Here is a 72089-nt window from a genome sequence, read left to right as displayed (position 1 = left end):
GGATTTCCAATGATTGCCAATCCTGTGTTTTCTCTTGAAAAGAGAGTCAGACTGCATCTTTTCAATGTAATTACTCACATTGTTTAATGTTTTATTACAACCAGTATTTTGGTTCTTTGTTAGAAACATAATTAGATAAGGATAGATATCATTGTTGTAATCTAGCTATTATTTTGTCAGGTACCTTGTGTGCCAAGTACACCCACACATACACATAAAGAACTACAATACAATAAATACAATAAATACAATAGTTATGTATCTCCAGGAATACTACAAAACTATATAGTAGATGATGTAGGAGATCAGAAATCATAACAAAACAGTTGTTAGATGAGGAAGGAAAGCTATGAGAAAGTGCCAAGTATGGATGTGGACATATCTTGGCTCAAAAAGTCTTTGATTATATCAAGTACATTCTGGGCAGGTATCTGAGGACTTCTGTTAGTGGGAAACTTTTTATGGCCCCTATGCAGAATAGTTTAGCTACACATTTTGTTTTCTGACATTTTGCAGAGCAGGCTATAAGTAACACAGCCAAATAAAAGAGACGGCAAAAAGTCACCGAAACTTATTTATTTTATTTAATCACATTTTTATTTAATCACATTTTTATACCGCCCTATCTCCCAAGGGACTCAGGGCGGTTTACAGCCTGATAAAAACACAAATATAAATACAAGATAAAACACTAATTAAAAAACTTATTAAATAAGGCCGAATTTAAAATTATGATTAAAATAATAAAACCCCGTTAAAAACTAAATTTAAAATTAAAATTCTAGTCCAGTCCTGCGCAGATAAATAGATGTGTCTTAAGCTCGCGGCGAAAGGTTCGAAGGTCAGGAAGTTGACGGAGTCCTGGGGGAAGTTCGTTCCAGAGGGTGGGAGCCACCACAGAATAAGTATCAGAATAAGCACAAGCCCCTCCCATGCTAAATTCTGTTTTAAGAATAATAGCTTGAAATGCAATCTTCAAACTACCAGTTTCTAGGAGCAAGGATTATTTCAGAATACACATCTATAAAATTAGCAGGCATAAAATATGAAATGGATCAAATGAAAGTATTTTGGATCAAATGAAAGTATTTTGCTATTAAAAGCTATTCATTTTGCTCAACCTAAATTTGAATTACAAGTTTATTAAATTTTGTTCTGCAGTGATATGTTTAAGACAGGTTACAATGTATTGATTTCAGTCTTTACCCATCAGTTTCTTCAGAAGTGTTACTGAAAATTAATTGCCATTTTTCAATAAAATATAATCAAATTGCAAAGTCTGGTCATTTGTAGAAAAACAATAACAAATTAATTATAAATCATGTTCTCTTTTTTGTAGTATGGTGGAATCAATTTAAACATTCCCTAATATACCCTTCAGCCAATAAGTTCCCCCCCCCACTTTATCCTTCCTTAAAAGGTGATGACTTTGTTATATGCCTATTCATCAAGCTTTAGATCTATGGCATTGACCAGACACCTGGAAAACTCCATATGTTTTAGCCATCAGGTTTGTAGATACAAAGTAATGGGCTTCATTTTCTACTTTGTATTCCTTTAAAGTAGGCAATAATACTAGAAAGATGGTAACATAAATACATATGTTGAGATAGATTTTAAAAACTAGAATTAGATTCATGGCAAATCATGTTTTTTTGAAGAAATTTAGCAACATTACTCATGCTTTTTAAATGTAAAAAATCAGGGGCAAACTATTAAATAACAATCCTTGAATGAAAATATGCATCTCCCTTGTAGTGAGAACAAAACTTCTATTGAATAAAATTGTAATAATTCCACTATCTTCTTAAATCTGCTTGTTATTTTCTTCCCTGTCTGTGGTATTTTATTTTATTATTAGAAAGAAATCAACTTTTTAAATAATATTTCAGCTGATTTTTGGTTCATTGACTGGAAAAGCTCTTAGGAATCTATCAAAGAATAAGCAATTACAATTTTTGGGGAGCATTTTATTTCACTTGTTTATTTATTTGGCCACACTTCTGTTCTATTTATGTCCTCGGAATAGGATACATAAAAACGTAAGTTGAGGAAGAATGCAATTTAAAAGTTTAAAATACAACTGCAGTAAAATATGAAAGAACTAAAGGCAATGTAATATACCAAAACCTAATAATTTGCTGATTATAAAGGTAATTCCAAAATAAGGCAATGCCAAAGAATGTGTAAACTATTGCACCATTACACTCATTTCACATGCTAGTAAAGTTATGCTTAAAATCCTACAAGCTACGCTCCAGGAGTATGTGGATCGAGAACTACCAGAAGTACAGGCAGGATTTCGAAGAGGCAGAGGAACTAGAGATCAAATTGCCAACATACCCTGGATCATGGAGAAAGCTAGTGAGTTCCCAAAAAACATCTACTTCTGCTTCATTGACTATGCTAAAGCCTTTGATTATGTGGATAACAAAAAATTGTAGCAAATTCTCAAAGAGATGGGAGTATCAGACCATCATTTGTCTCTTGAGAAATCTATATGTGGGTCAAGAAGCAACAGTGAGAAGTGGACACGGAACCACTGATTGGTTCAAAATTGGGAAAGGAGTATGGCAAGGCTGTATACTGTCACCCTGTCTTATATGCAGAACATATAACTTATTTAACTTATATGCAGAACACATCATGAGAAAGGTGGTGCTAGATGAATCAAAAGTTGGAGTTAAGATTGTCGGGAGAAATATCAACAACCTCAGATATGCAGATGATACCACTCTAATGGCAGAAAGTGAAGAGGAACTAAAAAGCCTCTTGATGCGGGTAAAGAAGGAGAGTGGAAAACTTGGCTTGAAACTCAATATTAAGAAAACTAAGATCATGGAATCCAGCCCTCTCAAATAGATGGGGAAGAAATGGAGGTGGTGAGAGATTTTATTTTCTTGAGCCCCAAGACCATTGCACATGGGGACTGCAGCCAAGAAATTAAAAAACGCTTGCTCCTGGGGAGGAAAGCAAATCTACACTGCATATTAAAAAGCAGAGACATCTCCCTGCTAACAAAAGTATGTATAGTCAAGGTTATGGTTTTCCCAGTTGCAATGTATGGCTGTGAAAGTTGGACCATAAAAAAAGCTGAGTGCCAAAGAATTGAGGCCTTTGAACTCTGGTGCTGGAGAAGACTCCTGCGAGTCCCTTGGACTGCAAGGCAAACAAACAAGTCAGTCCTAGAGGAGATCAACTCCGATTGCTTTTTAGAAGGCCAGATCCTGAATATGAAATTCAAATATTTTGGCCACCTAATGAGAAGGAAGGACTCACTGGAGAAGAGCCTAATGCTGGGAATGATTGAAGGCAAAAGAAGAAGGGGATGAGAGAACAAGGTGGCTGGATGGAGTCACTGAAGCAGTAGGTGTGAGCTTAAATGGACTCCAGAGAATGATAGAGGATAGGAAGGCCTGGAGGAATGTTGTCCATGGAGTCGCAATGGATCCCATGGACCCACGACTTCGCAACTAACAACAACAAAAGGTAATGAAATTTTCACCATTCTTGTGTTAAATGGCTTGAAAAAGAGTTCCATAATCTCAGTGCTACCACAGAAACCTCATCTTCATTGTAAAGAGAAAGAAGGATCAGAGGCAAATCTCTGCCATAAAATATGTTCAGATATAATACGATTTGTTGGATTTTTGGTTAGACTATCTATTATTGTTTATTTAATCAATTTTGATTTTGAAGTCCCCCAGCTTATTGTCCTTGAAAATATTAAATAGAAGATATAGGGCATTAGATCTTACCATTTTATAGAGCTATTGAGAAGGGATTGGTTATGCTTATTGATGACCTTTGGAGAACTCAAGATAAGGGTGATACAACTGACCTGACTCTCCTGGCTCTTATTCAGTGCAACCAACTACAGTATTCTTCTGGATCAGCTCTGGAGGTTATAAGTGGAAGACACTGTATTGTGGTGGCTCCTTTCTCCAGGGCCAGTGGTGTTGGTGTTCAGGGAGAAGGGAGGTCAAGCTCTAGTCCCCTGCAGTATGGGATGCTTTGGGCTCAGGTTGCTCTATTCTCCTTTTTAAATATCTACATGATATCTACATGAAACTCCCAACAACACAGGGTGTGATATTATCAGTAGGTTGATGATACCCAGTTATACATCTCCATCCCTGGCTATTATGGTCTCTGGAGGATATGAAATTCAGGATGAGGCGGAACTGATTTCGGCTCAATGCTCGCAATATGGAGTGGCTCTGGGGTTTTGGCCCCTCTATTGATTTCTCATTTTATTTGGATGAGATTGTAATTCCTTAGACTAAACTGGTACTCCATTACACACATAGTGTAAGCCGCTCTGAGTCTTCGGAGAAGGGCGGGATATAAATGCAAAAAAAAATATTAGGGGGTCCTCCTGGATTCTTGGTTCCTGCTTGACGAGCAGGTAACAATCATACCTAGGGAGGCTTTTGCACAGATCATCTTATATGCTAATTGCATCCTATCCTGGACTTTTTATACTTATTCATGCCTTAGTCATGATGCTCCCTAAGAATGTCTGTCCGTCTGCCCAGAATGCATAGTATACGCATGATCCAGATCATTTTTTTTATTATATTTTAAGTTATTGGGTTATACAGCTACATGAGCCAACAGTGATTTAAGATGGGCAGCTATAGAAATATTTTTAAGAATAAATATAAAATCTCAATTAAACCTAGGCACAAATCTTTCACTGAGAGCAAAAAAGAATCCCTAACTTGGTCTAACTCTGTAATAAGCTCACTGAGAGTAACAGGAATCCTTTTAAGATTATTATTAAAAACTTTTTAAAGTAGATACTAGAATAATGTTCTGAGAAATCATGCTGAAATTTGTGTTGGAAGTTTGCCAGCTAAGGAGCTATAACTTCTTTCCAATCTTCTACTCGTCAGAGATTTGAGACCCCCAGCATTCCTATTTAATTCTAAAGGATGCAATATTCTGTTAGAAAAGATTAGCATAAAAATGGTAATGGAAACTCTACACTGTTGGCCCAATAACAGAAGACTTGGAAATTCTAGTCAGTGTTTTTCAATGTTGGCAACTTTAAGATGTGTGAACTTCAACTCCCAGAATTCCCTAGCTAGCATGCTGGCTGGGGAATTCTGTGAGTTGCAATCCACACATCTTAAAGTTGCCAAGTTTGAAAAACAGTGTTCTAGTCCAACTTCTTGAATTACACAGAATATTGAAGAAGTACATCTGCTGTACTCATAAAAGTGCCTGGATACAATGATAGGACCATTTCCTTGCTTGCCCCTTAGTCCCAACTATCCAAGACTGAATAATTGTTTATTGAGAATTTTGGAGAATTCTACATGTTATTTGATGCTGTTTCTATCTTAAAACAGAAATGCATTTCTTTGCAACACACTAATGAAGAAGCATAGCCAAATATCTACTCATCTGCTTATTTGAAATGAAATGCACATTTTTACCAATTCTTATTTTAGCCTTAAAAGGTACCAAATGACACAAAAAACAATTCAGTGGAATAAATTGAATTACTGATCAGATAGTTGATTAATAGCAACATTTGATCTGTTCTTCAAAAAGAAAAATATATTTTAGTATTTTCAGGTTGAAAGTCTCAAAGTTTTGTGGATATTATTTTTTTTTCTCCACTCTTGCCTTTTTTTTTTAGTATGCTTAATTTATAGCCCATCATTTGGATAAAGCCACTTGATATCAATCCTGTTAGAACACGGCTGTTAAAAAAAGTGAGATAACCAAATTATTCTTCGTTAAGTGCCCATTTAGAAATACAGCTGTAAAGTTCTTCCTACATTTTTGTATGCATTTTGTTGGCAGGAATATCAGGGTCAGAAACGCTGGGAACATTCGTATTGACTACATAAGATTTTTTTATGAGCCAGCAAGAAGTATCAGACTGTTACGTTATTAGTAAACTATCTCAAAGCCAATCTAGTATTTTTGGTAAATGATTAAATATAATATCCAATGAAATACAAGTCCGGTGCATAGATTCAAGGAAAAAAATATTGTTACTTAATGATTTCTGATATTTATTATTAGTGCAAAAGCTTTCATTAAATGGCATAATTTTGCCCAAAAGTCCATGATTGGTGAAGAAATGACAGATTTACTTTGACAATCTGGGAAAAACACTTTAAATGTAATGGATCATTTTCAAAATGATCTGTTAAAACAGCAGTAGGTAGACTACCTAGAAACCTATTCCAATGCCTTAATAATACACTGCTTTTACACATCATTTTTCTTTTACTTTGGCCTCTTTCAATCAGGTATAAACCCTAGATATTTCTTATGAGAATGAACACATTCAACACACACACACACACACACACACACACACAAATTCCCTTAGCAACATGTATGCCTTACCACTTATGTATGTCTTTATTTGTTTTATTATTATATTTAGGCACTGCTCAAGTCCAAAACAACTCTGTGCATGCAAACAAACCTGCAAACATTTACCCTCATCTGCCCATACTTCAAGATGCATTTTTGCTATTCCAGAGTAGAATTCTTGAAAAATGAAGAGAAATGCAGGCTTAGCATATTCTCTAAAATATGAACTAATTTCAAAAAAAATTCTTGGCTGATAGATATATTGATGTGTTAATGAGATGGGCTTTGGAAGAAATGTTGCACATTTGGACAAAGTTTTGACAGTATCCTAAAACACTATATATATATATATATATATAGTGTTTTAGGATAGTTTATATATATATATTAGTATAGTTTATATATATATTTTATATATATATAAAATACTTTCTTGATTGCTTTATTGGGAACTCAATTTATATCCACTACCTGCCATATTGAGTGAGCAGAAAATTCGAACTTAACTGGAACTTTGTTTTAATATGTATGATAATTCTTGGGCCTATGGCAGTGATATAGCCACAACATTTTTGGCTCAGGTTCTTAATTAACAATGCTGATTTCTGCTCTTCTGAACAGATTTCAGCATAGTTATTACTTGCCAATAAACTAGCTCCCATTTTAAAGCTTACAGCCATGTGAATTACCCTAAACAATATTTTTAATCACTCAAAGTATATAATTACGACACTCAGCTGTACATTTCCACCCCGAACCACCCCAACAAAGCCCTCGATGTGATGATTCAGTGTCTTGAGGCCATTCAGGTCTGGATGGGGACGAACAGACTCCGACTCAACCCATCCAAGACAGAGTGGCTGTGGATGCCAGCATCCCGGCACAGTCAGCTTACCCCTTTGCTGACTGTGGGGGGCAAATCGCTAGCCCCCAGGGAATCGGTGCGCAATTTAGGCGTTCTCCTGGACACATGGCTGTCTTTAGAAGACCATCTGACGGCCGTCGCCAGGGGAGCTTTTTATCAAGTTCGCCTGATTCGCCAATTGCGCCCTTTCCTGTTATGCACAGTCACTCATGCCCTCGTCACTTCCCGTCTGGATTACTGCAATGCTCTCTACATGGGGCTCCCCTTGAAGAGCACCCGGAGGCTCCAACTGGTACAGAATGCGGCCGCGCGGGGGATTGAGGGAGCACCGCGTAGCTCCCATGTAACAGTTCTCCTGCGCAGGCTGCACTGGTTGCCGGTGGTCTTCCGGGTGCGCTTCAAGATGTTGGTCATCACCTTTAAAGCGCGCCATGGCATGGGACCGGGATATCTACGGGACCGCCTGCTGCCGCCAGTTACCTCCCATCGTCCAGTGTGTCCAGTGCGCTCCCACAGGGAGGGCCTCCTTAGGGTGCCGTCGGCCAACCAATGTTGGCTGGCAGCCCCCAGGGGAAGAGCGTTGTCTTTGGGGGCCCTGGCCTTGTGGAACGAGCTGCTGGTGGGTCTCCGTCTTCTCCCTGATCTTTGGACCTTTAAGCGCAAGCTCAAGACCTTCTTTTTTCACCAAGCGGGGCTGGCCTGATTGATTTTAAATATTGTGGGTTCTATAGTGGGCTTTTTAGTGGGCTTTTAACAGGGTTTTTTTTATCTTTCTGTAATTTTTTATTTAACTATTTTTAACATACGGCGTTTAAATTAGATTTTAAATTTGGTACTGTATTTTAAAATTTTTCTGGTTTATTGTTGTTTTTATCTGCTGTACACTGCCCTGAGTCTTCGTAGAAGGGCGGTATAAAAATGTAAATAATAAATTAATAAATAAATAAATATAGTGCTTTAAGAGATTATATGGCTAACCTCCTTAATTTATTTATAATTTTATAATTTTTGTTTTATGTAATAATTTAATATAATTTATTATATTAAAAGTTGTATTAATGTAAATAATATAATAGTAGAATTTTATATTTAGTAATAATTATATATTATAGAATAATTTTTTATGCATAACTTTTAATTTTCAATATCTTTTTATTAGTTGCAAAATAGAAGCTGTATTGCAAAACTAAAGCAATCAAAAATCTATCTTTACACACAATCTTTTTATTTATTTATTTATTTATTCACATTTTTATACCGCCCTTCTTCAAAGACTCAGGGCGGTGTAAAACGACAATAATACAAAAAACCATTTAAAATACCATAACAAAATTAAAAATCTAATTAAACTGCTGTATACTTAAAACTATTAGGTAAAAATACAAAAGATGAAAACCCCTGTTAAAACCCGCTAAAATTCCCAAATATTAAAATCAATCAATCAGGCCAGCCCCGCTTGGTGAAAAAAGAAAGTTTTGAGCTCGCGTTTAAAGGTCCAAAGATCAGGGAGAAGACGGAGTCCCACCGGCAGCTCGTTCCACAGAGCCGGGGCTCCCACAGAGAAAGCTCTTCCCCTGGGGGTCGCCAGCTGACATTGGTTGGCTGATGGCACCCTAAGGAGGCCCTCCCTGTGAGAGCGCACTGGATGCACCGGACAATGGGAGGGAACTGGCGGCAGCAGGCGGTTCCGTAAAAATTTTGATTGCTTGTGTGAATAAGGATGCAACCATATTATATAACACGAATGTATTCTTATGTAGTATATTGTACTACTCTCTGATGCAATCTCATGCAACCTGTTTATATAATGAACTTTACCCAAAAGTGTTCATTAATAATTTACATTTCAAAAGGATTTACAAATGCAATCTGCAATATTTGACTCAGTGCTAGTCCTCTGCATATAAATGCAGAGCAGTCGGCTTCTTTCCAAATTTAGTAGTCAATTTTAAATTCATTTAATTTGAGATTAAAAATAAAATGGATTAGGCAAATGCAAGATTGCAACATTGATCCCTTACCACAAAAAGCTGAGGATATTTAATTTGGGGTTTTTTTAATGTCTGGGTTTTCCTGGGTTTTTTAAAAAGAATTTTTAGGGTTTTTGTTTGGTTTTGTACTCATTAACAGAATAATCTTACTATTCTTCATTCATCTCTTCAACCCTCCTAATGACAAATCATTTAATAGTACTTGAATGCTTTGCTGGTTTCAAGGCAATAAACTTTATTTGTACCCATTGCACAAAAAGACTTGGGAGTTTTTTTTTCCCTCCCTTTTTTATTTGCTACAATCTGTTCAATGTCACTATGTTAAGAACAGCAACATGGCTCCAAAGCTGAAGTCTGGGAAGCTGTACATCAGGCACACTTTAGCAGATTTATGTCATCAACTCCCACACAGTATCAATCATTCCCGAGATCATAATTCGCCACCAAAGCAAAAGCTGTACTGAAATCACCAGGACAGACTTCAAACCAAGCCAGTTGCAAGTTTTCAGTTGCCATGGAGGAATTAGGAGTGGGGGATGAGTGGTTGAGGTTAAAGTATTCTCAGCAAATTCTCCCAAAGGAGTTAAGAAAGGGGGGGGAGGAGAGCAATGTTGCCATCACCACAAATACAAGATGTCTCTGTTAAAGAAACCAGGATGCATTCTGAGACAAATAAACACAGATTTATCAGTCTGGCTGCAATTTTATGAAGTGCAACATTAGCTCTCTTCTGTCTCTTTCCAATCTAGATCAGATAAACAGATGCATCCGGGACTGCATATGTCAGGGTATATGATCAGTAGCAATGGCCAGGAGCATTTCAAAGCATTTCAGGGTTCTTTCACTTTGTTTTCATATCAGTATTTTCAGATGTCAAACAGCCATTGGCACAGCAGCCATGCCTTTTTATTATTGTACCAATTCTTAAAATATATTTCAATATAGAGAAGAGGGAAGTACAATGCTCTTTTCTAGTTCAAGAATAATTCAAAATATTTCAATTCCTATTTGCTTAGAACATGATAATTTGGTAGTAGTGAAAGTCCTAGTCCTACCATGATCTTTGCTCTATATCAAGCAGGCACACACACAGGCAAGAAGCCAAAATATGGCCCAATGCCAGTCTGTGGCTTCATCTTCATTTTCAAGAATGCCTCTGGGATAATGAGGTTTATATATCCTATGATTCAAACATTCCATTACTTACCCTAAGGTTACCTTAGGAATTATCCTAGAGACAACCTACTATTTCAGATTTTATACTGTAATGTTCAAAATTAATGTTACCGTCTCCATATTAAAAGAAAAATGGCTCCATGACTCCAAGTTTCAAAATTTGCTATTATGATAATTTTAAAAGAAAAGTTTAATTTCCCATTCTATATTTTCCAGGGCATAATGATGTGTTCCAGCACATATGCTCCGAAAAACAAATAGAATATATATATGTTCATAGATGTACAGGTTCTCTCAGAAAAAAATATTTGTGGTTGGGTTTTTTCCCTTCTTCTCAAACATCTTAATGTTTGTTTAAATGTTTGGGGAAGTCATTAATCAAAAGTAGCTGCCATCAATCTCCAACCTTGTAAAAGTCAACCGAAGGAGGCAGAAATGGTTTAAAAAATGTGTTGAGCTAAGAGAATCATATGGAACTTTTTAAAGGAATGTATCAAGGGAATTTGCAAACTGTAACCTCCTACAACTGCAGGAAAGGCTACTGAAAGTGTGAATTAATTTAACACAGAATTTGTCCTTAGCCATTCTTAAGAAATAACAGACATTGGGGAAGTGTAGAGAACAGAGTGGCATGCAAAATTATAAATCAACACATGAGAGCTGGAAGGTGCACTTGAAAAGCTTGGCATCATTTTAAAATACTCTGGACAGGATGATTGATTTTCCATAGGGGAAAAGATGTGCAAAGTGGGGGAGGGAAGCAAAGGAAGAGCCTATCATGTTCAAAAGGTCATGAGAAGAAGCAGAGCAGAAAAAAGCATTTGATCAAAGACAAGCTGCCAAATCTGTGTGCTGAAAAATTGGCATTTAAGTAAAAGATGCTTAAGATACCAACACCTACAGCTGCATTGCAATGTGGAAAATTGGAACTTCTTAATTAATATAAAGTTAGAGTTTGTCATCTACATTTTCTTCTTTGATAGCTTCTTCAATTGTTCACAAAGAAACTGCATCTTGGGTATATGCCTATAAATGTAATACATTATGTATATTCATTTGCTCTGTTGGTGCAAATTTGCCTGTTCCTGATTATGATGACATCAGAATGATGCATCATGAAGCCATGATCTAAGTTCTGCCCTTTCCTATTAAAATCATGACATATCCATGAATATCAGCTAGCAGTCAGAAAACAGGATATAAATTCCTTAAACTCTCTTCACAATTGTAGCAGAGAAACTGGCATTTTTGACCAAGCCAAATCCATAAAATGCTAGGGAATTTTTGGAGGCTTGACAATGCACTAAATCAACTATCAACAGACACATAGAAATAAACTCCATACACATGCCATTTAAAACATAGCATCAAAAATCAAGTAAGAAAACAAACATCACTCATAGCAGCCAACATCCAAATAAACAATCAGGGAGGAAACTATATCCAAGCAACTATCAAGGAAAAAACTACACTCCAATCAAGACTGGTAAGGCAAGCTAATAAACACTAACAATCAGCAAATATTCTTCTCCTATGAACGGATGATGTTATCTAGCCTGGTAATGAAATGTCTGCAGGAAAAAAAAGGTAATCAAGCTGAGAGGGCAACAAGAACTTAATTAATCTAAATAATAGATTGATGTCTCATAGATATAAAGCTACTTGGAACAGGTTAGAAAGACTTTGTGCAGAATGCCATTATGTGAGAATAATGCTTATGGGAAATAAATAATGTTTTGTGGAATGCTGGAGAGAAGCATGTTATGGAACAGCAGAAAAAAAAGAAAAAGACATCTAATTTAAATATTAAAGTATAATTGTTGCCCATACAGTTGCTATGCCACTTGTATAATACGTGTCAAAACTACATCAATGCCTTATAATAGGAAAAAGTTAGCAAACTAAAGTGGGATTAATTTGTGAAGGCTGCTGAAAAGTTTTATCAAGTATGAATGACCTAAATTTTGGCAAAAGGAATGCTCTTTTTCACCAGACAAAATATTTTTCTCTTCACATTATTTACAAATATATGAAAATGAGAAAGTTTACTGTATATTTTTTGATTTAGAGAAAGCATATGACAAAGTGAATTGGCTTGAATTATAGAAGTTTTGCTATAATGATTCAGTTGAAAATTGGTTGCTAGATGCAGTAAGAGCAGTATGACAGAAATCAAACATGTGTGAGACAAAATAGAATATCCAGCCAATCAGTTAACATTAAATAGGTGTGAAATAAGAACACATATTTTACCATAGTAGTTTCATGTATTAATGAATAAAAAATGCTTTTGATGATATCACAAGTAGCTGGAGACAAACATATATGTACTTTTATACAGCAATGATTCTACGTTATTACTAGACAATACAAAATATTTTTCTCAAAGATTGTATGCAATGATACAGTATTTATCTGAAAATCAATTAATCTAAAACCAAGGATGATAAGGAAAGTCGGGTGAACAGTGGCAGGTTATAAATATATGGCAAAAAGGGAGAGCAAGTAGAATTATTAGGACCTAGATTGTTGGGGGCAATATGGTGACTCTGTAAACTGCTGAGAAAGGGATGTAAAAGCACTATGAAGGAGTATGTAAGTCTAAATGCTATTGCTATTGCTATTATGATACCTTGGTAGAATGATTACTGAAGTTAAGAGAATGGATAGAGGAAGCTAGTAAAAAGATATGAGTGGATGTTGTAAGGCATTTGTTAAAATAATAATAAAAAAAAAACGGCAGTGCACAAGAGCATATTACTGCCAGTTTTGCTGCATGGAAATAAGAGTTTATGTTCAGAGAAATATAAACACTGAGTTGAATACAGGAAAAATGGGATGCTTAAGACGGAGGTGTATGATTAAAAAAGAAGAAGAAATGGGATCCAGAATGAATAGATATTAATAAATGAAAGCTGATTATAAAAATCAGTGAAGAGTATAGAAGCATATACATAGTTTGTGGCAAATAAAAAAAATGAATGAGGACCACATATGAAAAAGATTAAATGTTCAAAATTAAGAAAAGACTATTGCACTGTTTAGATAAGGTTGAGATTTTGAGAAATAGTAGGGTGAAAAGTTTTAAAAACAAATAAGACAAGAAGCAATGATTTTAGTGAGAATACTTTAAGAATGATTTGCAAGAACAGAAACAGAGGTGTAAATAAAGGTGATGTAATTATTTTAGTTCTGTTTTTTTCCTAGAAAAGGTTAATGTAATTGGCTTCCTATTTCTTTCTTTTTTTTTTGTTTACATTTATACCCCGCCCTTCTCCGAAGACTCAGGGCAGCTTACAGTGTATAAGGCAATAGTCTCATTCTATTTTGTATATTTTTTTTTTTACAAAGTCAACTTATTGCCCCCCCAACAATCTGGGTCCTCATTTTACCTACCTTATAAAGGATGGAAGGCTGAGTCAACCTTGGGCCGGGCTCGAACCTGCAGTAATTGCAGGCTACTGTGTTCTTAATAATAGGCTTTACCAGCTTACACCTCTTCTACATACTAGGTGTACAGAAAAAGTCATTTCATTTTTATGTGGCTTTTAAATGAAAAACTTCTGATGACTTTTTCACAATTGTTATTATGTAAGCATAAGATCTATTATCAATATATAAAACAATACTCCACCCTGTGGCATTATAGAAAAGCAAAATAAAGCAGTCTTTTAGAAGATTTGAATACACATGGTTTGACATTCTTATAGATACTGGATAATAAGTAAAAATAGTTTGAGGACGGGGTTCCCCTATACAAAAATATTTTGAGAAAGTTTCAAAATGAAATAAATCCTAAAAGCATTTTAAAAATTTCTGCTAGAAAAATTTAAGTAAATACAATAAGCTTGCCTACTTCTTGGGAGAGGAACCATTCTTCATCAGAATGTCCCATAGGGAGATTTTTTGTCATTTCCAGTTCAAGGAATCAAATAAAGAATCTGAAATGAGGCATATAACAGAAATAATGAAATGGGAAACATTCAAATATCACAATGAAGCCCGGAAATAGGAAGCTAGGATCCATCATGCTCTCTGCTGCTCATGATTTTTTAAAATATTGCTACAAAATACTATTTATGGAAGTGATATGAAGTCATACAGATACTTCTAGATTTTTTAAAAAACATTTCGTAGCTACCTCCCAATATTTGGAAGTATGCCCATCTGTCTCCTCATTCTAGGACAATAGCAAACTGGAACAGCATGGAACCTCTGAAAAGGAGTTATTTTATGATAGGTGATTCCTCTAAAAGAAAGTAATTCTCAAAGAATTCCAGAACATGGTCCCAAAATTCAGAAAGTTTCCTCTTTTTTTTGTTCTTATCCTATATAAAACATTATTTACATTCCGTATTTCCCTCTTGAGAATTAGTGCTGTCCCACTTGAAAACCATCATGGATCTGCTGTTAGACCCCTTGCAATTTTCATACCGACCAAATAGATCAACAGATGATGCTGTTAATATGGCTCTGCACTACATCCTACAACATCTTGAGTCTCCAAAGACTCAAGCAAGGGTCCTCTTTGTAGACTTCAGTTCATCATTCAATACCATCATTCCAGACACTCTTCTGACTAAGCTAAACCAGCTGCAGGTACCTGAACAGACTTGTAAGTGGATCACAAGCTTCCTAACAAACAGGACGCAGCAGGTAAAGCTAAGCGGGATCACTTCAGATACCTGTACAATTAGCACAGGGGCCCTCCAAGGCTGTGTGCTCTCCACTTCTCTTCTCTCTGTATACCAATGACTGCATCTCTAACGATCCATCTATTAAACTATTGAAGTTTGCAGATGACATAACAGTGATCAGTCTCATTCGAGACAATGATTAATCCGCATACAGACGGGAGGTTGAACGACTAGCCTTGTGGTGCGACCAAAACAATCCGGAACTGAACACACTCAAGACCATAGAAATACTTCCACCTCTCACAATACTAGACAACACAGTATCAACAGTAGAAACCTTCAAATTTCTAGGTTCTACCATATTGCAAGATCTAAAATGGACAACTAACATCAAAAACATCATCAAAAAAGGACAACAAAGAATGTTCTTTCTGCGCCAACTCAGGAAGCTCAAACTGCCCAAGGAGCTGCTGATTCAGTTCTACAGAGGAATTATTGAGTCTGTCATTTGCACCTCTATAACTGTCTGATTTGGTTCTGCAACCCAACAAGACAGAAACAGACTTCAGAGGATCATTAGAACTGCAGAAAAAATAATTGCTACCAACCTGCCTTCCACTGGACTTGTATACTGCACGAATCAAGAAGAGGGCCATGAAAATATTTACAGATCCCTCACATCTTGTACATGAACTGTTTCAACTTCTACCCTCAAAACGACGCTATAGAACACTGCACACCAAAACAACTAGACCCAAGAACAGTTTTTCTCCGAACGCCATCACTCTGCTAAACAAATAATTCCCTCAATACTGTCAAACTATTTACTAAATCTGCACTATTAATCTTCTCATCGTTCCCATCACCCATCTCCTTCCACTTGACTGTATGACTGTAACTTTGTTGCTGGTAATCTTTATGATAGTGTTGTATCATTAAGTGTTAAATTTGTACCCTATGACCATCATTAAGTATTGTAACTGTTGTACCTTGATGAAGGTATCTTTTCTTTTATGTACACTGAGAGCATATGCACCAAGACAAATTCCTTGTGTGTCCAATCACACTTGGCCAATAAAATTCTATTCTATTCTATTCTTGAGAATTATATCGTAAACATTTTTGGTAATTTTAAAAACATAATTATAGCTGTAAAAAAAATTAAGGCTAGAAGTTTCTACACGTTTACTGAGATTAAGTATAATTCTCTATCACTAATTGGGAATTAATTCTTGATGAAGATGAACAATATACTGTATGTTTTTTCTGTAATAAGTAGAAATTTTAATTATGGCCAGTTAGTTATGGCCAGTAAAGCAAGAACATTAAGTTCTGATTATTAAAATATATGAATTTGTTTAGCTGGAGCATTTAATTGTTTATGAAATAGTTTTATTGTATCGGTATGTAGCCTGTTGGGTGGGCATGGTAGCTTCATTTGCACATGTGCAGGGTATAGATTGCGTATACAAAACATCTCCCCACCTCCATCACCACTGCCAATCCATGGAGTCAGAAAGATTGGGGACCTGTGTTATAAATTAATGTAATCAAAACTGATGAGCCATGATTAAAGAAGCCTAATTGTTTTAAAAATAATGTTCTTCATCTAGGCTCTAACAGGATATCATATTGATCCTTATTGTAAAAGCTTTCTCTCATCAAAGTAATCCCACTTAATTTAGTCTTGTCAATATGCAAGTGATAGGTTATTACTGAATAAATGACTAAGTCACAGGTGTCAAACTTGATCTCGTCACTGATGTATCATGACATATTTTTTTTTGCCTTTACAGAGCCAGGATGGGCACATGACACATCCGGTTCCAGTTTGACACCCTGATCTAAGTGTTTAAATCAATGGAACATATAGCAGTTCAATTTGGAGCATGATCCTTGCCAAATTTCTCAACTTCCTTTCTCCTTTTATTCATGTTTGGATTAGGATTTAAATACTAATACTACTAATTTTGGCAAATCTTTATTATTTCCTATTTGTTGTTTGTAGCATTCTAGTTTTGCTTAATTATTTCTGAAGTTTATTTTCATCCTGTGATATTCAGACAGTTTAGAGATATAATAGTCCATTGTATGTGTCTCTTCTGAATTTGTGTTCCAATTTATTTGCAAGGATGGGTGGGGTAGGAAGATATTGTGAAAATAGGGAAAAGATGTCCACCATTGCTGATCTCGAAGAAAAACAAGGCCTTGGAGGACTTCCCACTTGGGATTCAATGGAATGTGCAGTCAGCAGTGCTGCAGACCATTAAACACAGAAGTGAACAAAGAAAGTGAACCCCCCCCCCCGATTATATAGTAAGGGAGGTAAAAGCTGGATTTCTATACTTTTCCACTGAGATTGCCAGGTATTTTTCCCCTTTAATCACAAATCCACCTTACACTGTGAAAAGCATCTTTTTTCATTTAAAAGCCATTTATTTCACATTAACACCAACCCTCAGTTGAGTTGCCACGTTTCAGTCATCAATTTTACATGGAACTGAGAAATCATAATTTCTTTTTTTCCACAATGGACTATAATCTCACAGTTATGGTTGAAGTTGATATATAGTTCATTCAAGTGTTTTCACAGAGGTTTACATCCAACTGATTGGATTCTGCTCATTCTGAAGTTTTAAACCCATGGTAACAATAAAAATATAAACTCTGGGTCATTTTAGATGGCAGCCAACAGCATTCCTTTGGCAGGAAAATGTCTACATTGCATATTTAATATTTTAATGCACAAATCAAGCCTCTAACTTCGGCTTGTGAGCACCCTGTGTTGACAATGTGAAGTAACAGACTAAAATAGTTGTTCATCTGATCCAGCTGAGCTTTTTTCTTGTATAAAAAAGAACACTTAATATTTATCCTATAGAAAGTATCTATATTTAGACTTTTTAAAGATTTTTTAATCCCGCCTATATTATACTTTTATAAATAACTCAAAACAGTGAAAATACCTAATACTCTTTTCTCCTATTTTTCCTACAACAATCCTATATAGTGACTTGAGCTAAGAGTGAGTGACTGGCCCAGTCACTTAACTGGCATGACTGGTAAGTCTCTCTTCCTTTTTTAAAGTTTTCTGACCAATTATGAATGTTACATTACATTATATTCTTAACATGCAAGGTTTAACCTGACCTACTTATCCATAGACCTACTTCCTGCCATAGATTGGAAGGAGGGGATTTTCCCTGTCTTTAAACAGTGAAGATCTTACTTGGTATTTATATATATATATTGACCACTAGGAGACAGTATATATCTATGTTCAAAACAATAATTTGTGACTCTGTTACCACCCATTTATTTGTTTCCTGGGCTCTCCATGACATTCTCAGAAGTCTTCTCCAATACCAATTTCAAAATCAATGTTATTTCTATCCTGTTTCTTCAAAACCCAACTTTCATTTCCTAGGGTGAAAAACCATTGCTTGCCCAATTATGATATGGTGCATAATCATCAGTCAATGGCGTATGAATTCAACTGCACAGTTGAACCGCACAGCTGAATCTATCACTTTGTATACTTAATGAATCTCAAAGAGGACAAAACTGGTTTATACCAGTCTCCTAGAAGTGGCCTGAAAGAAGTGGATTCTTTTTAAAAAACATTTTTCTATTAAAATGATTCAAAAACACAAATACCCACAGTACAAGTGTTCCTATATATGATTCATACTACGGGTCATAGTATTTTAAGTTTTTGGTACAAGAACTCCTAAGTGGCTATCTAGTTTTTTTAAACATTTAATGAAGGTATATCTACTTTCTTCCAAGATGTTACATTCTACTATTTTAAACACTTTGTAGGAAAGATTATCCAACATTTAAGATAAATATATATATATTTTTAAACCCATTGATTAGAGTCCTGTCTGAAAAAATTCTACAAAATGTATAGATTTATCTGTGTGATAATTTATAAAACCATTAAAAATTGTATTGTTACCATCAATTAACTTTCCTCAGAAGCAGAATCTCAATTCCTCCGATCTTTCATTACAGAAATAGATGGAAATTTATATTATTAAGAATAATTTTCAAAGGTATTCATAATAATAGAATACTTTTAAAAGACTATTACTATTTCTTTTCAAACTTGTGGCTGTATTAAAAATTTGAGACGTGAGGATTTTCACAAAATAGCAATTGAAATGGCAGGACTACTAAAGAACATAACTACAAAACATTTTCTTGTAGTAATGGAAACTTTTAAACAAGGTCTACGGATAAAGCCTTCCACTCTTTTTATTTTTAAATAAAGCTAATGGATCTATTTGAGCCCCAAACCACCCTTGTATATAAAGATGATACTTGGATCTGGAACTTTTGTTTTCAATATGGCAAATTGCTTGCTTATCATAAGGTGGTGACAGAACCTAGTGGCATCCAGGTAGGTATGCTGAAGTTCAAGGCACCAAATTAGAAAACCCAGGTCCCACTCCTAATATATATACATCCATAATTAAGGGATCAATTTCTCCTTCACTGTGTTGGCATAAAAGAAGTCTTGAAAGTTATTGTGATTTTAACACGGAGTACAAATAAGTTCTCATATAGTAATTTTTCAGGAAGGTTCTTTAATATCACTCTGAAAACAAATATTCAAAACTAAATATATAGCTCAGAGAAAGAACTTAATTTAGGATTTGGACTTTTTTTCTCTAAAACTTTAAATACACTGCTAGTTAAAAGCTAGACAATAACATAAATGTCTTTTCTCATATTATTTTAGGCATTATTGAAGTCCAGCATCTACAATGGAATTCTTCAGACATTAATTAGAGATGCTAAAATGAAATAAAAATGTCAAAATATTACTGACAGAAGAGTTCCAAACACAGGTAAGGCACATTGGTATTATTCAGACATTTTCACTCTTTTCTCTTCTTTTTAGCTTTAGATTTTAACAAACCAGAGTGTCCATTTTCCTCCTCAAAAAGTTTTCTTTTCTTTTTCTTAGATTTACCATGATCACTATGGTAACCACTGGAGTCACTGGCATGCATTCCCACCTCTGCTCCATCTTGCCCATTCTCTGTCTCAGGCTTATCATATATACCATGATCATCTTCATCATCACCATTATTCATTTCTCTGTCTTCTATCCCAACACTTGATATATCAACTTCCATCTCCTCTGAGCCAATATGTACATCACAATGTTTTTCGTATTTTTTCTTGCATTTTTCCTTCAGCATCTCTTCTCCAAGACTAAAAATAAAAAAATAACTGAGAAAACAACTTTTACAATACTAGTAAATACCTAAAGTTATACAAAAGCAAAACACAGTACAGTTTATCCAGTGGTTCATACCTGACTGTTTCAGTTGTAATAGTACCTTCACATCTAGATTATCCTTTATCTTTTAAATGGATTATCCTGACATATCCTTTAAATGGAAGACAGAAGTTCTAGCATAAACAGACATTTTGGGACACAAACCATTATTATTATTGGTAGTAATTTTTCCATGTTTATTTTTCAAATTTTTATAGATCTCACATACTTTTTCATTAAATCTTTCAGAAATAAATGAGATTTTAAGATTTTTGTGATATGGTATATATGCTATATAATAAAATAACCTTTGTTATCAAGCCTTACATTCTATAATCAAGCCACTTTAGAAAATATGTATTACCTGTTTTTACACAATTTTCCTCGAATGCAGAATACTCCAGCAGCGTCTGAATCAAAATGCAGCACCTTAAATACCAGTCTAATGCCTATTTGAAAACCAAAGTTTTTCCATTCTTCTATTGATATGTGATCTGGTTTGGGGATAGAAGCATTGAAACATTCATGAACCAGACAGCCAATATGGCTAGGTGCCACTTTATTAATTATACCCTGGAGAAGGAAAGGAAAAAAAGAAATGTTAGCACCACATCATATGTTTTGGGAAAAACTATACTGTTGTTTCTGTCAATATTTAACATAGGTACATACCAAGTACAGTGGTACTTCGGTACTTGATGTTAATTGATTAAGAGGCATGATGGAAACTAAAAAAATATTGTTTGTGCCAAACAAAGCAGGTGACAACCCCTTTGTTTTGGCCATCTCCCTCTTCCTTTTGTAGCAATCTTATTAGCATGGACAACTTCCGGTTAGCTTTTTGCAACTATCCCCATCTTCTTTTGCAGCATGCAGAAACTACAAGTACTGGGACAACATTTTCACATCAAAATGGTTGAGTATCACATTGCATGAGTTTTGAAGCAGTCAAATAACAAGGTGCCATTATATATGGAACTAGATTGAATATGTATTCTTACATATTTTGAATTATAAATATACATAAACAATTTTTAATTGTTTTATTTTCATATAAAACAATTTACAATGCTTGTTTTAGCCCACTACTCCTATAATTAAAGAACCATACTTGAAAAAGAGCAAAGATTGTAAATATTATCACCTAATAAATCACAAAATGTAAAATTTAAACATGCTTAAGTATAATCAATTCTAATAAACATTTCTTAAAGATTGCATGTTATAGAAACATCTAAGATGATATATACTATTTATATGTACAATCTAAAGAGCTAGAGTGGCATAGTGGTAAAGGTACTGTCCAAGAAACCAGAAGTTCTTGATCTTCCTTAGACATGAATGAAAACTGAAATATTTTGGGTCAGTTGCTTTCTCTCAGCCCAACCCACTTCACATGGTTGTTGTTGTAGGGAAAATTAGAATTAGAATGTGTGTGGTGTGTGCATGCGTGCAGGGGTCGAATAGTAACAACAGTAATGGAATACTGATAACTGGTCAAATTATGTTTTATATTTTTAATTGTAGAATAGAATAGAATAGAATAGAATAGAATAGAATAGAATAGAATAGAATAGAATAGAATAGAATAGAATAGAATAGAATAGAATAGAATAGAATTTTTTATTGGCCAAGTGTGATTGGACACACAAGGAATTTGTCTTGGTGCATATGCTCTCAGTGTACAGAAAAGAAAAGATACCTTCATCAAGGCACAACATTTACAACACAAATGATGGTCAATATATCAATATAAATCATAAGGATTGCCAGCAACAAAGTTACAGTCATACAGTCATAAGTGGAAAGAGATTGATGATGGGAACGATGAGAAGATTAATAGTAGTGCAGATTTAGTAAACAGTTTGACAGTGTTGAGGGAATTATTTGTTTAGCAGAGTGATGGCCTTCGGGGAAAAACTGTTCTTGTGTCTAGTTGTTCTGGTGTGCAGTGCTCTATAGCGTCGTTTTGAGGGTAGGAGTTGAAACAGTTTATGTCCAGGATGTGAGGGAACTGTAAATATTTTCATAGCCCTCTTCTTGATTCGTGCAGTATACAGGTCCTCAATGGAAGGCAGGTTGGTAGCAATTATTTTTTCTGCAGTTCTAATTATCCTCTGAAGTCTGTGTCTTTCTTGTTGGGTTGCAGAACCGAACCAGACAGTTATAGAGATGCAAATGACAGACTCAATAATTCCTCTGTAGAACTGAATCAGCAGCTCCTTGGGCAGTTTGAGCTTCCTGAGTTGGCGCAGAAAGAACATTCTTTGTTGTCCTTTTTTGATGATGTTTTTGATGTTAGCTGTCCATTTTAGATCTTGCGATATGATAGAACCTAGAAATTTAAAGGTTTCTACTGTGGATACTGTATTGTCTAGTATTGTGAGAGGTGGAAGTATGGAAGGGTTCCTCCTAAAGTCTACCACCATTTCTACGGTTTTGAGTGTGTTCAGTTCCAGATTGTTCTGGTTGCACCACAAGGCTAGTCGTTCAACCTCTCGTCTATATGCAGTTTCGTCATTGTCTTGAATGAGACCAATCACGGCTGTGTCTTCTGCGAACTTCAGTAGTTTAACAGAGGGATCTTTTAAGATGCAGTCATTGGTATACAGAGAGAAGAGAAGTGGGGAGAGCACACAGCCTTGGGGGCCCCCTGTGCTAACTGTATAGGTATTTGATGTGATCTTGCTTAGCTGCACCTGCTGCTTCCTGTTTGTTATCATGTATGCTTTACTATTTTCTTGACATATTGTAAACTACTATTTACTGTTGATGTCATCATTATGAAAGGATAAATCCAATAAATAATTACATAAGCAAATGAACTTACTATGTAAGTTGAGATGAGAAGAACTGTACAAACAAAAGTACTAAGTTATTTATATACATACCACGAGTTTTTTCCCTGGCTTGGGCTGAAAGACAACAAAAGTAGCTTCTATATCCAGATGGATGGCCCCAATGTCATCAATTATGTCACCCAGTTCTTTAGTTATTTTAATATCATCATAAGCCACAGGAACTCCTTGAAAACTACAGGATAAAATAAATAAAATAAATCACTTAGCAATATAATCAGCATAAAGTCTAGAATAAACACAGTAATTATGATCCTTACCATGACAAAACAGTTACAAGCAATTCAAATAAATAAGTTACACAAATGAAGATTTTATGATTCTGAGAAAAATGGCAAAATTAGGAGGCCCACTAGTAGTGTGCAATATAACAGATGACTACACCACCATTAGTTGGTGAATTACTTAAAAATGTACTGATTGAAAATAAATTTGTTCTGCAAGTTCCTCACATAATTAAGATGTTATACAGATCCCTTAATTAAAATGTGTTAATTACAAATCATTACACATCGGAAAGCATCAAGAAGGGTGCAGCTGAGGTAACTGCTTAAATAAAAGCCACAGGGTTAATTTAGGAAAGAGAGTATATTCCTTGCTTGTGTGAACATTCATTCATTCATTCATTCATTCATTCATTCATTTATATTGATTGATTGATTGATTGATTGATTAGTACAATTTTTAAAACCAGTTTAAAAGGAAAATTTAGAGTTGGTTGAAGAACTTAAAACCAATAAAACCCCTTATTAAAACCCCACTAGGCCAGTCCTGCACAGTGAAACAAAAATGTTTTCAGCTCGCGTCGAAAGGTCCGAAGATCACGGAGTTGATGGATACCTGGTGGTAACTTGTTCCAGAGGGCTGGTGCCCCCACAGAGAAGGCCCTCCCCCTGGGTGCTGCCAGCTGACATTGACTGACCGACAGCACCCTGAGGAGAACCTCTCTATGGGAGCGCACTGGTCAATGGGAGGTCGCCGGTAGCAGCAGGTGGTCCCGTAAGTAACCCGGTCCTATGCCATGGAGCACTTTGAAGGTGGTAACTAACACCTTGAATTGCACTTGAAAGACCACCGGAAGCCAGTGCAGCCTGCGCAGGAGAGGTGTTATATGAGAGCAACGAGTCGCTCCCTCTATTACCCGTGCGGCCACATTCTGAACTAATTTGGAGTCTTCGGGTGCTCTTTAAGGGAAGCCCCATGTAGAGAGCATTGCAATAGTCCAGACGAGAAGTGACGAGGGCGTGAGTGACTGTGCACAAGGAATTCCGGTGCAAGAAGGGACGCAACTGGCGTATTAGGCGGACCTGGTAAAAAGCTCCTCTGGCGACGGCCGTCAAATGCTCTTCCAATGACAGTCGTGCATCCAAAAGGATGCCCAGATTGCGGACCTTCTCTGTGGGGGCTAATGACTCGTCCCCCACAGACATGTGTTCATTATCTCAGTTAGCTACAAAATAAGCTTGGATGGAATTTTTTGTTCCCTCTTTGTACAGTGAATTCAATTACAAAAAAAAATGATTCCCTCCCCCCACCATTTATCTCATGTTAGCTCCCAGACCTTAATCTTTGAAGCTCCTTAAGGCCATAAACCAAGATAGCTAATGATGCTCCTGCCAATAAAGGTTTAATTGGTATTTTTGGAAGGTCTACTTAGCAATGGAATGTTCTTTCGAACCAAAGTTACTTTTTACAATTTTTTTAAAAACAAAGTTACCACTTAACTAGTTACAAATGAGATACTAAAATTTTCACTCCTTCAAAAATGCTTAATTCAATTAATCCACTAAATTTGGTTTTACATTTCTTAAAATTACATTTGCAGCATGGCTTCTGTATGTTTCACAGCAATGCACTGTTTGGGAGCAAACATAAAGTACAAGGACAAAAATAGATAATATAGAAATAAAGAATGGTGTTTATGCAAGTCAATCTTTAATTTTGAAAAGGGGGGGTAGTTTTCTGAATTATCTTCTGTATTCTTTATAAGATACTACCCTGAAAAAAAAAAAAAACACACAGCACGATGGGTAGCTCTATTTGAAGGCGGCTTATTAAAAGACTGGTTTTACAGAAAGATATGAAACAGCAAGTCTGGGGACTTGTTTCAAAAGGCGCCCTACAAAGTTTCTAATATAATAATACCCGTGGCACGGGGAAGGGAGAAGAGGGGGTGTAATTTGTTAACTGCCTTTTGTGAGGAAAATTTCAGGTTTCCTGAAACTAGGATGTATTCAGTTTTAGAACCGGGGAACAAGAAGACTAAGAAGGAAAATATGGAACAACTTCTAGAAATTTCATCGAACAACTCGCTTTCGCACCAGTTTATCCTTTAGAGCCTTTGGAGTATTTAAAAGGAGTATTTTTACACGCAATGATGGCACGTACCTATCTGAGTAACGGCGCAGTTCAGCATCTAACTGCGCGCAAATCCCTGTCCGTTTGCGATTCAGGAAGCGCGGCGGGAGCGCGATATGCCTCCGGTGCGGCACCACCACAAGGCAAGAGTAGCGGTTCTCCGCCAGTGCTCGCGCCGCCTGAAAAGAAGGCAGCTCGACGCAGATGGGAAGGGGCACCGGAGCATTAGGCGCCGCGGTTGAGGTCACAACAGCCGCCTCAACCTCCGTTGCTCCCAAAGTCGAGCCGGCCTCCATCTCCGCCATGAAAAAAAATGGATCACCCTTATGTCCCAAGGCGCACTCTTTCCTTGCTGTCACTTGGTGATGACGTCATTACCATAAAGTACTTTTTTTGTTGTTTCTTTTTTTGTTAGGGCCAACCTATCAAATGGCTGAAAATAGAAAAGGAAAAAGGGCTCTTCCCTTTCCGGATGTGGTTCAGCGGCCATCTTTTTGTGTGGTAGCTTTGCTTACTTTCCATCTGCACGTGCGAGAGCGGAGACTTCCTCATCCGGTTCCTGAAGCCGACGGGGTCTCTAAACCTGGGGGTGGCGCTCTAACGGTTTGGAACTGCGATATTCGTATTACTAGTCCGGAAGGATTTCTCCGGAAATGGATCTCGGGCAAAGGCGGCAAGGTGGGAAAATCTTTGAGATCACCGAATGTAACCGATGGTACACGAATCCAGTAATCTAGACCAAAGCCAACTTTAAGACTGGCGGACTTCAACTCCCAGAGTTCCTCAGCCATCTGCTGGCTGAGGAATTCTGGGAGTTGAAGTCCACAAGTCTTAAAGTTGGCACGGTTGGAGATCCCTGATCTAGACGGCTTAGAGCAGGGGTGTCCAAAGTTTTTTTGGTGAGGGCCAAATACAGAAAAATAAGCAAAGGCCCGGGCCACACCATTGAAAGGGGGGGGGGTATTTTTTTTCGTACCAGTTCTGTGGGCGTGGCTTATTTTGGGGTGTGGCTTGGTGGTCATGTGACTGGTGGGCGTGGCTAACTGCTCATGTGACTGAGTGGATGTGGCTATGGGCATAGAAACTACTCAGAGGGCTAAAAAAAGTAATTTTTGACCAGTCCTCACACTTATGACCATCCTCACATTTATGCCCATTGCAGCATTTTTAACAACCATATCACTCATTTCACAACTGCTTCTCTTCACCACGGTTACAAGATAGGGTGCAAAATGTAAAGATAGTTGTAGGTGTGAGGACCAGTCAAAAGTGTGAGGACAGGTCAAAAATAACTTTTTCAGCCCTCTGAGTAGTCCTTATGCACAAAATGCTGCAACAGGCATAAATGATGACCGGTCATAAGTGTGAGGACTGGTCAAAAGTGTGAGAACCTGTCAGAAATCACTTTTTTCAGCCGTCTGGGTAGTCCCTATGCACAGTTTAGGCTTAAGTATACTATATGTGTGTGAGTTATATATATGTGCGTGTGTATCTCTATGTTTGTGTACGTGTGTGTTTGTGTTATGTTGACTTTTAATGTAATATTTTTAAATATAATTATTCAGAAAGGCATGCGGCTGGACAACAAACAGTATATAAGCCTAGTAAATTCATGTGTGGCCCGGGCCACACACAAGAGGTGACATATTGACACATGATTACTGTGTGTATTTCTAACAGAGATCAAGAACTCTGTGTAGGACCAAACACAGTCTGATGTAGTCTGATGCCAAACTACATCCTCAATTTGCTGTGTCTGAGTCAAACGGGCTTTTACATCCACCCTGTTGCAAGCTGCGGACGTTGTGTTTTACAGGAATATGAAATGGGGGGGGTTACTTTCTGCAGTCACACAACCGCTTACCACGCAAAGACAATTTTGCCTGAGTTTTCCCGCTATCAGCCCTGTGTCAGCCTTACAAAAACCCATGTTCAGAGACCCTGGTGTGACCTCAGAAGGTGGCTTCTGTAGACCAAGAGTAAGAAGACACCTTCAGTGGCACCTCAATTGATCCAGTCACAAAATTGCACTACGGACTACTGTTTTATACTTTTTGATTATACTTTTCTTTGCAAATGTCAGCAAGGTGATTGATAAAGGAAGTAACGTACAATACTTTTTTTCTTGATTTTCTTGACCGCGCGCCCAAGTGGGTCTCTCCAGGCCGCTTTAGAGCGACCCTGGTCTGCGTGGGAAGGCGTCCCTGGCCACCTGGGCCACATGACAGCTCCAGGCGGCAATCCGTGTCCCGTGTCATCTTTTTGCCTACGGGAAAACTTTTTTTCCTTGCTGCCTCTTGCGCGGCGCGTTCTTGACTGGCGGGGAAAAGCGGCGCGGGCTGCTCGCTGCCCACCCCCCTTCAGTCCCCATCCCCACCTCCGGCAAATCCTTTTGTTCTTCCACGCCGCGTCTCCCCAACTCCTTCCTTGCCTTGCTTAAGTCGCCTCGCTGGAGGCTCCGACCCGCCTCCCTTCCTCCCTGCCGGCTCCCACCCACCCTCCGGACGAGGCTGCTCCCAGTCTTGGTCCTGCGGGCGCCCTTCCTCCTCCTCCTCTGCCCTTCCTCCACCCCAAGTCTCCCAACTCCGCAGGGATGCCCGCGCCGAACTCACAGGCCAGATGCGCCGGGCTGGTACTGCTGGCTCCGGCAGAGGATGGAGTACCCGCAAGCTTGGCCCATCTCTACTCATCCTCTGCCCATCCGGCACCGGCGAAGGGAGAGGGGGCGGCCCGCGGGAGGCAGGCGGGATGCCAGGTACTCAGCTGCGGCCGACACCGGCTCGCCTTCGCTGCTGCTTCGCGGCTAATGGAGCCGTTGGCAGCCGCTCCGGCTTTGCGCAGGGAGGGAGTTGCCAGGCTGTAACGGAGCCTAATGCGGGCGGCTGAAGCACGCCCGCCCGCCCCAGTGGGGTGGGTGGGGGCGGGTAGGTGGGTGGGTGGGGCGCCAGCCAGCCAGCCAGCGAGCATGTGGAGCCAGCGTGGGGCATGTCGCCCGCCCCGCACGCAGACCCGACCCAGGCCGAGCGGTTGTGTAAGGAGCTTGCGGGGTCCGGGGGTCCCGCACAGGGGAGTGGGGCCCCTGCCCTGACCTTGCCCTGCTTGGGGAAGGGGGGGCAGGGCTGGCCAGCGTGTTCAGGGGATGCTAGCAGGGTTTTACAGAATTGAGCTCAAGCGCCATGTGCGGGCCATATTCAATTATATTTTCAGAATTTGCTGCGGGCCAATAAAAACTGACCCGCGGGCCGCAGTTGGCCCGCGGGCCGTAGTTTGGACACCCCTGGCTTAGAGGATGGATTTTATTAAAGGTTTTAAAACTTATAACACATAATACAATTTTACATGAAAAGTTATAAAATTTTATATGAAAATCTATTGTGCCAAGTTTCTTTGCTGGAGGGACCGGTGATCTGGTCAACTGATTTATTTATCAGTGTTTAAATTGTTTCAATTCTGGATGGTTAACAATTGGTTATGTGCTATCAAGTTGTTTTCGATGCTTAGCAGACACATAGACTGATTTTGAAAAAGGTTGTGCTGCAAGTAAAGTCCTTCCTGCCCCCCCCCTTTTTTGGCCTTTTAATGATCATAAATGATAACTTGTATCATATACTATCTCATTTGTTTTTCAAATGCATCCTTCCAAACTTTTTGAAGGAATTTTCCTGTTAAAGTTGCAGAAGAAGAAATATGACATGATTTATGTATTATCACCCTTTTTCTTTGATAATAAACTGTACCAGTATGTTATAATATGTAAGGTGTGGGACTAAAACTTAGTAAACCCAAATTTACAACTACCCCCTTGTGCTCAATAATTTTGTTAGCCATCTTCTTTTGAGTCCTGCATACTCTGTCATGACTGACTAATCATTTGGTTTCCCTGGGCCACAATGAGTGAAGAATAATTTTTTTGGGCCGTATATGAAACATACAGTATACATAGATTGCATCATCATCACCACCACCATCATTTTAGCAATTGTCTATCCACTGCAGGATGAAGGCATCTTCTGCATGTTTCCAACCAATACGGTCCTCGCATACTCTGTCATCACTGACAAGAGTTTAGGTTTCCTAGGCCACAATGAGTGAAGAAGAATGATCTTGCGCCGCATATAAAACACACAGTATATAATATAATTAATGTATATAAATAACAAACTTCCTTTATTGTATCTATTATCTTTTTGGGACTGCATTACTAGTTGTCCAGGACTTCATGAGCCTGTGGGCCATCCTGTTCTATGTAGTTTTTGTTATGAGAAAGATTATAGGTCACTTTGAACTCCTGGGGACAGGATACATGAAACAAAATAAAAATACTGTTGTTATAGATTAATCATGGACTCAACTCGCAAATAATGTTCATTGATAAATCATTGTCTCAGTTTTACTCACCTTTACTTTTTCCAGATACTTTGAAGCAGAATACAATAAAAATATTTACATTTGCAGTTGTTTCTCCTTCAGGAGTTCAATATTATTTCATGGGGTTGGGGTAGAACAGGAGACAATAAAGAAGGTACAAAATGTCATAAAGAGTCCCCTTCGCCATTGTAATAATTCAGATATTTTGAACGTCATCACAGTTTACTTAAAGCAACCATTTCATTTAGCTTATTACTGGTATAAGCCCATTTCACATATCCAATGAACTTTAATTGAGCTTTAATTACTGGTGTTAGTATTCTCAAACAACCAATACTGGGGTTAAAAAGATGTTCAAACAAAAAGCATATCAACATTTTAGGCTTAAAGTTACAGGATTTGCAAGGACATATGAAAATGGATATAAATACAGATACTTTTTAAGGGGCAATATGACATGGAAATAGAAATGGGCTAGTCACAGAACAAGAAGAACTGATGGCAGATGGACAAGGCAATCATAGAATGGACCCCACTTATTAAAAAAGAATCCATGAAAGAGATTTTAAACAAGATGGATTGATGAAATCAGCATTGTGGGCCCAATTGGCAAAAGAACTGTATTGGTTGGAAACGTGGAAGAGACCTTCATCCTGCAGTGGATAGACTGGCTAAAATGATTATTATTTTCATTAACTATTTCAACTAAAACTGCTTTTTAAATCAATTATTCTATCGCCCAGATTTTATGTACTGGAACGTAAAAATGACTAGATTCAAATTCACAAGTTCTAATTTATAAATTTCTGATTATGTTTGTGTAAACATTAGCCTAAATTTTTATTCCTTTCCTAATTAAATATTCTTTGCATTGTTTTTAAGCTTTCATTTTTCAACGTTTAACTCAATGGATGAAAAAAATTCTGCAATAAGTGCAAGACTTGGAATATTTGAATTGTTCATCTCTTTTTCTTAATTCTAACTTCTCTAATCTTTTGTGGATTGTTAAATGAAATAAAATTTGTATAAGTAAATAGCTGTAATTTAAGAAGGTGGCACTGGGTGGCACCCTTGAGCCTTGGATGGATATTCAGTTCTTAGAAATCAGTAAACCATTTTCCACCATAATATCAAATGGCTCAATTCAACACTTCTGGAGAATGTTTACCAAATTCTGGGCCTAAATATCTTCAAATAATTCTAATTGTTTGGGTTTGCAGTCTAGGGATTTTAGAGAAAAAAGATTTCTTAAGAAAATTGCAACACCTTCACATTATTCACTTTGTTAATAATAGCATTTGGTAAGGTAATATTGACATCCTAAGAGAACCTTTTAAATATTATGAACTGGACAATCTGCAAACCATTTTCATTAGCATTTGGAAACTGAAATTCTCTTAAACATTATGCTTATTTATAAATATATTTCATAATCTGCCAGTTTGTTTTTCTATTTGAAAATGACTCACACTTGAACTTTCATCAATGTATTTATACTTACTTAATGCACAAACTTCATGTGTCCAGAAGTAAAATCTATTGATTCTTATTGTTCTTTAAATAAATCTTAATTTGTTCAGAGGATTTGTATCTTTCATTCTTATCACCATAATATTACTAACTTTGGATTTTAACAGTAATAAAAAAATCTACAAAACATTAAAAACTTAGTGGGTACACTAATAACTTTTCAGTAGATATAAATTTTTAACTTTTTAAAGGTAAAAGTAAAGGTCATGTCTGACTCTAGGGAGTGGTGCAGTGGTGGGTTGGTCCAGTTCGGGAGAGCCGGTAGCGGAGATTTTGAATTGACAGCAAACCAGTTTGCTCCGACCATCATCTGGGACCTTCCGGCCACCCCTGCACGATACCGACCTTTATTCCACCGTTTTTACCCCAGCTGTAAGTTGTGGCAGAGCGGATTGCAATGCCTCAGCTGTTTAGCCAGTCAATGGCAATGCGCAAAGCTCAAGTTTGGTGTGTGTGTGAGCCAAATGAGCACGTGTGCCAATCGTGCACAAAGGGCATGTGCAAAGCGAACCAGTGGTAACACCAGTTAGAACCCACCACTGGAGTGGTGCTCATCTCTGTTTTTTTAGTCAAGGCAGATAGACCCAAAGTTCCTTTTTCAGGAAGCAACTGGACTTTCTTGTTTTTCTTTTGAAGACGTTTCATTTCTCATCCAGAAGTGTCTTCAGCTCTGACTGGATGGTGGCCAACGGAAGGATTTATATTCCTTGCAGACAGCTGGTGATGTGTATCTTTTTTAGCGGGTCCTTGAAGCACTTGGAGGCTTATCTGTGTCTTCAGGGTCATCTGAGTGGTACTCCCGGTTATTGTAGTCTGCAATTTTTCCTCTGGAAATCCATTCCTACTCCCACATCATTCAAAGGGTGTTCATCCCAAATTATACAGCTATCCCACTATCCATCCTGTCAGAGCTGAAGAAGCTTCTTGGATGAGCTGAAGTTACTTTTGCATCATTATCATAACTGCAGATGTTCTCTAAACGAGGCAGTCACTTAACGCTGAGGTTTGCCAGCACTCAGAACTATGCCTTGATTTAAGTTTTATGGTGGACTATATGGATGAATCATTTCTGAGCTGAAGCTGATCTGACTAGCAGCTGGACTGAAGAACTAACTAGGAGACTCTGTGAAAGGTACAATCCAAATTAGAAGTTATATTGTCACATGAACAATTCCAGAAGCACCAACAAAGCTTTGTTTTGTTCTTTTAATATTTATTTTTTAAGGAGTAGAAACAATCATTCCATATTGCTATTGAGAAAGATCTGCCTTCCTCTATCATAGATATTTTTCCTGTTGAAGCACAAATTCCATTTAGCAATTTTTTTTAAATTTGCATTTATATCCTGCCCTTCTCCGAAGACTCAGGGCGGCTTACACTATGTCAAGCAATAGTCTTCATCCATTTGTATATTATATACAAAGTCAACTTATTGCCCCCCCCAACAATCTGGGTCCTCATTTTACCTACCTTATAAAGGATGGAAGGCTGAGTCAACCTTGGGCCTGGTGGGACTTGAACCTGCAGTAATTGCAAGCAGCTGCTGTTAACAGACTGTCTTACCAGTCTGAGCCACAGAGGCTTGTACTGCAATCAATCTATTGTAATAAAACATGTAAATTTGCTCTCAGCAACATTCAGTGACAAAATTCCTTTTTTTGTTCTTCTTGAAACATACTACTTTTATTCTAATTCTCCCCAGCCAAAGTGTGCTTATTGGTTGTGATGAGAATTGTAGTGGAATGCATTAAATGCCCATAATGTAATTGCAAAATGAATACTACTTTTCGGAGTATAAGACCCACTTTTTTCCACCCTAAAAGAGGGTGAAAATGTTGGTACATCTTATACATCGAACACAGCCATTTTTGGCCTCCTGAAACCTTGCCCCGTGCATCCCATTTTTGCCAAAAACAGGCCCGTTTTTCACAAAGGGTTTGGGAAGCCTGCAGAGTGCTCTTGGGGGCTGGGGAAGGCAAAAACGTGATGCATGGGGGGTTTTGGAGGCCAAAAATGGGCATGTTTTTTGCAAAAACATGGGGGGGGGGTTTCCTCCTCATCCCCCAGGAGCACCCTACAGGTCTCCTAAGCTCTCTGTGTGTCTCATTTTTGTGAAAAAACCGGACAGGCAGAGGGTTTGGAGGCCTGCAGAATGCTCCTAAGGGCCAGGGAAGGTAAAAAAATTTTTTCCCTTGTTTACCTCTTTGAAATCTTGGTGCGTCTTATACTCCAGTGGGTCTTATAGTCCGAAAAATATGGTATATCAATAATTTTTCTTTTCTATGTATCAACACATTTAAAATAGTTTTATTTCCCTTGGCAAATATATTTTATTTATGGCTTTGCTCTGAACTAAAATAAATCTTCTTTGACACAGTATGGGATTGTTCCATCACATATCCAGTGTAAGGAATCATGGGATTTCTATCCAGTTTAATGGAATAAAGGAAGTTTGGATAAACTTTCAGATAAAAATTTTTGTTCTAAAGCAGCTTGTGACACATCCTATCCATGCCAATGTTTTTCATGTCTTCAGAGAAAGAGATTGCAGCCACTTTGTGGAAACAATTCGGAGGAGTAGGACCATAGACTAAGTGCTCATATTAAGCTAAAACATAATTACATAAAGTTGTGGATTACTGAATAAATCACATCTGGAATTGCATACCTTAAAACTATAAGTCATGTACAAATAACTGAGTGGCTTTACAAAACATTTAAAATTAAAATCACACAATTTGTCTGTTAGCTTATAGAGATGTGTAAACAGATCAATCTGACATGAAAATCAGGATTTTAAAATAATACTTGTTATAACAGAGATGTCCATAAAGTCTAATCAAAATGTCAAGATAGCAGCCATGATTAATGTTGCATCCATTTTTATGTGCATCACAAATAAAATGCAGATAGAGTTTTATATATACTGCTATGGCTGCTATTTTAACTTTTTTTTGACTGCATTCCGTATTTGGAGCAGCATTCTACTCCTATGATAGAGAAGCAATTGTTGGCTGCTTTTCTTATCATTCTGGTTTACGAACATGTAAAATAGTTTTTATTTAACATATATCTTAATCAGTCAAACAATATATTCTTGGTCTTTTTACTATATTTTTAAGTTATGTTACTCAGGACATCAAATTAAGGAATCAAAAATTGACAATATTTGTGAATGTTCAATAAGAATGACACTCAAAAGCAGATTAAATTCAAACTATTGTGTTTAAATTAAACTAGAAAATAATAATAGGAGTGAGGCAAATGAGTTCTACCAAGAAAATCAAATCAGGTGAAAATCAAATCAGGAATGATTAAAGGATCAAGCTATGTTTAGCCTACAGAAAGGATAATGAAAGAGAGAGATGGTAGTAATCTTCAGATAAGGATGTAGATGGTAGCAGGGCTAAAATGAATGAGTTAAAACTAAAGTGAATGAATTAAAACTAAAAGAAACGCCAATGTCTTCCAATGCAGTGGTAAGTTTCAAATTTTTTTACTACCGGTTCTGTGGGCGTGGCTTGCTTTGGTGGTCATGTGACTGAGTGGGCATGGGCAGCTTGACGTCACTCATGGCCTCTCAGTCACATGACCACCCCACCTAGCCATGCCCACAGAAAAAGCTAGGATTTTTTTTTTTTTTAATTTCTACCTATCTATTTATTTTCTGTCCAGGCCTGGCCTAATCTGTCAAAGGCCTCCTACATGCCAGCCCACCCTCCCTTCACCAGTTGCATGCGTTGCCCCATTTTTTAAAATTTCATTTTGTCACAACAGTATACACAAACATTGACATATATAAAACAACATATCTTGAAGAAAATATGTGTATGTATAGGTAAAAAAATATGCATCAGCTATATTAATTTGATATAATGAAGGGAACAATAGGACAGGAACGGTAGGCACTTTTGTGCTCTTATGCACACCCCTTATAGTTCTCTTAGGAATGGAGTGAGGTCGATAGTAGACAGTTTTTGGTTGAAGATTTTGGGATTTTGAGTAGAGACTATGGAGTCAGGTAATGAGTTCCAAGCATTAACAACTCTTACAGAAGTCATATTTTCTGCAACCAAGTTTGAAGCGGTTGACATTAAGCTTGAATCTATTTTTTGCTCTCGTAATATTGCGATTGAAGCTGAAGTAGTCTTTTACAGGAAGGATATTGCAATAGATGATTTTGTGTGTTAAACACAGGTCATGTCGAAGTTGACGGAGTTGTAAGTTTTCTAATCCCAGGATTTCAAGCCTGGTGGTATAAGGTATTTTGTTGTTTTCGGAGGAGCGAAGAACTCTTCTAGTAAAATATTTCTGGACGCGTTCTATTGTATTTATGTCAGAGATGTGGTATGGGTTCCAGACGGACGAGCTGTATTCAGAATAGGTCTGGCAAATGTTTTGTATGCTCTAGTTAGTAGTGTAGAGTTTTTGGAAAAGAAGCTGCGTAAAATTAGGTTTACAACTGTTAGAGTCTTTTTTGCTATGTAGTTGCAGTGGGCTTTGGCATTAAGGTCATTTGATATGAGAACTCCAAGATCTTTAAGAGGGTGGGGGTCTTCAGTAAGGTAATGACCATCAAGTTTGTACTTGTTGATAGGATTCTTTTTTCCAATATGTAAGACTGAGCATTTGCTGGTTGAGATTTGGAGTTGCCAAGTTTTAGACCAATCGGAAATTTCCCCTCCTTCAGTGGTCCTGGCCCTAGCCCTGCCTCCTCTCCCTCCCCCCACCACCTCTTTCTTCCGGCTGCTTACCTTCCTCCCGCGGCAGCTGGTCCAGAGTCCAGAAAGCAAGCTGACCTTCGGTAGTTTCCAGCCAGCTGCTGGGAAGCAGCTGACAAAGAGGTGGCGGCTGGGAGGCTTCTCGCAGTCGTATTGAAAAAGAAAAAGACTCTTTGAAAGCGGCTTTGTGGCTGCAGAGGCTGGCCTCAGGCCACCAAAGACTAACACAGGCTGCCAAAAAAGCCACTGCCGTCACCACTTTGTTCTTCATGCCGGCTGCGCATGCGCATCCCATTACCTGCTGCATCATGCTTGGACTGACTCAGCAGGCAATGGGATGCATCAGTCCGAGCGCGACACAGCAGGCAATGGGATGTGACAGCAGTGGCTGTTTCAGCAGCCTGTGGTAGTTTTGGGCGACCAGCCGCTGCAGCCGCAAAGCAGCTCTCAAATAGGCTTTTTCTTTTTCAATGTGACTGCAAGAAGCGTCCCAGCCACCTCTTGGCCAACCCCTTCCCAGCAATCGTATGGGTGGGGCAAGCAAGCGGTGACTGGGCTACCGGTTTAAGGGTGTGGTTGCTACTGGTTCTGCAACCCAGGCCAAATTACCGCTACTGGTTCACCCAAACTAGTGCAAACAGGTAGAAAACCACCACTGATCCAATGGAACAGGCTGCCAAAGCAGTGAGTCTTTCTTTACTGTAGATCAGGGGTCCTCATACTTTTTAAACAGGGCCAACTCATAGTCCCTCAGACTGTTGGGGGGGCAGACTGGCTCGGTGGGTATGGCTAGATGTTCCTGTGACTAGGTGGGCATGGCTAAGTGGTGATGTGACTGTGTGGCCAATTTAGCAGCCAATTAAACAATACACACAATTTGTTTAATTTGTTTTGTTCCTGGGGGTGTTTTATTTGCTTTTGTTTGGATGTTGCTCTTTTGGTTGACTTTTCTTTCTACTAGATCATTTTTTCAGTTGTTTAGGAGTCTAGTGGTCCACTTCAGGAAACTCAGTTTTGCAGCAATTCTTCTCATCCCCAAGGAGCTTCCAGTCAACAAATCTCTCTCTCTCTCTCCAACTCTCTTCCTCTCTCTCTCTCTCTGTCTGTCTCTCTTTGTTTCTGGGGGGGACACACCCCTAAACTGGTGCTGGGTGGTGGGAATCTGACATCCAGATTGCCTACCAGTGACATGCTGAAGACCAGCGGGGAGGTGGAGCAATCCTGCAGTCTCCCCAAAAGTAACACATCTCTTTCACTTGAAACTTGAAAACGAGTCCGGCTGGTGGGGAGGACAAGCAAGCGGCCCTCCTTCAATCCAGTCCTCCTGCAGCATTCTGCTGGCCAAAAGTGGGGCCGTTTTTGGCTTCCCTGTGCCTCTGTGCACCTCATTTTTGGCCTTCCCTGACCCCAGAATCATTCTGCCTTCCCCACCTCTAGTAGAACTCTGTCTTACCTCCCAGTTCCAGCCCACAGGGCTTGCAAAGGTAAATCCTGTGCTCAGCGGAAGGGTGGGGGCCAGCAGGTCAGCGGGGTGATGTGGGCGGGGCAACATCATGGTCCTGTGCAGGCTGGATTAATATTTTTGGTGGGCTGTATCCGGCCTGCGGGCCATAGTTTGAGGACTCCTAACATAACCTGAGGACGATACAGCCTTCATAAATACATGCCAATTGGAAAGTGTCAAATGTTGATCATATGACCATCAGATGATCATATGACCACAGGGATGATCATGCCCATGGAGGTCATAAGTATGTAAACTGGTCACTTTTTTCAGTACCATTGTAACTTCAAATGGTCATTAAAGGAATGATTATATTGAGGATTACCAGTAGTTATACTGGATTGGGACCACTGCATGAATAACATGAAGCTTTCTCCTAATCTCTTCCCCTGAAATCTTATATCCAAGCGTTCACCGGGCAAAACCATGCTTAACATTTTCCCCCAGTGAAGTGACAAAAATTGCTGATAGAAAAAAAAAGATGTTAATGAAGAAATGATAAATACAAAACAAATTTTATCTGACTAGATAGCAAAAGTAACAAAAGTAGAACTGCAATTGGCAGGCCAAGGTAATGATTTGAAAAAGGATGCTTTACTTAATATACTTTATGTCCAGGATCCCTCACATCCTGGACATAAACTGTTTCAACTCCTACCCTCAAAACAATGCTATAAAACACTGCACACAAGAACAGTTTTTTCCTGAACACCATCACTCTGCTAAACAAATAATTCCCTCAACACTGTCAAACTATTTACTAAATCTACACTACTATTAATCTTCTCATCGTTCCCATCACCCATCTCCTTCCACTTATGATTGTATGACTGTAACTTTGTTGCTTGTATCCTTACGATTTATACTGATATTGATTGTTTCTTGATTGCTTATTTGTAGCCTATGATTATCATTAAGTGTTGTATCATTAAGTGTTAAATTTGTACCCTATGACCATCATTAAGTGTTGTAAGTGTTGTACCTTGATGAAGGTATCTTTTCTTTTATGTACACTGAGAGCATATATACCAAGACAAATTCCTTGTGTGTCCCATCACACTTGGCCAATAAAAAAATCTATTCTATTCTATATACAAAAGAAACTGGCTGAATTTTTAAAAATAATTGAATAAATAATTTTTATTAAAACTTTAAAAAATAAAATAATACAAACTGATATAAGGTAGACAAAAAGGAAAAAATGTAAAAAGTGAGGAGTCCTTGGTGATCTCTGAGCTTGTTTTCTTGCAGATTACCTAATTAGGTAACATCATCGTCTGCAAGAAAACAAGCAAGCTCAAAGAGCACCAAGGGTCCCTCATTTCAACCCCTAACTACAAATATTCTCCTTTAATGTAAAAAGTGCAAGAAAAGAAGAAAGAAAAAAAATAAAAAGGAAAGAAAAAAAGATAGAAAGCTTATCAGACTTTTCATATTCTTCATGTCAGTTATAAGTATAATTATATTTTAACCACTCTGATTAAAATAGCATCATAACACTCCTCTATATTTTATTCTTAATCAGCCAAACCATGAATCACAAGGTATTTTTTGTTTTATGCAAAAAAGTCCAGAAAATATTTCCAATCACCAATAAGTGTAGATAGTTCTTAATCAAAGTTTAGTTTATAATCTCAGCAATATCTGTGAACTTCAGCAATCATTCATCTATAGTGAGCAGTGTTGAATCTTTTCACCTCTGTGCATATAATAATCTTGCTGCAATAAACATATATTAAAATTATCTTCCATGATTTTAATCTATCTGTTTATCCATTAGTCCTAAAAGGAAAAGTTCTGGCTTCAGTGGAATATTAACCTTTAAAATCTTCTAAATAAAAGTATAACATTAAATCCAATTTTTTATCTTTTTTACATGTTCTACCAAGCAAGATAAACTACCCGTCATGTTGCTCAGATTTTTAACATACATTTGAAATATCTTTATACATTCTAGATAATTTATCTTGTGCGATATGCCAACAATTTATAAACATTTTCTTTAAGGTAATAAAACAATGTAAATTTCAACCCTTTTAACCATGTATTTTCCCGTTTATCCATCTGTTATATTATAAGCAAAATAGGTTTAAAATTAAAAGGAAAATACAAATGATAAACCAAGAGAAGAACCTGGAAAATATTTTTATTGAATGTAAAAAAGAGGCTTGTTAAAGCCTTGAAGAAATATGTGTGATGGGATAAGAAGATAAATAAAATCTTATGACAATATTTGATTGAATTAAAGATTAAAACTATTAAAAGTAAAAGAAAGGAATATAGAGCTGGCACATTTGATCATGTTTAAAATAAGACCTCCCCCACCCCCACCCCCACCCCAAAAAAATTCTGGCAACTCTTTTTACCTAACTCAGGCTGAAAAGATGATGTTTTTAGAATTTCTTATAGATTAGGAATGAGATGAGATTAAGGATTAGAGGTGAAGAGATTGGGAAGGGGTAAAGAATAACGAAATTTGTGATTAAGATTGGATGTTACTTCTTAATATATTTCTTTTCCTTTTATTCTGTTTTTTATTCTTTCTAAAAAAATTGCACTTGTTTTCTTTTTCTCCTTTCACCGGCATCCACAGCCACTCCGTCTTGGATGGGTTGAGTCGGAGCCTGTTCGCCCCCATCCAGACCCGAACAGCCTCAAGACCCCGAGTCATCACATCGACGGCTTCGTTGGGGTGGTTCGGGGTGGAGATGTACAATTGAGTATCGTCAGCATACAGCTGACAGCTCACCCCAAAACCACGGATGATCTCTCCCAGCGGCTTCATATAGATGTTGAACAAGAGGGATAAGAGAATTGAGGGCCGGTTTAGCTCTGCCTGGTAAGGCCTGTTATTAAGAACACAAAGCCTGCAATTACTGCAGGTTCGAGCCCGGCCCAAGGTTGACTCAGCCTTCCATCCTTTATAAGGTAGGTAAAATGAGGACCCAGATTGTTGGGGGGGCAATAAGTTGACTTTGTAAATATATACAAATAGAATGAGACTATTGCCCTATACATTGTAAGCCGCCCTGAGTCTTCGGAGAAGGGCGGGGTATAAATGTAAAAAAAAAAACAAAAAATAAAAAAAAAAATAAAAAATCGACCCCTGCGGCACCCCACAAGTGTTCGGTCAGATTCGGAGCGGCTGGCCCTCCAGGCGCTCTCTAGGCATCTTATCCAGCGCTTCATCTCTCTCAGCTCCTCAGTAAACCAAGGAGCTGGTCGAGAGCAGCGCCGGGTCAGAGTCCGCATTGGCACAACGTGGTCCAAAGCCCCCGCTGCCGCCCTTTCCCAGGCGGCAGCGAGTTCTTCGGCCGAGCCGTGGGCCAGCTCCTCAGGAAATGGCCCAAGCTCCATCAGGAACCTACTCGGGTCCATCAGGCGCCTGGGATAGAACCAACGAACTGGCTCTGTCTCCCTGCGGTGAGAGTCTGCAGTCCGAAAGTCCAGGCGAAGGAGAAAATGATCTGTCCATGGCAGGGGCGTAATGACTAAGTCCCCCACATCCAGATCATTCAGCCACTGTCCCGAGACAAAAATCAAGTCCAGCGTGTGTCCCCCAGTGTGTGTGGGCCCATTCACTAACTGGGTCAGGTCCAAGGCTGCCATGGAGGCCATGAACTCCCGAGCTGATGACGATGACTCACCTACCAACGGCAGATTGAAATCCTCCATGACCATAAGCCTGGGGGTATCAACTGCCACCTCGGCTATCACGTCGAGCAGCTCGGGCAGGGCTGCTGTCACGTGGCAGGGAGCCAGGTACGTGATCAGTAAACCCATCTGTACCTCATGGCCCCACCGCACAAAGAGAGACTCACAGCCAGCTGTCTGCGGGACAGAGACCTCCCTCGGATCGAAACTCTCATTCATAATAACCGCAACCCCCCCACCCCTGCCTTGAACCCTCAGCTGATGAAATGCACGGAAGCCCGGTGGGCACATCTCAACGAGGGGCACGCCCCCTTCTGTGCCCAGCCAGATCTCTGTAATGCCCATCAGGTCCGCACCCCCCTCCTGAATCAGATCTGAAATGAGGGGGGCCTTATTAATAACGGACCTGCAAATAATCATTTGCAATATGAACAAAAAAAATGGAATGAAAAGGTTACTCATTTGGATAGAAATGCATTTTCAATAGATGTTCAAATAACATTGTAATTAGGAATATATTTTATCAATTTTGGCAGGCTCTTTACCTGTTATGAGTTTATAACTCAATCCCAATAGATCTAGTTGAATATACTAAGCACTTTCAGAAATGACTCTTGAAATTATAGGTATTCCTTGATTTACAACCATTCATTTAGTGACCAACTGAAGTTATAATGGCACTTTAGAAAGTCACTTATGACAATTTTTCACACTTATGACCATTGCAACATTTTGGTCACATGATCAAAATGGCAGCTTGGTAGCAGTTCATAGTTATGATAGTTGCAGTGTCCCGGGGTCATATGATCACTTTGGCAACTTTCTGACAGGCAAAGTCAATGTGGAAACCAGATTCACTTAACAACTGCAGTGATTCCCTTAACAACTATGGCAAGAAAATGGGGCAAAACTCACTTAACTGTCTTGCTTAGGAACAAATGTTGGGCTCAATTGTGGTCATAAGTCAAGGACTTCTTGTATCTATATTTTAACAGACTCTTTAAATCAGGTCAGGACTTGTGTTTGATTTGTAAAACAATATCAGGTTACTGGTGGTAGTAGTGTATACATGAGAGAGCCATTTTTATGTAATGGTTAGGGCATCAGGCTAGAAACTGGGGGACAGTGCGTTCTAGTCCCACCTTAAGCACAAAGCCTGGGTCAGACATTCTCTCTCAGCCCTAGGAAGTAGGTAATGGCAAATCGCTTCCAATAAACCTTGCCAAGAAAACTGCAGGGACTAGTAGAGACTGTGGCCAGAAGTCAAGACTGATTTGATGTATAGGTATGTATATGCATGACCCAGCAACCAAGACATTCCAAGTAGTCAAAAATATTCTTATGCTAAGTATTCATATTTCTTCAGTTTACAAATATTTAATTTTTTTTTCTTTTAAGTTAATAGAAGCATGTGGGTATGTTCCTGTGGGTAATAAGGTTCAAATATATTGAAATTATTTCCTGTTTCCTGCAATACATTGCCAAAATATAGTTCAACATTCTGCATGTGAAACCTCCAAAACAAGTTTTCCTATGGGCTATAGTTATTCATAGCATGCTGAGATTAACAATAGAGTAATAGCATATGGCTTTTTGAGCTAATTATTAACTAATAGTAGAAGTTTAATAATTGGGTAGAAGAATTAATGAAAGCTTAAAATAAATTGCAATGAAGTTTGCTGGAAGCAATCCACATCTCCACCTCCACACCACTGCCCATATTATCCACTGCCCGCAAATAAATTTAGTCATTTGATCTCCTAGTAAAATAAAGGGTCATTTTAAAAAGAAGTCAAAATGAGAAGTTAGTCAAGAAATGTGGTTTTTTGCTAGCCTTGAAAATATTTCACCATCTTTCCACAAACTAAACATTTTGCACCTGGATAAGAAAATAATGGTTATCCTTCCTCATTTTTCTTCATTTTATGAGCAAACAGACTAGACTATCTCCTAGATATAAGTTACATGCAGCTAATAGGACTGTGTCATGTGCACCACTTGAAGATAGCAATTGTGGTTGAATGTCTTATGGAAGTCAAACTACATGAAAGTCAGGCCCTTTAAGTAGGCAGAATGAAACCAGAGCTTATGTGTATTGTCATTCATCCATAATGCCTACCTTGGTGAAATGGCTAAATACACAGTTGCCTTTTTAGGTGCTTGTTTATTCTTTAGAAAAACAATTATTTTAATTATTATTAAACCACTATTGTTGCTTTGAATTTATTAATTTTGTTATTACTTAATAATATAATAAGAAATATTTATTTATTTATTTAAGAAAATTTAAACCAACTCTCTTACAGTGACTACTGACAGTTTACAGAAATAAAACCTAAAACTACAAAAATCAGTGAATGTCTACCTCCTGACCACCACAATCAAATAAACCACTTGATTAGCTCTGGATCATTTTGAAATCCCCAGGTCCCCTGGCAAAACCACACATCTTCAAAACTTTTTGAAAGACTATCAAGGTGGGGATTAGTTTTATGTCCTCAGAGATAATGTTCCACTAAGATGGATGCACTTGTATAATGTTAAGCCATGGTTTGTTAAATAAATCACAAATTGTTTATTTAAAATGCCTGCCAAACAAGCCACATTAAATGTGTACCATTCCTTTACTTTTGTAGTTATTTCTGTGATGGAAAAAAAATACTCATAAGTAAAATAAGTAAATAAATAGGGATGCTGATTATACAAAGAAATTTTAGGAATGGAAACAAACATATTGATAAAATAAATCTAGCTCTTTTTTTAACTTATTGCCACTATTATCTGTATCTGTAGAGAAGCTCTGATCTAAGAGCATTTATGGATCTGAACACCAATGCAGGCATCTAATATATTTCTTTCATTCCATAAACAGGAAGTCCTTTGTGGAACAGAACGTAGAAAAGTGGAAATGGTCAGTCTGAACCTGAAATTGATACAAAGCTTTTCTTTACACTGTGTTCTCAAAAAGAAAACAACAGAATTTCTATTTAACAATGAATCTCTAGCTGGGATAAGTAGGAGACAGCAGACTAAAATTTTCGGTTCTTTCAGCCCCAAAAATAAATTCTGTTCGAAGTCCCATCTATCATATAGTGATCCAACTATCATGGAAACTATAGTTAAAGTGTGTCATCTAAAAATGGAAAACTTGCCCAAACAAGATATTATAAAATGTGTTAGTCAGCATCTAATTGTGTTTCAATTCTTGATAGTTTGACAGCTCAGAAATAACATTTTAAGGCAAAACCAGGGCTTTGGATGTGGACACTGTAGGTATAAATTAATGAACTTCTTTGTGAAAATCTTGTTCTGAGCTAATTCATCTTAATGCCATAAATATGTATTCAGGACATGTCAATGTAAAATTTTAAGCATAAATCACAAAAACCAATTTGCTACTTGTAATCTGGAACTTTCTCTTCTGATTGTTAAAATTTAAACCATCTTGTCTCGTGAAAATACATAACTCGTTTTCCATCAGTCATCAGGCATAAATATTCTATAGCTTGTCTAAATGTTAATATACATTGGGATGAGAATTTTTAAGATCATTCTGACACATTGAAATTTATTTGATTAAGCCTTTTGTAGACTACCTGTGACTAGAATTGTAATCAGTATTTTAGGATTAATCCCCACAATGAAAAGTGAACCTTCCAGGCTTTTTAAAGTCTTTTTATGCAGTTTGTTAGAATTTTGAGTGCTTCACAAAATAGTCAAGTATCATATATCTTTAAAATTAAACAATCATTAAAACATAATAATCATGCTGGATCCTGCTGAAACCTTTTTCAATAACTTGTCTTACAATAATGCAATTAGAGTACCTCACATCTGTGCAATGCCCATCTTGAGCAGCAAGTTTTGGGAAAGAGTAGCTATAGATAAATTATTTACTTTGTTATCCTCCTTGCTTCAGGAATGGGGGATATTTGTGGGAATTACGTGAAAAATAAATTACATGGCTATTACAAAGATCTTTCTATTAATTTTATTCATTTAGTTTTATTTTATAAAGACTCTAATAAGCAAAGTACAAATGAAATCCAAATTTAGCATTAAACAGTTAAACAAATAAAATAATTGGTAAGTGTTACATAAAACATTTTAAATTAAAACATTGATTTGTTACTAAAGACCTTGTTATTATAGTGACAGTTTTAAAAAATGTGAGATTTTCTGTCCCATATGCAAAATGATCCGATCTTCCTTTTCAAAACAGTTATTAAAGTTTAAGAGTAAAACCATTTATCCAGAAAGTAGTGCCCCAAGCAGATCAGAAGGGAATGGCTGTGCTGTTATTTGTTCCATTTTAACATCCTTGATGGCTTTTGCTTGAACAAATACAGCGAATGAGGTCAAATTCACCATTGCTCTGTAGACGCCCAGGGTGACAGCTATTGAATGGGTCATTCTAACAGCGGTGCATTTATGGTGGACCTCAGGGTCAAAGTCTAGGGCTTTGAAACCAAAAATATCTCAGATGATTACCCGAAGAATGTCAATGTTGACTCATTCATAAGTTGGCAATGGTTGATGCAAAATCCTTGCTTCTCGGTAAACTTCCAGTTAGAAGTATGCTAGGCATGAATATCATTATAAATTGCTAATTATAGATGATCATTTAACTATTTATTTGCTTAAACACATTTTTTTAAATTTCTACAACAAAACTCTGTTCAGCATCTGTACAGCGATAGTACCTAAAACAATTAAACCTGACATTTAAAATTAACTAGTTATATTCTACTTCCTTATGTTTCCCAAATTCCAGGAGGGAGAGTTGGAAGACTATCAAAGTGAAGCTGCCAATGAATTAGTCAGCTCAAAAAATGGAAATTGGAAAAGAAAAACAAACAGACAGTGGCAGAAAAGGTAGATTCCAGGGAGAAAAAGAACTGAGCTGAGTGCAAAAAAAGTACACAAAGGACTAGATGGACTGAAATAATTTTATTATTTTGATTAGAACTTGACCAAAGAAGAGAAGAATCTAAATAAAAGATTAAAGGTGTGAAAAAGTTTGTGCCATCTCTACAGTTTGCTGGATTGCAGGACAAAAAGTGGGAGAAGGGGCAAGCTAAGAATCATGTATCATTTAATTTAAATTAAATTAAAATTAGACATAAATGTTATAAAAACTTTAAGGAGTGACACCGAAAGTATATAAACAATACATTTGTGCTTTAACTTAATATTTTGATTTTTTTAAAACCTAAGAATGAGTTAAGGAATTTATCTGATCAATGTTTATAAATAAATTATTTTTAAATTTGTTACTCAGATTGCAAAATTTGGTTAAATGCCCAGTGTAGTCAATTCCAAAAATGTATAAAGATATGTTTATTCAGTTGCATATGAAAAGACATGCATCACGAAAAGCTACATATAATAAAAGATGCAACTTGTTCTGCAGCAAAGAGATTGCTATCTGTTTCTTTGATTATTGCACGAGTGAGATGGAGAAGAAATTGTGTGAGATCCATTCCTGTTTTCCCTTCATGCATTACTGTCTGATACAAACAGTAGGAAAAAGTCTATAGAAGATGCTAACAAATAAGGGCATATTTCAGTTGATGCAAGTTGGAAAAACAATAATAGGGACCATAGAAATGGAAATGAAAACAAGGAACTTGGTTAGTTGGTTTTCTTGCTTTCCTTTACCTTCACAGTTTAGATTATACTTACCATGCCAATCATATATGGTTAGTATTTCTAATAAAGGAGACAATATTATGTTTCTAGAAATGGGGAAAATAATCAATAAAATTCCAACAATATGTTTATAAAACACTGACAGATCTAAATTTAATGAAAGGGTGTCACATGAATATTATTTTTGGCAGCTTCTAATTTAGCAAAGTCCCTGTGCTAAACCAAGATTAATTACAAAATCCTTTGCCTACTTATCTATATTCTATGAACTTGGCAGCAATGTCTGAAAAAGTAATTTAATTATACTAAGTTTATTGTCCTTGACCCTTATCCTGTTTTTACAAACATACATAGTAAGATTTGTGTGTCCCAAAAAGTAACAGCAATTTACAAACTGGGTGTAGGCCAGATCATCTTCTCTCAATAAGCAATTTCAACCATTCCAGTTGTTGTTTACAATGTTATTTCCCAATGTAGCAGCAATGTTGCTGGGACAGGAGCCTCTGCAGTAACTAACCTGAAAGATGACAGAACTCCATAAAACTGGATGACTTCTGACCCAACCAGCAGAAAAATGGAAGAAATCCTGGATCTTTGCAATTTGGGGTACGGATGGTAAGTTTGGATTCTGGAGTAATCACCTATGAGAAATATGGAGGATTTTTCTAACTTAGAACATTGTGCAGCCTCTGAAAACTGCGATAGCGTACCCATTCTCATTTGATTTTCAAAGATTGCAGAAGCTACCTAAAAATGACTTCTGGAGAATTCAGAAGCCACTTAAGAGCACAGCCCATTCTCAGGTGTTTCTACAGCCACCAAAAATCACATGAGAATAGGACATATTTTCAAGAATAGTTGGTGGGTTTTAGTGGATGCTGAACTGTCACCCAAAATGTTGTGATATGCCATCTTTAACAAGCATTTCATAGGCTCGTCGTTACTGTTCATAACCCTAGTTTCTCTAGCTGGCATCTTAAAAGTCTTAACATTGAGTTGAGATTCAAAGTTTATATCATCCTTCTTGTGCATATTTGTATCATCAGTGTTTGTGTTTGTATTTTTCTTTGTATTTGTTCTTTTTATGCTATGTAATTGGTGGGTATCTCAGTTGATTATGGTAATAGTATTATTAATATTATATAATTATGGACTGTTATGTTTATTTCTGATGCATAATATTGACGACAAACTTTCATCCGCTAGGAAATGCAAATATAGTAAAACAACAAGAATATACTGTATAAACTGTAGTTATGGTAAACTACAAAGAGGGTATGGTAAAGAGGGTCTGAAAGTTTGCTGAATACTTGCCTTAAATTTGGTTGAGAATTACAACTTTTCCTTGTGTCTCACTTGGATTTGTAGATCATTGTAAAAATTGTTAGGTTGATTAAAAAAACAATCCCATTCCTATGTTTCATTTTATTTCACATCTTTTATGAACAAATTAGGAAATATATCTCATAAACTGGAAAAAAATGTACATATTTTTAACAGCAAAACATTGTTTGACCTCATAGCATCCTTAAAACTTCCCATTTTTCAAAACACATTCAGCAGTGTGGAGAGCAGCATGCTCATAATTCATTCATTACACCCTGCATAGAAAAGGCAACATTTTAATGTCCAAATTCTTTTCCTGTTAGCATGCAATCCAATACTTAACCCCCCCTTTTTTTATAGCAGTGGGAATTTTTTTTTAAATCAAAAAGTAATTCCTAAAAAAATCTGAGTAAAATCTGAAAAGTCAGTTTCATATATTATCACAGCCATTAAAAATTACTCAGGCAAAAAAAAAAAATCAAATGTGATAATACATATCTTCCAAATGTGCAATTATATAACTTCAGTTAATGGGAATCAAAGCAAATCTCTGAAAGAAAATGTGACTGTGCTGTTGTTGTTTTGAAGTTGTGAAATTATTGCAAGTTAGAGCCATAATGTTTTAGGACCTTGTCTCCAAGCTGTTGGCTTCTGAATTTTCTTCTTGAAGAAAATCCTAAACATAGTTGTTCTTTAAACATTGTAAATATTTCAATATGCTCTTCCATTATAAATTAAATGTGGTCCTCCATTACACATGTTATCTGTCATTTCCTGTGAGAATTGAAATGGGTAGTCAAAGTCAGTTATACTGCAATAACCTAGCCCAGATTTAAACAGCACACCTTTGTAGCTAACATCTGGCCCATATAAGCACTACTTTCAAGGATCATTTTCTACAAAAGAATGAGTCTATAAGTAAACTGATGTACTATGTGATAAATTGTGTTATTATGGGGAAAGCGTTCGCCTTATTTAAACACAAAGTCTCAGACTGCTTACAGTGGCCAATGTTGAGCTTACATATCTAGAATATGATGTGACATAACAAAAATATGAGAGATTAGTGAAAGCCATGCTTCAGCCAGAAAATTATAAAGAGCACAATCTTTTTCACAAACTGACCTTAACCATTCTAGCACTTATACAAAATATTAAAACAAAGACATCCTTGATTGCCTGCAAGAGACATTGAAGTAAAATAGGCTTACTGATCTTCAGACTTATTCATTGATTGGGACATTTATGGTTGTTGCTGTTTTATTCTTGGGTTACTTCTCATTTAAGTTTTTATTTGTATTTCATCTTCTTTTCAAATTGGTCCCAGCCAGACCTAGATCTTGAATCTTTCCTGGCATGATTCCTTTCCTGGCTGTGTTACACTTGTCTACAACTGTTAGTCATACACCAACTAATATTCCTAAGTAGCAGAACATGTAGGAAAATCTTTTTTCCTGTAAGAAGCAGCATCTGAAATGGTTGCCATAAACTATTTTTTCCTCTTATGTTTATCCCATCTCTATTTTTATCTCAACCTAAGGAAATGAACCACATGTTCATTGACAAAAGAGATGATGATAGAACCCTTTCCAATGCCCATACCTTGGACTCAGCTGGGATTTCCAGATAAGGTGCCAGATAATGTTGATTGAGGTGAGGGTGTGGTGATGTAGACACCTGTCTGCTGTGAAAGAGTGAGATGCATAAATTCACTTTTTTTAGTTTTGAAACAATGGATGGAGATAATGCAAGTCGGTCTCATAAAGTGAGTTCAGGACTCACCCAAATCACTGTCCCAATATATAAAACAGGGAATCATGGAATCATGATCATGGAATCATTGAAGAGTGTTAAATGTACAATGTAGTCCAAACTAAGAAACCGATGCCATTTAGGTTGGTTTAGGATTATTTTATTATAACAACTAGGGCAAAGTCACCTGCAAAGTCATGGAATCAATCATCAACCAATCCATTACCTCACACTTAGAATCTAACAACCTACTCTCCAATAAACAATTTGGTTTCAGGAAAAAATTATCATGTAACTTACAACTTCTCCACTGTAAAAACATATGGACTACAAATCTTGATCAAGGCAAATCAATAGATGCAATCTACATAAACTTCTGCAAAGCTTTTGACTCAGTAGTACACGATAAACTTCTACTAAAACTAATATCCTATGGCATCTCAGGACCCCTTCACAAATGGATTTCTGCTTTTCTGTCTAACAGACAACAAGTGGTCAAAACTGGCAATGCTTTATCAAATCCTGTTCCTGTCAAGAGTGGCGTTCCTCAAGGCAGCGTCCTTGGAACAATACTCTTTATACTATACATTAATGATCTTTGTGACCATATCTCAAGTAATTGTGTTCTCTTTGCTGACGATGTCAAACTATTTAACACCACAGACAATACTTCTATCATTCAAAATGACCTTGATCATCTAACCGCTTGGTCTAAACATTAGCAGCTCCAAATTTCAACCAGCAAATGCTCAGTCTTACATATAGGAAAAAAGAACCCAAACACTAAGTACATACTAGATGGACATTACCTTACAGAAGACCCCATCCCGTTAAAGACCTTGGAGTTTTCATGTCAAATGATCTAAGTGCCAAAGCCCACTGCAACTAAATAGCAAAAAAAGCTCTAAGAGTTGTAAACCTAATCTTGCGTAGCTTCTTTTCCAAAAACACCACACTACTAACCAGAGCATATAAAACATTTGCTAGACCAATTCTAGAATACAGCTCGCCTGTTTGGAACCCTCACCACATCTCTGACATCAATACAATTGAACATGTCCAGAAATATTTTATAAGAAGAGTTCTCCACTCCTCTGAAAACAATAAAATACCTTATCCCACCAGACTTGAAATCCTAGGCTTAGAAAACTTGGAACTCCGTCACCTTCGACAAGACCTAAGTTTAACTCACAGAATCATCTATTGTAATGTCCTTCCTGTCAAAGACTACTTCAGCTTTAATTGCAATAATACTAGAGCAACTAATAGATTTAAACTTAATGTCAACCACTTTAATCTAGACTGCAGAAAATGTGACTTCTGTAACAGAATCATCAATGCTTGGAATACTTTACCTGACTCTGTGGTCTCTTCTCATAATCCTAAAAACTTTAACCAAAAACTTTCTACTATTGACCTCACCCCATTCCTAAGAGGACCATAAGGGGCGTGCATAAGCGCACAAACGTGCCTACCGTTCCTGTCCTATTGTTTTTCTTTTCTTCTTCCTATATACATATATATATGCTTATACCTCCTTATATTTACTGACATATGAATTTATATACTATATAATCTTTTTGTATGATACCTACATATATTGTTTTGAAATAAATAAATAAATAAATAAAATAAAAACAAAACTTGCAATTTTGAATGTGCTTCCCCCTTCCTTCTTTATTTTTGTGTGAACAAAAGAAGTGGCTATTTGAGACATTTTCTCAGCTTACTTTCTTGCTCTCTGGGCCTGAGGCTGAGCCCGTTTTATCTACCTTTGTGCCTTGGCAGTGGCTCTTCCTCCTGTTCTCCTCTTCCCTTTTATGATTTTCATACAAAATAGAAATATTTTCTTTAAAAAAATCTATGTGTGTATGCAAATAAATAAAGCTAAGTGACCTTAGGCCAGTCAAACATCAGGAACAGTATTATATAGCCTAAGTGTAAAATAGGTTAATTGAACCTATTAAGCCTATTATATAAGTATAATAATTATATAAGCAAATAATATATTTCATAATAGTAGTTTTGCAATTTTTCTCTACTAGTAATCAAGCCCTAGCTTTTTTTCTTGATTACTCACTTATATTTAATTATGTATATTTATATCCAAATCATTATTATTATTGACCACTGGCCACCAATTTAATAATTTTTCCTTTTTATGAATTTTTTATAGTAATTATGCATGCAGTGTGTATGAAGCTAAGACAAACAGGCTGATTAGAAAAGTAATATATGGAGAGAGAGAGTATACAGTATACATGTGTGTTTGCATATGTGTAAACAAGCTATTTGTATATTCAATATATTGAGTGACAAGCCTCAAACTCTAGCATTATTCTACATAGAATTTAATAAAGTCTTTCCTATAATATGGATGAAGATTTCTGGGAATAATCATCAAGTTAAGAATTTTCTTTAGAAGTATGAAGTAAGATTGGTTTATACGTTTCTGTTAAAAGCAACATTTCTAATTCATCATAATTCCCTAGAATTCAGCATACCTTGGAGGTAATTCTGGTGTTGGGGGTATCACTGGGCAGCTTGGCAGTTCGATTATTTCAATACCTCTTAATCTCTAATACAAAATAAATTATAAATAAAGCACAATCATTTGCATATGTTTTGGTGCATATTAGTATTAGACAAAGTTGTATTTCCTGTTCAACACAGAATTTTTCAGCTTCTAAATTAACATCCTACTCTTTCCTCAGTAGGGCAAGGATGAGCAGCACACAATCTGCAGGCAGCCTCAGATATTTTTCAGATAATTTTTCTGAGATTCAGCAGCAAAATGTAGGTAATTAGTAAGCTAAATGTTTCAGGTCTTATATATACACAAGTTTCCAATAAAAACATGAGAAAAAATAGGTATCTGAAATACTTGCTAAGCTTAACAGTTAGGAAATTTGTTTTTTTTGTGTTTTTTTTCAAAATAGCTCTTTATCCTCAGCTATACTAAAGATAGATTGCCCAATCCTGCCCAAGAACTAATCAGGAGACATATAATCATTTGCTCTCCCATCAGCAATCTAAAGTGGTACAATCCAATGACATGTTCATTGTATGTAGCTGCAGATTGTGTTGCTTGTCCTCCTACACATGATCTTAATCTTTGGTAAGCCCCAGCTCTACTGACTATAAAATATATTTTCATGTAGGAAGTGGAACAGATATACAATTACGCAGCCATTATCTTATTTAGGCCAAGGAGCTCTATATTTAGTGCAAAGCATTATAGTTACACAATGGAGCTATGTAGTTAGTGGATGCATTTTATTGAAATGAGAGTACTGGAAAAGCTGGAATATCTAAATGTAACTTTTTAAATTGTAATATAGTTGATATTACATAGATGTGCATCATTTTCCAGTGACTTACAAATCGATCAGAGAATTTTCTTGTGTGGTTGACTGTATATATTAGGAAAAAATGTTTTAAAAAACAGCATAACAAATCAAAAAAACATGTGAACTTACTTTTTCAGCCATTTCATGAGAGTGATGTAATGAATGTTCTCTTTCTGAAAACATTCTTCTTTGTTCATAGCTGGCCAGTCGGCAAGTTAGCCATGAAGAAAGGGTACAACCACCAATTCCAATGCATGCTAGAGACATGGCGGTAAGGTGCAGTGGATAGAGAGCTGAGGATTTTTTTGTTAGAGCTCGAAGAAACTGGAAGTTTAATATTCCTCCAATTAACCCACAGATACAGCAAGCAGAGAAAAGTATCATCTGATAGGAAACAAAAATTCACAATACTGTGAGATGGTAAGATGGAGAAAGCAACTGTGTTATTGAACTCAACCGCCACATCAAAAAAAATATATCAATCAAACATGTTGATAAAAATACATTTGAACAATGAGAGTAGCAGCTGCAAACTTTTCAATGACTACTCTCCCTCTATTTACTATATTTCGTTTGTTTCAGCTAACAAAATTAAAATTGAATGTCACCGTTTTAATGCTAACCTACAAAATATGGACTGATTAAAGCAGGGGTCACCAACCTTTCGAACCTCAGGGACCACTAAATTCATAATTTTAAATTCTGCGGACCACTAATATGAATTTTTTTAAAAAATAAATAGTATTTAGTGCAATATAAAATATACAAATACTTTTTCTGCGGACTACCAAAATTTTCTCCTGGACCACCCATGGTCCGTGGACCACCAGTTGGTGACCGCTGAATTAAAGCATGTCCTCCCCATTATGGCATTGTTTCCGATTTCCATTCACTGTTTTACTGGTAGACAAAAATTGTTATTTGGAAACTTCATAGCAAGAAAAATACATATACATTTTTTACGTGCTCTAATGGTGAAATAATGATTTTTGTGGTCAAACATATCCTATGCTAGGAACTGTGCTGTTCAGTATCAATATGTCTCAGGCAAATAATATACTGGACTAGCTAACAACAGCAATTTGGAGTACATCACATAACACCACACCAAAGCAACCAACACCAAGTACGTTTGGAAGATTTTCTATTTTGAACTACTATTAATATATATATTAATCTAGCTCCTCTACCACTTCTAGTGTCTTGGTGTTGTTGTTTTTCCCAATGATTGCTTAAATATTACTAGCAGCATTGGCTGGCCATATGGAACTGTAATGATTAAAGACGTATTAATCAGAGAAGCTGAATAAATCTACCACTGTTAGATGCTTGCTAAAATCTCTTGCTTAGGTCTGTTAACAACCCTTTTGAAAGATCTGCTGTTTTATGAGCCAGCAGTGGAAACCTGCAGAATGATGAATAAGGGTAAAGGATACAAATAATCTTTTCAATCTCTCCCTCAATCAACATCAACATCAATATTGAATTATTGCATTTCTTTTTCATATGTATTTACCTCCTATTTCAGCTACTATCTAGTTGCCATATAATATACAGGTAGTTCTCGCTTAATGACCAATTACTTTAGTGACCACTTGAAGTTACGATGGGCCTCCACAGAGCTATTTATGACCCATTTTAGAATTCTAATGTGACTCCAGTCATCTGATTGCATTTTGAGCCCTTAGTAATTCGCTCATGTTTATGGCTATTTGCAGCATCCCACAGTCATATGACTGTAACCACCATGTTCATTTAATGACTACTACATTTGCTTAATGACCACTACAAGAAAATGGTAAAATCAGCTGTAATCACATAAAATCAGCTGACCCATTTAACTTAAGATAACTTAAAATAATTTAACTTAACTTTGACTTAAAATAAATCCATGCTCAGTTTCTGCTGTAATTAGAGGACTACCTATAAGCAGTTTTACTGACTCGGGAAATTCCACAGCCTCAATAAGTCTGTTTTTGCCCCTAAGAAATTTATAAGTTTACCTCATAGTTCAGAAACACCGAATGATTTAGTCCAGTACTATATTTGCTATCAATCCAAAACTAGAACAATGTCAAGAACAGTATAGACTTTGTACTTTGTTTAATTACTGTGCCCATTTCATTAGATGAAGATATATCTAATTTTCTAATTTAGATATATCTTCTTATATATCTATCTAACTTATATCTAACTTTTTGAGTCGTATGGCATAAATGAAATATCATAATGTGTCAATATATGCAAAGCTTACATTTAACTTATGAATACTTATGAAAAGTTTAATAAAACACTTACAATAAGTCCTGACTTTTTTTTGGCACAGAATATTCCGCATACTCCACAAAGCAAAAACTGCAAGGAGAAGAAAGGCACGTTTGATATTTTTATGGTCTAGGACAATAGTTGAAGCCTTGCTGTATTTTAAGTACATAGAAAGTAACAGAATACCCTTATTAACCAGGTGATATGTAGATTATAATTTTTTATATTTTTTATAATTTTTGTCAAGATTCAATTTAGCCAAACCTCTATATATTTAGTGGTATTATTTCTAATGTTATTTTCAAGTTCGAATACTGCATGCTTCTAAGCAAAATCTCTCTTAACTATATACTACAGCATGTATAGTAGGTATATTACCCAGAATATTTGTTTTTTATTGCTGTAAAATAATTTGCAACCATTCTGTGATTGTTATTAAAACACTTATATAATGCCCTCTATTTTCTCCTATCAATTCAAACTTGGCCAAGTAGTAAAAATATTCATGATAATATGCCAGAAAGCAAAACAAACACTAGAAGGTAGGAGTATCTGCAGGGTATAATCAAAAGTCAAGAGATGAAAACAAAGTTCAAAACAAAAATTGATTAATAGTTATTCATTCCCAAAATTATTATGCTAAAGTATGTGGTAAATGAAAGCAGATTTTTGAGAATATTACTTAAATATTGGCACATGCCAATATTTAAGTAAGTGACTATAGATTTCACTCCAAGCTTGGATTTGTTTGGCAGGTCATGAATATATTTAAAAATATCCATTTTTATTCCTGGCTTTCCAACAGAATATAGTTTGTTGTATTGGCAAATTTCATTTATCCCAGCCTCTTTTTGATAAGTATCTGTTTAATTTTACATATTTCAGCTACATACATGGTTGCTAGTCAGGATCAACACATTCACAGCAATTAATTAAGCAACACTATAATTTATTAATAGAAATTCTTTAGCAATTAAATAAATGGGTATAGTGGAACACACTATTAATTCTGGATTATTGATAAATGATTGAAGAGAACTCTCAATCGTGTGATTTGTTATAGTCTCCTACAGATGATAATTGTTACTCTCATATGGCCCTGAAAAAACGTTTTGTGACAAATTCCCTTTTTCCCTATGTTTGAAAGTCTGTATTTATATATGTATTTACATATACATAGTTTATATAACTGAAAAATGTCTAAATAAAAATACTATTGTCATGGCTTTTGGTTCCAAATGTTAAATGCTGCAGCTCTTATCTGTTTGGTGAATTTAAGACATTAATTCACAATTAATTATCATTTGAATTTAAAACCAGTAGCGTGTGCACAACTTTTTATGTAATATTTTATATAGGTTCTGGAAATATTCCAAGCTTAAAAATACTCATTTTATGTTAAAAACCCTATTTTTTTTTTAAATAGAGCTGCTTAAATTTTAAAGCACCTCCAGATTCATTTTCAATTTAAAAAAAAAAAGCCATCTATTTTGAGCTTGAATACTGTGATCTCAAATGATTTCAAATTCGAAACTTTCAACAGACATCATTTCAGCTTATTATTTTTAAGCAACTACTGAAGAAGTGTTCTGCTCAAAAAGTTTTTCTAAGAATTTTAATTCAGGGTTCATCAACAGTAGATCCAGTAATTTATCTTCTTTGTCCTTTGAAGTCAGACTAATCCTGAAATTAATTAATTAATTAATCTCTCTTTCTCTCCCTCTCTCCCTCCCTTCCGCCCTCTCTTTCTTTCTTTCTCTCCCTCCCTCCCTCTTCCCTTCCCCTCTCTCTCTTCTCTCTCTCACCTACACACACATACACACAGATCAGTTCTTGGTAGAAAAATAACTGATGCCATAGTTATTGCTATACAATATACTATATATATATATATATATAAATGGGAGAGAGATCCATTTACTTCTTCAAACTTTAATATTGTGCCATCTCTATGCAACATGCAAAAAATGTAATAATAATAATATAAGCACTGATTTGTCATTTCATTTGTTACATGGATTGACTGCTACACCATGAAATATTACTTCTTCTATTCCATGACATGGAGTCTAAGAGCATGAAGGTCTGCCTGACCTTCCCCATGAACTTTTCCATCAGTACAACTTAGAGGCATAGCCATTGAATAAGGTTTTTCTGACAATGTATTCTGATCTTTGATACTTATTCATACAGTAAACTATATGTTACCTACTTGAAAGAATCTAGACAGATGATGATGATGGATGATGATGATGATATCATAATTAAAATTTCACCTGCAGTGTATACAATTTGCCCCATCAAATACTTCAAAAGAGTTTCACTCTCTAAAGTTGACATTCTAGTTTTGGGGAGAAGAGATGTTACAAAGTGAGGAAACTCCTACCAAGAAGTAACTGCTCTGCACCATCCAACAACTCCTGGATAGTGGGTGAACACAATGACACACAGGCATGCATACTCACAGACACAAACATTGCTGAAATGTATTGAGCCTTTAAGTCAGTATTGACTCCTGGTAATTTCCTGAATATGTCCCCACAATTTTCTTGGCTGGGCAGATTCTAATGGTAAAGATTTCCCCACAAATAATAAGCATCCATATTTTTATGTAACTATTATCTCCTTGAATTGGGCCCCAAGCCTTAACTAGGGCCTCTGGTGGCGCAACAGGCTAATGCAGCCTATTATTAACAGCAACTGCTTGCAATATTGCAGGTTCAAGTCCCACCAGGCCCAAGGTTGACTCAGCCTTCCATCCTTTATAAGGTAGGTAAAATGAGGACCCAGATTGTTGGGGGGCAATAAGTTGACTTTGTATATAGTATACAAATGGATGAAGACTATTGCTTGACATAGTGTAAGCCGCCCTGAGTCTTCGGAGAAGGGCGGGATATAAATGCAAAAAAACCCAAAAAAAAAACAGTGATCAGTGTAGTCCCATGATATAGCTGTTAGTCCCCTAAAGGAGCATCTAGTCCCAATATATCCCATAATACACTGCTAAACCAGCCTGTAGTACCATGATACAGTTGTTAGTCTGCTAAACCAGCATACAGCCACATTCTTTGCCATTTATATCTTCCAAGTTTCTTCAAGACTGTGCCATGTCCTCCCTACAATAGTCTTGGTCTCTTCCAATTTTTATTCCTAACATTTTTCCTAGTAGACTAAAGGAGTATTTTTGTCTATCTGAAAGCAATTTCAGCAGAGTGACCTTAAATCATCCCTTCTACCCTCTTACTCATGTGTACTTTGGATCCTAGCTTCCATGTACTGTTATTTCAGAAAGCTAGGATATTTTTTTTATTCATCAGAATGATTACTGATAGAAAAAAAAATTGCATGGCACCAAACAATTTAAAGAAAATAACACATAAAATGGAACAATTGTTTTAATCATGAGGTTTATTGTTTAAAGATGGAGATTTAAAGTTTAAGATAGAGACTTAAGACTGAGAATCTCCATAGAGTTTTAAGATGGAAATTGCAGACTAAATGCACTAATCATTAAAGGGTGTTGCAACCATGTGTCCAGGTATCCATGTAATTGTGAGTTTGTAAAAAAAAACCTAAATCTTTATATGAGAATCAATGTAAGAATGGAAATCCAAGATCTCTTCTAAATATAATTATAGAATCGTAGACTTTGAGGAAATCATCTGGCCACTAGGTGCCATCCATTTTTCAGTGCACGAATCCAAATTAAAGAACTTCCAATAGGCAACAAGTTAAATTTATATTTGAGTACATTAGGTTAAAAAGAAACAATCCTAGTTTCTTTGAACATTTGTTCTTTTTCTAAACTGTGGAAGATAATGCTTTTCAACATTCAATCAGAAATTACATTTCTGTGGGTTAAATACATTATAATATGTCCTGCACTCTGCCAGAGAACAGGTCTCAATGTTCTTCTCCTTTCAAATATTTGATTATATATGGTCTTTTCTGGTGTAAGCAAACCCAGGTCTTTTAGTCTTTCATTGCAAAATCTTATTACTATTCCATGATCATCTTCTTTCCCCTCTCTTAATCTAAATTCTTCTTAAAGGATAGGATTCAGAAATGAACACAATATTCAGGCATCAGCTGATCAGCATAATGGAACTTCACTTCCCATGATTTCAAAACTTTATTCTGTTGATGCAGTCTAAAATTGCATTTGTCTTTGGCAGCCACATCAAATGCTGACTCATACTCAGTTTATAGTCAGCCACTATCGCAGTATCTTTTCCATAAATATTCTTAAGAAGCTAGAAATCCCACATCCTGTACTGGAGGTCAGCCCTGATTAAGTAAAACAGAATAGCGTACATAAAACAGTTTCAAAATTCTTCAAAGTAATTACAGTATCTATATTAAATTAGAAAATTGTTCTATAGAGCCTAGGAATTTTTGTGTGGAAAATTATATGCCAGAAAAATAAACATATATATAACCAGGATTATGTTGTAAATTCATTTCTAGTTGGCTGCTGCAATTCAGGCTTGTTTAGCAAAAGTATTTTTATTTTTGATGAATCTTTGTTTCAGGGTGGGTATGCTGTCATCTTAACAGTGAATGTCTCTGTATTACACATATTCTGGTATTGGTTGTTCTGTTTCTATGGTTGTTCTGTTTCTATGGAGAACTAAAACTTTGTTTGGTGGTTTCAAAAATGTAGAAGTATTTGTATTCCACTCAAGAGACCAATTAGAATAGAATAGAATAGAATAGAATAGAATAGAATAGAATAGAATAGAATAGAATAGAATAGAATTTTTATTGGCCAAGTGTGATTGGACACACAAGGAATTTGTCTTGGTGCATGTGCTCTCAGTGTACATAAAAAAAAAAAAGATACGTTCATCAAGGTACAACATTTACAACACAATTGATGGTCAATATATCAATATAAATCATAAGGATTGCCAGCAACAAGTCACATGTTTTCCTGTTCCTGTCAAAAGTGGCGTTCCCCAAGGCAGCGTTCTTGGACCAACTCTCTTCATATTATACATCAACGATCTCTGTGACCAAATTACAAGTAATTGTGTTCTCTTTGCTGACGATGTCAAACTATTTAACACCAACAACAACACAATTACCCTTCAAAAAGACCTTGACTTTGTATCCAAATGATCTAAAACTTGGCAACTCCAAATCTCAACCAGCAAATGCTCAGTCTTACATATAGGAAAAAAGAACCTAAACACTAAGTACAAGCTTGATGGACATTACCTTACAGATGACCCCCACCCTGTAAAAGACCTTGGAGTTTTCATATCAAATGATCAAAGTGCCAAAGCCCACTGCAACTACATAGCAAAAAAGGCTCTAAGAGTTGTAAACCTAATCTTACATAGCTTCTTTTCCAAAAACACTACACTACTAACCAGAGCTTATAAAACATTTGCTAGACCAATTCTTGAATACAGCTTACCTGTTTGGAACCCATACCACATTTCTGATATCAACACAATTGAACATGTCCAGAAATATTTTACAAGAAGAGTTCTCCACTCCTCCGAATACAACAAAATACCTTATGCCACCAGACTTGAAAACCTGGGTTTAGAAAATTTAGAACTCCGCCGCCTTCAACAGGACCTGTGTTTAACTCATAGAATTATCTATTGCAATGTTCTTCCTGTTGAAAACTTCTTCAGCTTCAATCACAACAACATAAGAGCAAACAATAGATTTAAACTTAATGTTAACTGCTTCAATCTTGATTGCAGAAACTATGACTTCAGTATCAGAGTTGTTAAAGCTTGGAAGATACTACCTGACTCTGTGGTCTCTTCTCAAAATCCCAAAATCTGTAACCAAAATCTATCTACTATTGACCTCACCCCATTCCTAAGAGGTCTATAAGGGGCGTGGCATAAGAGCACAAACGTGCCTACCATTCCCTGTCCTATTGTTCCTCTTCATTATATCCAATTAATATAGTTATTACATACTTATGCTCATATATATGCTTATATACCATATAGTTATTTCATGTTAATCAGAAGAATTTCACAAAGCTGAAGAAAGGCTATATTTAGATGATTTATGCAAAGCATCTCCTTGAATCTTCTCTACAATAGTCTGGAAAACTATTGTGAATTGCTAGGCCTCATCTGGAAATGCCAATCACTTTATTCACCATTTCCAGCTATTTCTGTGCGCCATATGTGCAGAAACCTCTTTTTGCTACTACAGCTGTGACACATCAAAACTCCCATAGACAGATCATGTCATCTCCATATCCTGAAGTGAATCACATTTCTTGTGTAGTGCAAAATGCTTTGAAGAAGCATGAGAATTTACAGGATCTTGCATATCTTACAAATGAATTCAATTTCAAAATAAATGGAAACATGTACTCTAAGATATATAGGTACATGTTTATATTTTGAGATATTAGATTGGTCTGGCTCACAAGCTCCATAAATTTATCTGAATTTGATCTTTTAGTGCACTATGCATACTTATTCAGAAATCATTTTAATGGAATTTTCTTCAGTCTTTTCAGACAGCAGAAATGTATACACTAATAAATATAATTTAAAATTATCTGAATATTACCTAATGTAATGCAACTAGCAAATTCTTCATTTAAGAAAAGGAAATCAATGTACAGGTACAGAATGGGGTTAACCTGGCCTCTAATAATATTTGAAGAAAACATCCCAGAGATATAAACTGAGTATGAGTCAGCAATGTGTCAAGGCTGCCAAAATGCAAATTGAACTATAGGCTGTATCAACAGAAGAAGAGTTTCCAAACCATAGGAAATCATTATTTCACTCTATTCTGCTCTGCCAGAACTCCTAAATTGTATTTCAAGGACCATATCAAACTGAAGAAAGTTCTAACACAGGCAATAAAGAAGTTCAAATGATCTAATTCCTATAAAAGAAAACTGAAGGAACCAGCATGTATACTATGAGAGGACTGAGGGAGGACTCTTCAAATATCTGAAAAGAAACCACACAAGAAAATAATCTAGCCTTTTATCAGTCCAACTCACAGAAGCATGAAGCCGAAAACACCAGCCTGAAGATGATGAGTGAGACCTCGTCGAAACATCGCCAAGATACTCTCAACCTTACACGGGAAAAGACCCGAAAATGCCAAGACCTACATACCTATACCCATGAAAACCTACGAATATATATATATATACACAGAGAGAGAGAGAGAGAGAGATTTTATTTACTGATAACAAAACTCCTGGTTCTTTCGCTTTTAGAATTAAGATTTCTAAGTAGTCCAGTTATATCCCTAGTGTCAGAGATTGTTCCGTCTACCAGTCTGAATACTGATAGAGGCTAATAGGATATGTTAAATATCTTTGTAAAGACTTTATTATTTGTAGACTGTTCATTTTTGTGCAAAATTAAACAGTTTCATTAATTTCTATTTATGAATATTCATTATTTGAAAAAATAGTTCTTCAGAACCAAGATATCAAGATCAATTAATGAAGGGTTTTGAAAACATCAGTATAAACTGAGAATTGGAATACTTTCATACTATATGGTAGCTTTTGTCTATCCTGTTGTTATTCATAAGAATAATTTTTATAATGGTAAGTAAGGACCATGCTTGGTGTGCTGTGGTCTTAGTGACTGAACAACAAGGACCATTCTAAAAAATTCTTCTTTCCACCTTGCTTTATCTTTCTTTGCCTTTGGAAAATATGTCTGAATTTTTTTAAAAATTCACATTGTTTTTAACTATCACATTTAGTGATATAGATTTGATTTCATGTTAGTAATTCTAAAGTGAGCTGTTTAACATTTACAGGCTATGATGATTTATTAAATTGTTATTTGGTATTTTATAATTCTCTTCTGGGCCTTTGGATTATATCACGTGGAGTTTGCTAAAGCAATTTATAAGACAGGTAAGAAAGATGCAGATAAATAAGAAAACATGGTATATGGTAGTTTCAGAGGATCATTGTAGTTTTTAAGGAACTAGATGAAATAGAGATATGGATTATTTCCATCTATGTAAAATGGGGTATTCAGAGTTAAGGTTTCCATAGTAACCTTCCTGCTAGCCCCCAGGTGTGAAATTGGGCTTCTATCCAGCTATAGCTATTTGAAAACTGAAGTGGGTCAAAGGTCTTTGCATTTTTTGTTATGTTATTTTTAGAAAATAAGTGGATGCAAATTAGCTTTACCATAATGCTGATGTCTCAGAAGTTATTAATTTTTGGATTTTTGCTACATCCTATTTTTGTTACCTGAGTCTATCATAGTTGAAATCATAGCATTGGCTAATTAAGCCTATTATTTGAATTAAGCTTTGACACTCCCCCAAATTAAACTTAGTTGCGGTTCTTCAGATTAATGAACTGAATTCCTAGACTATATAGACAATGGATTAAGAGCAGAATTGCCTATTGTTTGAATCCAGTCATTTCTATTACAAATTAGGGTTTATGGCTTAGCATATTATATGAAATCACAGTATAAGGATGTCTTACATATGAAATCATTCAAACTAAATTATTATTTAAAATGTAATATGACCCTAATTATAAAACCATTAGCTTTATACTAGGGTCATAAAAAGTCAGATTATTGGTTTGATTCTCACTAGCCATTCATATGAAGGTGTTACATTAACCAGTCTTTTAGAAGCCAGAGATTAGGGGACATTTAGTTATGTAAATAAATTCAGCATCCTTTACACTGGAGCCTTTCCATCTGAAGTAATGCTAAGAACACTTTAGTACAATATAGAGAGTAGCAATTTCCCAAACTCCTTGAGAATAATAATTTGGAAGATAAAAGCTTGAGATCCATAAGAACACCAGTTTGTTTGGTGAAAATGCTAAATTTACAAGCCATCTGGTAGTCACACTATTTTTTTCTTATTTCTTATTTTTACTTATCCTTATTAAGGATACAGAATTCATGGAGAAGGAAATATACAGGTCATTCACAAAAAGCCATTCTGCAGTGGAAATGAATATGGTGCAACAATCAACATGCTGCTTATGTAGGAGACACACAAATCTGAACACATGTGTATGCACAGAGACAAGTAACAGAGTTGGAAGGTACCTTGGAGGTCATCTAGTCCAACCCTCTGCTCATGCAGGAGACATATTAGAGATTCGAACCGCCGAACTGCTGACCTTTCTAATTGACAAGCTCAGTGTCTTAGCCACTGAGCAAAGGAAAAAAAAGTGAAATATCTTTCTTAAACTACATAGTAGCATAATTAGGCAGGTCTAAATCTAAAAACTACAAATAGAACAATATTCTTCTTCTTCTGAGCCTATTCCGGCAGATGCAAGGTCCGCTTTCAAATAGGACAATATTAATAGGACAATATCAAAAGGACAATATTAATTTGTGCCTAATTTGTGAATGTAAAAAAGTAAAAAGAGTTTACTTTTGGATTGGTACACTCCCAACAGTCATTTTGGTTGCCCTTTCAGGTGGCCTGAATACTTCCCAGTTCAGTTGCACAAATATATTTGATACAGTCTAAACATATGAAGACACGAGTCCTAGTTATCACAATTAGCTATAAATACTTTTCCTGCTCCACAAAATCACACACAAGTTTTTTGGGTTTAAAACAAGAGAGTATATGCATTCATAAGCATTGTTGCATTATTCTTCATTCTATCAAAGAGGTAGAAATTTTACAAATAATTTTGCATTTATTTCCATTTGGTTGCCTTTAAAAAACAGTTCAGGTTATGAAAATATCCTATCTAATTTTATTTTGTTCCAGCAAATTAAAATTAAAATTGTGAATTTCCTGTTATATTTACAGGAAATATAACTGGAAAGTAAATTCTTCAATCAGCTTATCCCTCCTCTTCCAGACAAAAGTTCCATTGACGTTTCAATGAGACTGTTTAATTATTATTGCCATCACTGTAACCTTAAGCATTACTGAGCACTATCTAGAAAATTAAGCATATTTAAATCTTACCTTTTTAGTAGTTTTTAATACTTTAGTAATTTAGTACTAAATTCAATTTAAATCATCAGTAATATCTATGGAAATTTAATATTGTTTACTTATACAGAGACAAAAGCCATTGGAATTTATAGATTACTTTACTCTTTACAGAGTTTAAGACTATGGTTACCTAAGCTTGTGCTATATGTGTTCAGCTTATGAAATTGAATATAATGAAACTGAATACAATGTAAACACCAGCATTTTATTTGTTTTTCTTACCAAGAAATCAATCAACAATATAAGAAGACACAATGAAAAATGAATTCTCTCAAATGTAGAGTTGCCTGTTGAATTGCTATTAAATATTAAGTAGAAGATATAGGAGCTCTGCTTCAGCACAAACATATAATGCAGTGCTTCAAAACTCTCAGATCTTCCAATTTTTCAAAAATGTATATTTTTCACATAGACATTTATCTATCTGTCAGATGTTTGGAACAGGGTTATTTTATACCATCAGCATAGAGTGTGGTTGGAGAGGGCAGAGTTTGACATCCCCAATTTTTTGACCCTGCAGTATGTGGGCATCAGTGTTCTTGGCTTTGAAGGAGCGGACTATAGCCTTCCATTGGCTTTCTCTAATAAACTTCAGGTTTTGCTCTAAAATGCATTGAAGGAATTAGAGAAGCAGCTTCTAGTCTTGGATCATGCAGGTCAAAACTACACAAATCATGCAAGAAAAGCGGGGAGAGGAAAGAAAGGAGAACTGCACAAAAGAAAGGGGATTCGAGAGCAGGCTGCATTCACCATCAAGAGTTAAGAGAGAGTGAAATAGCTAACGTACACACACCCCGCTCCATACCGGAGAAGAGTCTCCCAGCTGTGTTGAACGCTCAGAACCCGCAAGAACGAGGCTGAAGCTGACTGCCCCCACGGCCACGCTAGAGACTCCCAGCCCTATCTCCAGCATGGATAACACCAGGAGGCTCCCGATGATCTGGCTGCTGGTGCACATCCTCTCTTGGTCATCATTCCTACCAGTTCAGCTACTAAAACCAGACATTCGCCTTCTCCGGGGTGGGGAGACAAGGAATGCTCTTCTCCCGCCCCCCTCCGCTGAAACTTTTCTCTGTTGTTTAGCAGCCAGGGATATCCACAGTCCACAAGGCCACGGCGCCCCAAGACAGGGCGTGTTTTTCGCCTCAGTTGGAGATCCAGTAAAAAGAGGTTCTATGCTTTGCAGTACCGAGTTGGACGCTTGATTCGCGTCGTCTAGATGATGTATGCAGCAGCCTGGATCTGGTCGTATTCCACCCCTCGCGCGCGCAACCCCCCCCCCTTTTTTTTTTTCGTTCGGGGAAGAGAGCGGAGATGGAGTGAAGTGGTGCTCGCTGCTTCGCAGATTCTGGGCTAATGAGGGCTCCGTGGGGAGCTGTCCGCGGTACTGATCCCTCCTTCCCGAGCTTTCGCAATGAGCGTCCTCTTCAGGTCGTTGTGATTACAGGGGTCTTTCAAGCTCAAGCTCTTGAAAGCACGTGTATTTTTCTTCTGCTGCTGCTGATTTCCTAATAAAGTCACGTTTTTTTATGTGGCTAGTCATATACACATGTTACATGAATGAATGAATGAACGAACAAACAAATAAATAAAATGTCCCTGAGCCCTGGCAGATGCAGATTAAATTCAGCATTTGTTCTCTTTAGCACACAGAAAAGAGAGATAGGAGAGATGTCAACCTTGTCTGATCACCTCCTGCTTCATTCTCATTAACATGACCTTGCAAAGAGTTGACTGTAGGGACGGAGACTGAACTAGAAAGTCCAGTCCCTATAAGGGTTAGGCACTACTCTGAGGGCGTCAAACATGTACACAGCAATCCCATCACAGGTACAAAAATGTGTGAAGCAACACTAGCTCTAACATGTGCATCTGTGTTACTGTCACATCTATAATGTTCAAACTGAAAATCCCATCCACACACATTGTTTCTCCCCACTCCCACCATTTTTCTTGGTCTCAGCAAAGACATAATGACTTCTTTAAAAATATTGCAAACAATTTGCAGAGTAACATAACATTTCTTCATGATATTAGCTATCCATATTAAAAAACAAGTAATAGTATCAATGTTAAAATGCTGAAAAAAAGAAAATGTTATGGCCACAGTTGTGGCCTTCATCTACATTGTATACAAGATGTGGAAATATTTAAGAAATATTAAAATTCACTCATTCTTGCATATGCTAGGTGTGCTAAATTACTGGATTAATAATCAGCAAATTACATGTCAGTTCAACATCCTTTGAGCTTTTGGCGGGGGAAGATTTTTAATTGAAAAATGTTAAGCATCTTTAAAATATAAATGAGTTCCAATGAAATCAAGAATATGACTTTTCCCATTTCTCATTTGCTTGGCAATATTATGAATCCAAATTTTATTATTTCATTTTGTTTTGCTTTGCTTATTTTATTTTATTTTATTTTATTTTATTTACTTATTTCATAAATGTGGCTACATAATGCTCAGAGCATTCACTGAAAGGAAGGGTAGGGTTATTGAAGGATTATAAACTAAGATTGGTTTGCTGTGATTAGTATGGACATAGGTGATCCCTTTAAAAAGCCATTGTTCCTGCAGTTTTCCACAAGATCTATTCTGCTGTTGCCAGGGTCATAACTTCTTTGTTACATACTGAGCCAGATTACAATTTCAAAATCAGACTGACTCATGAGTAACTCAATACCTTGTTTGAATTGTTGCATTTGTCCTGCTTTGTTTCTCTGGTGATCTACATAGTATATATTAGTAGGAGATATTGACCAGCAAGGGATGATAATATCCAAATAAAGGATAAAGAGGAAAAGTGGGGAATGACATTAGTTGATGCTACACAGATGTTTCCTAACCTATCAAATACCTACCATCTACCTCAAAATTACAGCATAATGTATGTCACAAACTAGAAAATATCATATCACACAGTAGGAAGAAGATTTGAAAAATGTGCTTCCTGCATGGAAAAATGTTTCCACTCATAAGAGTCATATAGAATGGTTCATTTAACTTAATTTTCTCACTGACATTTTATATTATGTGCAGAAGGACTGGAGTGCCATAGCTTTGATTAATTTAATCAGAATGAAAATTGAGGCTTTTCAGATAGGTTTGTAGTTTGCTATATTTGCTCTTTTTCCCAGATAACTTTTGATTGAAGAATACAAAACAATGCTCAGGAACTCATTGGAAAATTCATATGGAAATGCATTTAGTATCCATTACCATCCCAACATAGAATGAAGTTTCTGAGCGGACATAAGTAATTTTTCCTTTCTCTTTTTAATTTCAATTTCTGTTTTAAGAGATTGGGTACAGAAAATAGCCTGGATTTAGTGATGGAAATTCAATTAAATCAGTGCCTAAGTTACATCACTTGGCAGAAAAATGCTATAAACTTCCAAATAGAGGGAATTGGGGTTTGCATTTTTTGCTGACTTAAAGGCAGTTTTTTATTCCATTTCCCAAGAAAAACTTTGGAGGAAACAAGCTAACACATTGATTGATTGTTGTCTACTTAATTTGATTATCTAGTTACACTATGATACCACTCTGCAGATTAAAGGCACTGATTTTGGTGATATAACAAAGCCTATTCACAATCACAAATGGATTAAGCAAGAGTGCAAACTATTTTTCTTATTGTTTAAACTTTACATTAACAAAGTTGTACTTTTTACCAATCCAGGCTTCTATCTTCCATTTCTCACCCATTATCCAATTCTTATGTATGCAGAATTCAAAAGGAATTTGAAACTGGAAATGGTTGGTTCAGATTTGAATATTTTCAAATTTGAATTGTTTTTCTCATGTTTAATTTTAGATACATAAAATAATGCTTGAACTGTTAATATACATACCTTGAATGGCTCTATGCTGTTATCTAAGTCAGTTGTAATGATCAGAATGCATATAACAACTTTACAAAACAAAAGCAAATCTGGGCTAGGATGGAAGATCCTACTTAGTTCCACTGAACATTTGGATAGAAATAAATAAATTAATATAATGTATATTCAATTTCTAGTAGTGGATTATTTAAAATGCCAATGGTATGCTGAGTATGCTGTTAGTTGCAAAGTCGTGTCCGATCCATCGCAACCCTATGGACAATGTTCTTCAAGACCATCCTGTCCTCTAGCATCCTCTGGAGTCCATTTAAGCTCACATGCTTCAGTGACTCCATCCAGCCACCTTGTTCTCTGTCCCATTCTTCTTTTGCCCTCAATCTTTCCCAGCATTAGGCAATTGTCCAGTGAGTCCTTCCTTCTCATTAGGTGGCCAAAGTATTTGAGTTTCAGCTTCAGGATCTGGCCTTCTAAGGAGCAGTCAGGGTTGATCTCCTCTAGGACTGACCAGTTTAATCGCCTTGCAGTCCAAGGGACTCGCAGGAGTTCTCTCCAGCACCAGAGTTCAAAGGCCTCAATTCATTGGTGCTCAGCCTTTCTTATGGTCCAGCTTTCACAACCATACATTGCAACTGTGAAAACCATAGTCTTGACTATACACACTTTTGTTGGCAGGGTGATGTCTCTGCTTTTTGGTATGCTGTCTAGATTTGCCATAGCTTTCCTCTCCAGGAGCAAGCATCTTTTAATTTCTTGGCTGCAGTCCCCATCTGCAGTGATCTTGGAGCCCAGGAAAATAAAATCTGTTACTATCTCCATTTTTCTCCATCTATTTGCCAGGAATTGAGAAGGCCAGATGCCATGATCTTAGTTTTCTTAATGTTGAGTTTCAAGGAAATTTTTGCACTCTCCTTCTTCACCCACATCAAAAGGCTCTTTAGTTCCTCTTCACTTTCTGCCATTAGAGTGGCATCATCTGCATATCTGAGGTTGTTGATATTTCTCCCAACAATCTTAATTCCAACTTGTGATTCATCTAGCCCTGCCTTTCCCTCTGCATATAAGTTAAATAGGCAAGGTGACAGTATTCACCCTTTCCAATTTTGAACCAATCAGTGGTTCTATGTCCAGTTTCTCACTGTTGCTTCTTGACTCGCATATAGGTTTTCCAAGAGACAAATAAGATGATCTGGTACTCCCATCTCTTTAAGAACTTGCCACAATTTGTTGTGAACCACACAATCAAAGGCTGGAACTCCCTAGCTTTTTCCATGATCCAGCCTATGTTGGCAATTTGATCTCTAGTTCCTCTGCCTCTTTGAAATCCTGGCTGTACTTCTGGTAGTTCTTGATCCACATACTGCTGAAGTCTAACTTGTAGGATTTTAAGCATAACATTACTAGAATGTGAAATGAGTACAATGGTGCGATAGTTTGAACATTCTTTAGCATTCACTTACTTTGAAATTGGAATGTAAACTGACCTTTTCCAATCCTGTGGCCACTGTTGAGTTTTCCAAATTTGTTGCCAAATTATGTATAGCACTTTTACCAAATCATCTTTTAAGATTTTGAATAGTTCAGCTAGAATATTGTCACCTCCACTAGCTTTATTGTTGCTCATATTTCCTAAGGCCCATTTGACTTCACATTCTAGGATGTCTGGTTCGAGGGCAGTGACCACCCCAACGTGGTTATTAAGGACGTTAAGCTTGTTCTTCTATAGTTCTTCTGTGTAATTTTGCCATCTCTTCTTAATCTCTTTAAGATCAGAGCAGCAAAAAGAAGCTACTCTGAAAAGCTAAAGAATCAGTTTTCAGCAAATGAACCAGCAAACATGTGGAAAACTCTTAAAAATATCACTGGCTATGGTAAACCTTCTTCCCAGGCTGAAGGTAATCAACAACTGGCAGATGACTTGAATGAGTTTTACTGCAGGTTTGAAAGGAAACTACAGCCACCTATCTCCACAACCCCCATCTCAGACACACCAACAACAGCCAAGCCTCCTACAACTGACCCCATCCCATTGGGTTCACAACCCCGAGTGATCACAGAGAAGGAAGTGCAGGACCTATTTCACAGACAAAAGCCAGGAAAAGCTCCAGGCCCAGATAAGATAACTCCTTCTTGCTTAAAAGTCTGTGCTGACCAATTGGCTCCCATCTTCACCCATATTTTCAATAAATCACTAGAGATGTGCTATGTTTCTTCTTGCTTCAAATGCTCTACCATCATCCCAGTGCCGAAGAAGCCCACCATCAAGGAACTGAATGACTACAGACCAGTTGCTTTAACATCTGTAGTCATGAAAACCTTTGAAAGGCTAGTGCTTTCCTACTTGAAAACCATCACGGATCCGTTGTTAGACCCCTAGTAATTTGCATACCGAGCAAATAGATCAACAGATGATGGTGTTAATATGGCTCTGCACTACATCCTACAACATCTTGAGTCTCCAAAGACCTATGCAAGGGTCCTTTTTGTAGATTTTAGTTCAGCATTCAATACCATCATTCCAGACATTCTTCTAACTAAGCTAAACCAGCTACAGGTACCGGAACAGACTTGTAAGTGGATCACAAACTTCCTAACAAACAGGAAGCAGCAGGTGAAGCTAAGCAAGATCACATCA

At 36.6% G+C, this 72089-nt stretch overlaps 2 protein-coding genes and 1 long non-coding RNA gene across 7 annotated transcripts; 1 reads left to right on the top strand and 2 right to left on the bottom strand.

Annotated features, from left to right (window-relative positions):
* Positions 1 to 11538: 11538 nt before the first annotated feature.
* POLR1F (RNA polymerase I subunit F) lies at positions 11539 to 25889 on the bottom strand. The gene is made up of 4 exons (XM_058181089.1): positions 25551 to 25889; positions 23196 to 23337; positions 20669 to 20877; positions 11539 to 20237 (listed from the first exon to the last, which is right to left on the bottom strand). The coding sequence occupies exons 1-4, from the start codon at positions 25823 to 25825 to the stop codon at positions 19898 to 19900; spliced, it is 966 nt and encodes a 321-aa protein (XP_058037072.1). The 5' UTR covers positions 25826 to 25889; the 3' UTR covers positions 11539 to 19897.
* Positions 25890 to 26056: 167 nt separating this feature from the next.
* Positions 26057 to 48817, top strand: LOC131197268 (uncharacterized). Of its 2 annotated transcripts, none has more exons than XR_009154918.1 (4): positions 26057 to 26198; positions 43604 to 43774; positions 44170 to 44208; positions 46072 to 48426. It is a non-coding gene; the product is annotated as an uncharacterized LOC131197268 (long non-coding RNA). The 2 variants fall into 2 exon arrangements; XR_009154919.1 differs by lacking the exon at positions 26057 to 26198 and adding an exon at positions 41739 to 42582 and having other exon boundaries at positions 46072 to 48817.
* Positions 48818 to 48930: 113 nt separating this feature from the next.
* TMEM196 (transmembrane protein 196) lies at positions 48931 to 66566 on the bottom strand. Of its 4 annotated transcripts, none has more exons than XM_058181090.1 (6): positions 66396 to 66566; positions 55676 to 55732; positions 53507 to 53761; positions 52532 to 52605; positions 49878 to 49959; positions 48931 to 49049 (listed from the first exon to the last, which is right to left on the bottom strand). In XM_058181090.1, exons 1-6 carry the CDS (start codon positions 66564 to 66566, stop codon positions 48987 to 48989), a joined length of 702 nt encoding a protein of 233 aa, XP_058037073.1. In that variant the 3' UTR covers positions 48931 to 48986. The 4 variants fall into 4 exon arrangements, with proteins under 4 accessions (XP_058037073.1, XP_058037074.1, XP_058037075.1 ...); XM_058181091.1 differs by having other exon boundaries at positions 66414 to 66566; XM_058181092.1 differs by lacking the exons at positions 49878 to 49959; positions 52532 to 52605 and having other exon boundaries at positions 48965 to 49049.
* Positions 66567 to 72089: the final 5523 nt, after the last annotated feature.

This window comes from Ahaetulla prasina, chromosome 4 (genome assembly GCF_028640845.1).
Source record: "Ahaetulla prasina isolate Xishuangbanna chromosome 4, ASM2864084v1, whole genome shotgun sequence".
Taxonomy (NCBI): Eukaryota; Metazoa; Chordata; class Lepidosauria; order Squamata; family Colubridae; genus Ahaetulla; species Ahaetulla prasina.
Note: the sequence above shows the minus strand (reverse complement) of the source record. Positions and strands in the feature narration are given on the sequence as shown.

Excerpts from the sequence above, each read along its gene's own strand:
- POLR1F (XM_058181089.1), bottom strand. The coding sequence starts at position 25,825 with ATGGCGGAGATGGAGGCCGGCTCGACTTTGGGAGCAACGGAGGTTGAG. Across the intron at positions 23,338-25,550 it reads CTGCGCCGTTACTCAGATAG|TTTTCAAGGAGTTCCTGTGG; the intron begins GTACGTGCCATC and ends TTTATCCTGTAG. Across the intron at positions 20,878-23,195 it reads AGCCAGGGAAAAAACTCGTG|GGTATAATTAATAAAGTGGC; the intron begins GTATGTATATAA and ends TTCCTTCTCCAG.
- TMEM196 (XM_058181090.1), bottom strand. The coding sequence starts at position 66,566 with ATGTGCACCAGCAGCCAGATCATCGGGAGCCTCCTGGTGTTATCCATG. Across the intron at positions 55,733-66,395 it reads CGGTATGGAGCGGGGTGTGT|TTTTTGCTTTGTGGAGTATG; the intron begins GTACGTTAGCTA and ends TTCTCCTTGCAG. Across the intron at positions 53,762-55,675 it reads AAAAAAAGTCAGGACTTATT|ATGATACTTTTCTCTGCTTG; the intron begins GTAAGTGTTTTA and ends GTTTCCTATCAG.